Source organism: Oncorhynchus masou, chromosome 21 (assembly GCF_036934945.1).
Source record: "Oncorhynchus masou masou isolate Uvic2021 chromosome 21, UVic_Omas_1.1, whole genome shotgun sequence".
Taxonomy (NCBI): Eukaryota; Metazoa; Chordata; class Actinopteri; order Salmoniformes; family Salmonidae; genus Oncorhynchus; species Oncorhynchus masou.
In genome coordinates this window covers 30,579,350-30,651,438 of record NC_088232.1, presented here as the reverse complement: position 1 = coordinate 30,651,438, position 72,089 = coordinate 30,579,350, and the positions used below count along the sequence as shown (strand labels likewise).

Here is a 72,089-nt window from a genome sequence, read left to right as displayed (position 1 = left end):
AACAGTTACGTTACTGATTATAATTTTGGACAGGACAGGATTTTAAAGGGTCGTGGGACTTGTGCAAGACAATTTTAATAAAATAAACATTATTTTGAAAGGTAACAGCCGCACCGATACTTTTATTTTGAAAGGATATCTGCTGCACCGATTATTGTTGTTGATTTTACACGTGCAGTGCGTCCGCAGTTGTGAAATGTCAAGCTAAATTCGGACTCCGAGGGTTTTGGCGCTGCACAATAACGTTCTCGCCACCCACACACACACACACTGATCCAATGAAATTACAGATTTCTCGACACACACACAAACAGATCCAATAAACATTTCATTATGCAACATTGTTTGCTGGATGTCAGAAGGTGAATTCACCAATTTGTAAGTCGCTCTGGATAAGAGCGTCTGCTAAATGACTTAAATGTAAATGTTGTTTAGTTTTAAATGTGACACGTTCAATCAGATAATACAGATCTTCTTCTGACAGCTAGCTTGATTGACAGCTAACTATGCAGATTCGTTCTGCAGTTATTGCACATGTGGATAGTTAGCTGTCATTTAACTCATGTAGGCTAGCTGCCAGAGTAAAATCATGGACACGTTTTTAAAACGTGCAGCTCCCTCATCTACTGCTGCTCAACAACAAGGCAGACAACCCGGTCCCTGTCAAGAAGAGAAAATACGAGCCCGACTTTATCAAATGTGGTTTTAGGTAGGGTGCATTCGTAAATTCGCTCTGGCTATCTGCTCAGATTTCAGAGCACTCTCGTCTGAATGTGCAAGAGAGCATTAGTGCAAATGCAGCAGATGTGGCAAACCATGCCATTCTAATGGTCTATGTCAGACACCAACTCTGCAGAGCCTGTCTTTACTTGGGCTCCGTGGGACTGGCCTGGGATGGGTGCGTCGACTGGCAGCTGCCATTAAGGGCTCGTACCAGGCACCCTCTGCACACAACAGTCACCCACGAAGCATAGTTACCCATCGCGCAACAAAAGCTGCGGCCTTTGCAAGGGGAGCAGACCGAGTGACGTCACTCATCCCGAGTGACGTCACCGGTTGAAACGCTATTAGCGCGCAACACCGCTAACTAGCTAGCCATTTCACATCGATTACAGTATTAAAGCGGATCCTGGACAGACCACCATTGGCAGCGAAGGACATGGTGACTGAGCTCCACGCCACGCTCCAGGATGTAATCAAGTGCGTCAACTATATAAAAAATAGTTGTTTCCAGGCCTTATGGGGAGCGTGCACAAGCATGTGCTTTATCGTGCAGAGGTCCGCTGCCCGAAAATTTCGATTGTGAGGAATGGTTCACGCAAATTGCCTACCTGGCGGATGTTTTTGATCATCTGAATTCTCTCAATGTGTCAATGCAAGGGATGTGGCACAATCGATTTGAACAGAGGAACAATGTGGATGCCTTCGAGATGAAGCTTACCGTTTTGACAAATCATGTTTCTAACGGGAGGATTGACATGTTTCCTAATGCTGATTTCAAGATTGAGAACCTGATCTACAAAGCGCACAGCGACACACTGAAAAGAAAACGTTAAATAGCATCTTGTCAAGCTGCAGGGAAAGTTTTGCGACTACTTCCCGGAGCAAAACAGGAGGCAAGACGACTGGAAACGCAACCCCTTTCTAGTGGAGATGGGAGCGTCACATTGCCAAGCAACGAAGAGACTCTGATGTTGGAGCTATCGTTAGATCGTGGACTGAGCATGCGCTTCCCGGAAATGATATTGTTAAAGTTCTGAAGCAGCGTAATGTGAGTATCCTACTCTCTATTATGAACACTACAAACAAGAGTACATAAACCTAACAGTATTACATATCGAGATACATTTTCAATTTGTCAAAAAGTTTTATGGTGCTTATTGCATTTTTGTTTTTACATTTACTGATCATTTCAAAATAATATTTAAATGATATCTTAAATAATACGAAGAGGGGTTTGTTCTCTGCCCACTTCATTTTATGGATAAAGAATCTTCCATGAAAAATAAACAAATTAACAAAATAAACAAATTAAATCAGGGTACATATCATTTGGATCAAAATAAAACATAATATCAGAGTCTCTCAGATTAACATTAATAGTAATTTATTTTAAAATAAAATCTTCAAGTCACTCCAAAATCTTCTGACATAAGAACAGTCGAGTATCCTGCTCTCGTCTGTCATGCAATCAAAATCATGCTACCGTTCAGAACTACATATCTGTGTGAAAGTGAAAGTGTCTCCTCTGCTATAGCCGTGCTATAAAACTAAAAGCAGAAACAAACTGGGCAGCCAGCATGACCTTCGAGTTGCCCTGTCAACCAAACTTCAATAAACTTATCAAACTCAAGAAACACCCCCAGCTTTCCCACTGATATGCCACACACACACACACACACACACACACACACACACACACACACACACACACACACACACACACACACACACACACACACACACACACACACACACACACACACACTAAATAAATAAATAAACAGGTTAATGAGCTATTGGTCCCTATGTTAATTATTATTGTTCACTCATTCTGACATTCATATGACATTTTATTGAATGGGTTAAAATCGTACACCTTTAAAGACACTTTTCAAGGTTGTGAAACTATTGACATGATAATTGATGATTAAGAATTCCTAATGATATGTTGTTTTTTCCATTTTAAACAGGTATGTGTTACTGTTCATTAACATTATTGGACTTGTATGTGATACTGTTCATTAACATATTGAACTGTTTATGATGTCATGTTCTGAGTCTGATAATTTATTACACTCCTGAACTGGTCATCTAATTAAATGGCTTATTCTCTTGAATTATTAATAAATATTTTCAGTTAATATGGCTGTGTAATGACTTTCTTTAATACCCTAATTGAGACAGAGTCTACTTTGCAAGGGAACATAAAATGTCATCATTAACAGTCCATAATATTGGGTCGCGACTCAACTGTCATTGTCAAATTTGGGTCCCCAGGCAAAACCAGTTGAGAACCACTGTTATAGGTGATTCTGAGCTTCCAACTTTATGACAACAGTTTCCTATTTCAGCATGACATTGCCATATTGCCATGGCCAACTCCATATTAATTCCCATGATTTTGGAATGATGTTCGACAAGCAGGTGTCCACATACTTTTGGTCATGTAGTGTAGGTAGACAAGCTTGCTACTCTAACTTGATTGATAGCCGGAAATGGCTTCTTGGTAGCTATTTGTGCGGTTGGGAGTTGGGAACCTATCTGGGCTAGCTAAAGCCAACTAGTGGCTAGCAGTATTACAGAGAAGAAGAAAAATATGAGGGCGCACATGCCCCTGTGCCCTCTATGGGTATGGGGTATGAAGCCTCTGGGGGACATTATCCAATATCCTTATTGTGATGCACAGTAATGTGCTTTTTTCCACATACATACATTGCATATGTGTTCAATTAGATTAAGCCTCACAAATGCATCTGAATTAGATTGTAATAATTTGTGAGCTGCAAGATGATACTACGTTAGCTTTTGGCACAGGATCAAGCAACAACTCCAAACCAGAATCAATGCTAGTTCAAGAGAAACAAGAAAATGTTCTTCCCCCATCCTGTGCTCATCCAAAATATTCAGGCTATACCTCTTCTTTATGGATCTCATCCTTCTGAAAAGCACAGGAAGGAAAACATAAACTCATCTTGATCTAACAATAATTTATAATATCATAACACATTTAATGTAAACCCAGTATAAATTCCATAAAGCCATTGTCACTATGTAGTATGTGGAGAAAAAAATACTGTGTGCAGCTATGCAAAGTGTATGTGTCTTTAGCTCCATAGAGCAGCATATGATGTTACCCAGATCAGTTCTAGAAAACCTGTAAAAAGGTTGAAGTGTGTGGGATCTTGTGAGAAGATGCTCATGGCTCAGAGAAAGGTCACACAGGAGGGTGAGGGGTTATAGTTAGGCACACAGTAAACAAACCTGAGGTTCCCAGACATACTGGCATCACATTACATTTGTAGCCTACAAAACACTGAAAACACCACTCATGTACACAGATCGATACTGTACCTATACACTTGTACAAACAATTTCCATCCATGACTACCTCATTGGAATCTGGGCATCATGAGATCCTAAATCATGCATATTCTGCTTTTTCCACCGGTATCATAGAGGACACCCTTTTGTCTGCTATTTAAGTATAAAAGCAATGCTATTCATCCCTTTCTGCATCTCTAGTCTCAACCTAACACACTGAAGAATCAGAAAGTCCTTCATGGACCATCATAACAATAATGCCCTCGGTGCACATAATACCCACATGAAAAAACACTACAGTTTACTATAGAATAATACAATGTTTACTATAGAATTCTTCAGTAAGCTGTTGTATACTGTAATAAATACTATAATACAGTAACGAGTGTGCTGAGAGTCGGGAGGCAAGTTCAGGGAGTGAGTGTTTTAATAAAATAAATGAAACATAACACAAGACAAGAAACACTAACTGCACACAAACATGGAACAGACACAATAAAGCCCGGGGAAGGAACGAACAACTATTAAAACATTCCCAAACCAGAAACCATGGATCAATGGCAGCATTCACGTGAAACTGAAAGCACAAACCACTGCTTTTAACCAGGGCAAGGTGACCGGAAACATGACCGAATACAAACAGTGTAGCTATTCCCTCCACAAGGCAATCAAACAAGCTAAGCGTCAGTGTAGAGACAAAGTGGAGTCGCAATTCAACGGTTCAGACACAAGAGGTATGTGGCAGGGTCTACAGTCAATCATGGATTACAAAAAGAAAACCAGCCCCATCGCGGATCAGGATGTCTTGCTCCCAGACAGACTAAACAACTTCTTTGCTCACTTTGAGGACAATACAGTGCCACTGACACTGCCCGCTACCAAAACATGCGGACTCTCCTTCACTGCAGCCGACTTGAGTAAAACATTTAAACGTGTTAACCCTCGTGTTAACCCTCGCAAGGCTGCAGGCCAAGACGGAATCCCCAGCCGTGTCCTCAAAGCATGCGCAGACCAGCTGGCTGGTGTGTTTATGGACATATTCAATCAAACCTTATCCCAGTCTGCTGTTCCCACATGCTTCAAGAGGGCCACCATTGTTCCTGTTCCCAAGAAAGCTAAGGTAACTGAGCTAAACGATTACCGCCCCTGAGCTAAACAACTACCAAACTTGCACAATTGGTGGCTGACTAAATACTTTTTTGCCCCACTGTACTTTATCCCTTTACACTAGTGTGTATAAGGTAGTTGTTGTGGAATTGTTAGGTTAGATTACTCGTTGGTTATTACTGCATTATCGGAACTAGAAGCACAAGCATTTCGCTACACTCACATTAACATCTGCTAACCATATGTATGTGACAAATAAAATAAATTTTGATTTGATTTGAAATGGAGTGACATATATAGGGAAGGTAATCAGGGAGTTGATGGAGTCCAGGTGAGTCTGAAGACATGCAGGTGCACTTAACGATGGTGACAGGTGTGTGCCATATCGAGCAGCCTGGTAACCTGAGGCCGAAGAGGGAGCACTCGTGACAGTACCCCATCCCCGACGCACGGCTCCAGCAGCAGAACGCCAACCAAAATGACAATCCTGTGGACCAGGAGCGGACCAGTCACCTCTACTGAGGCGCGGGAAACCTGTCAATCCGGCTGAGATGTGCGAGCATGGCGACCTAGAGCGCCGGAGGAGAGAGCATACATGACAAATACTATAGTACACACTGAGGTATCCCTTGTGTCGTACTTACTGTAGAATGTTGTAGTACACTGTAGAATACTGTAAATACTACAGTGTTATCCGCAAAAAAACACTGTAGTAAATACCGCAGTAAATACTATAGTAATGCCCGCAAAAACACTACAGTTGGCAAAAACACTACAGTAAATACTATATTATATACTACATTTTTTTTATTACAGATTTTAAACTACAGTAGACTATAAATAATACAATTTACTACAGTCGTGTCAGCAAAAACCCTGAATGTACAGTAAAGTTCGCAAAAACACTACTGTGAGTATTGGTTTTTCATGTGGGAAGACAGAGCTGCACAAAACGGTTTTACTCTAGGAAATTAACTTTAATGGAACACCAGAAATACTGCATGCAATCCACATTGGAATCCTTGTCAATATAGAAAATCAATGACGTGGTTCTGTTTACTTTACTCAGGGTACATATGGTATAACTGTCCATGTCCTCGTCCTCACGGGAAATTATATATATCTGATGGTGCAGTAGTTGGACATTGTACATATGAGAAAGCTGAGGCAGAGAAAGGTCAAATGAATTCTATCTCTCATTCCTCCATTTCCATGCTTTGTCTCCACATCAAACTGATACAAATCTGAGATTTGCTCCCTCACTGACACAATGTAACCCCTGTCCTGTGATATACAACAGAATTGCAAAAGGGATAAAGTGAAAACATGAATAAATCCACCATAGTATTTTTTTCTCTGCATTGAACTTTGGAAGGGCAAGGTTCCATTACATGGCCATGCCAAGTATAGTGCCTTGCGAAAGTATTCGGCCCTCTTGAACTTTGCAACCTTTTGCCACATTTCAGGTTTCAAACATAAAGATATAAAACTGTATTTTTTTGTGAATAATCAACAACAAGTGGGACACAATCATGAAGTGGAACGACATTTATTGGATATTTCAAACTTTTTTAACAAATCAAAAACTGAAAAATTGGGCGTGCAAAATTATTCAGCCCCTTTACTTTCAGTGCAGCAAACTCTCTCCAGAAGTTCAGTGAGGATATCTGAATGATCCAATGTTGACCTAAATGACTAATGATGATAAATACAATCCACCTGTGTGTAATCAAGTCTCCGAAAAAATGCACCTGCACTGTGATAGTCTCAGAGGTCCGTTAAAAGCGCAGAGAGCATCATAAAGAACAAGGAACACACCAGGCAGATCCGAGATACTGTTGTGAAGAAGTTTAAAGCCGGATTTGGATACACAAAGATTTCCCAAGCTTTAAACATCCCAAGGAGCCTTTAAACATCCCAAGGAGCACTGTGCAAGCGATAATATTGAAATGGAAGGAGTATCAGACCACTGCAAATCTACCAAGACCTGGCCGTCCCTCTAAACTTTCAGCTCATACAAGGAGAAGACTGATCAGAGATGCAGCCAAGAGGCCCATGATCACTCTGGATGAACTGCAGAGATCTACAGCTGAGGTGGGAGACTCTGTCCATAGGACAACAATCAGTCGTATATTGCACAAATCTGGCCTTTATGGAAGAGTGGCAAGAAGAAAGCCATTTCTTAAAGATATCCATAAAAAGTGTTGTTTAAAGTTTGCCACAAGCCACCTGGGAGACACACCAAACATGTGGAAGAAGGTGCTCTGGTCAGATGAAACCAAAATTGAACTTTTTGGCAACAATGCAAAACGTTATGTTTGGCGTAAAAGCAACACAGCCCATCAACCTGAAAACACCATCTCCACTGTCAAACATGGTGGTGGCAGCATCATGGTTTGGGCCTGCTTTTCTTCAGCAGGGACAGGGAAGATGGTTAAAATTGATGGGAAGATGGATGGAGCCAAATACAGGACCATTCTGGAAGAAAACCTGATGGAGTCTGCAAAAGACCTGAGACTGGGACGGAGATTTGTCTTCCAACAAGACAATGATCCAAAACATAAAGCAAAATCTACAATGGAATGGTTCAAAAATCAACATATCCAGGTGTTAGAATGGCCAAGTCAAAGTCCAGACCTGAATCCAATCGAGAATCTGTGGAAAGAACTGAAAACTGCTGTTCACAAATGCTCTCCAAAATTTCAGTCTCTCGATGTGCAAAACTGATAGAGACATACCCCAAGCAACTTACAGCTGTAATCGCAGCAAAAGGTGGCGCTACAAAGTATTAACTTAAGGGGGCTGAATAATTTTGCACGCCCAATTTTTCAGTTTTTGATTTGTTAAAAAAGTTTGAAATATCCAATAAATGTCGTTCCACTTCATGATTGTGTCCCACTTGTTGATTCTTCACAAAAAAATACAGTTTTATATCTTTATGTTTGAAGCCTGAAATGTGGCAAAAGGTCGCAAAGTTCAAGGGGGCCGAATACTTTCGCAAGGCCCTGTACTTTAAATTAAAGAGCGATAAAGCATTGTTTATGTTGGTTTAGTGTAATGAAAAATGTAATATTTGTGTTGTGGAGAAATGACCAGGCGGGAGACGGGAGTACAGTTAGTTTTCGTTTAGTCAAAACCCCTCGTGCTCTACAGTTCCCGGCACCCCAGTGCGCATGTGCATTTCCTATTAGGTGTAGTAACGTAACACTGCCGTAATGCATTACTGCTTAGTAACAGCATAGTAACTAATATAAACAGATGTAGATCCCAGATACTACACTCCTCCCCCATAGTGTTTAACTCCCAGAGAACAAGGTAAATATGTTAGGTAACTACTAATGCAATATCTGAACAATGCATTCTTAAACATTTTTCAACTACTGGGTTGAAGCATACTTTTCAGAGCCCAGCACAAATCCAGGGGATTATTCTGCCCTGAAGATGGAGTTTGTGTCCTAATAACCAACCCAGGTAATGTCCTTTTTCTTTCCTTTTATCTAGGTAATATTAAAGTGTTTGTTTTACTGTCTGTTACCTCCTTAACCAGCTCAACTCACAGGTCAAGCTTTTGAGGTGCCCTTCCCTGTCTAATAGGATATCTCCGCTCCTCCTGGGCTTCCTGTGGTGGGCCAGGTTCGGGTGGAAGGTCAGGCTCTGTCTCTCCCGTACGTCCACAGTCAGGAGAATAGTCCTGGGGGTTGATATTGTTCTTGTTCTCTCGGCATGTCTCTGCTGGGGCGTTGGACCATAGCAGATGATCTACATGAACGTTGACCTGGCGATGACCAATTTGGACTTGGTAAGTTAAAGGTCCTCTGCGTTGCAAGATCACACCTGAGTTCCACAGGCGCTTAAGGTGTCTGAAATCACGTACCATCACCCTCTCTTCCTCTTTGAATTTGTGAGGTACCACCACCCTTGATCCCCACAGAACACACCCTTGATCAGTGGACAACTGGTCTTTCTTGTCGATGAATGGATCATCATTTACGAAAGTTGGCCAACCGCCTAATGTTAAGTCCAACACTTTGGAAAGCACTGGGTCTTTCCTTGTTTCCTCTGCTATGTCAGAAGCAGAAATGAACAGTTCTTCAATGAGAGAGATCTGGAAGACGGCTCTATCATCTTCATTGTCGGAGTCACTATTGCATGGTAGTCTTGATAGTGCATCGGCATTTGCGTGATCACTGGATCGTCTGTACTCAATCTCGTAGTCGTAGGCTAACAATATCAGAGCCCAACGTTGCATTCGAAGTGCAGCAAGGGTTGGTATAGCCGATTTTGGTCCAAGGATGGCCAATAGAGGCTTGTGATCTGTCAGCAGTTGGAACTTCCTTCCGTAGAGGTATTTGTGAAACTTCTTCACTCCGAATATTATGCTCAGGGCTTCCTTCTCAATTTGGGCATAATTTTTCTCACTTGGTGCAAATGCAATAGGGTGTTCTTCACCTGACGGTAGAACATGCGAGATGACGGCTCCTACTCCGTATGGAGATGCATCACACGCGAGTCTCAGCTTCATCTCTGTGTTATAGTGGGCAAGCCACTTGCTCTTTAGCAGACGCTGTTTGCAAGTCTTGAATGCTTCTTCGCACTGTGGGGACCAATTCCACTTTGTATCGGCCTGCAGCAGTTCGTGAAGCGGATGCAACAATGTGGACAAGTTTGCCACAAACTTTCCGTAATTGTCATGTCTTGTTATGTCTGTTCCTGTCCTTTCTCTTCACTCTGTCTCTCTCTGCTGGTCTTTTTAGGTTACCTTCTCTGTCTCTCATTCTTCAGCTGTTCTACATCTCCTCTAACTAGCTCATTCACTCTTTCACACCTGTTCTCTCTTCCCCCTCTGATTAGGTCTCTATTTCTCTCTCTGTTCCTGCTACTTTCAGTGTCTGATTCTTGTTTGTGTTTTTTGATGCCAGAAGCAAGCTGTCGTCGCGTTTGCTTCCACCTTGTCCTATCCTGTCGGAGTCTGCCTGGCAGGTGCATCCTGCATTATACCAACGTTCTTTTGTTCCATTGACTACGTTGGAAGAGGATTTATGCCATTCCTGTTTTTTCATTAAAGAACTCTGTTTTCTGTTAAAACCGCTTTTGGGTCTTCACTCAAGTACATAACAGAAGAATCAGAACAAGAATGGACCCAGCGGCTCCGGACCCTTTTCACTCCGCCGTCGAGATCCAGGGAGCGATGCTAGGCAGACACGAGGAGGAATTGTCTGCTGCTCGACATGCCGTTGAGACCCTGGCCGTCCAAGTCTCCGACCTCACAAGACAGGTCCACCGACTCCACCTCGATCCACCGCCCACTTCCAGGGTTTCCGAGTCTCCGGAGCCCAGGATCAACAACCCGCCGTGTTACTCTGGGGAGCCCACTGAGTGCCGCTCATTCCTCACTCAGTGTGATGTGGTGTTCTCTCTCCAGCCCAACACTTACTCCAGGAGCGCAGCCCGCATCGCCTACGTCATTTCTCTCCTTACCGGACGGGCGCGTGAGTGGGGCACGGCAGTCTGGGAGGCGAGGGCTGAGTGTATTAACCAGTATCAAGACTTTAAGGAGGAGATGATACGGGTTTTTGACCGTTCTGTTTTTGGGGAGGAGGCTTCCAGGGCCCTGTCTTCCCTATGTCAGGGGAATCGATCCATAACGGATTATTCTATTGAGTTTCGCACTCTCGCTGCCTCAAGTGACTGGAACGAGCCGGCTTTGCTCGCTCGTTTTCTGGAGGGTCTCCTCGTCGAGGTTAAGGACGAGATCCTCTCCCGGGAGGTTCCTTCCAGTCTGGACTCCTTAATAGCTCTCGCTATTCGCATAGAGCGACGGTTTGATCTTCGTTGCCGAGCTCGTGGAAAGGAGCTCGCGTTCTCCGCTGCTCCCCTCTCCACATCACTGCCACCTGCCGCATCACTGCCACCCTCCTCCGCCGGCTCGGATGCTGAGCCTATGCAGCTGGGGGGTATCCGCATCTCGGCCAAGGAGAAGGAACGGAGAATCACCAATCGCCTCTGTCTCTACTGCGGCTCCGCTGGTCATTTTGTCACCTCATGTCCAGTAAAAGCCAGAGCTCATCAGTAAGAGGAGGGCTACTGGTGAGCGCAACTACTCAGGCCTCTCCTTCTGGATCACGCACTACTTTTCCGGTCCATCTCCGCTGGCCCGGTTCATCTGCTTCCTGCAGTGCCTTGATAGACTCTGGGGCGGAGGGCTGTTTTATGGACGAGACCTGGGCTCGGGAACATGACATTCCTCTCAGACAGTTAGGGGAGCCCACGGCCTTGTTCGCTTTAGATGGTAGTTCTCTCCCCAAGATTCAGCGTGAGACGCTGCCTTTAACCCTCACTGTCTCTGGTAATCATAGCGAAACCATTTCTTTTTTAATTTTTCGTTCACCTTTTACACCTGTTGTTTTGGGTCATCCCTGGCTAGTGCGCCATAACCCTTCTATTAATTGGTCTAGTAATACTATCCTATCCTGGAATGTTTCTTGTCATGTGACCTGTTTAATGTCTGCTATCCCTCCTGTTTCCTCTGTCTCTTCTTCACAGGAGGAGCCTGGCGATTTGACAGGGGTGCCGGAGGAGTATCACGATCTGCGCACGGTGTTCAGTCGTTCCAAGGCCACTTCTCTCCCTCCACACCGGTCGTATGACTGTAGTATTGATCTCCTTCCGGGAACTACTCCCCCCGGGGTAGATTATACTCTCTGTCGGCTCCCGAACGTAAGGCTCTCGAGGATTATTTGTCGGTTTCGCTCGACGCCGGTACCATAGTCTCCTCCTCCTCTCCCGCCGGAGCGGGGTTTTTTTTTGTTCAGAAGAAGGACGGGTCCCTGCGCCCATGCGTGGATTATCGAGGGCTGAATGACATAACAGTTAAGAATCGTTATCCGCTTCCTCTTATGTCTTCAGCCTTCGAGATCCTGCAGGGAGCCAGGTTTTTCACCAAATTGGACCTTCGTAACGCCTACCATCTCGTGCGCATCAGGGAGGGGGACGAGTGGAAGACGGCGTTTAACACTCCGTTAGGGCACTTTGAATACCGGGTTCTTCCTTTCGGCCTCGTTAACGCTCCAGCTGTCTTTCAGGCACTAGTTAACGACGTCCTGAGAGACATGCTGAACATTTTTGTTTTCGTTTACATGGACGATATCCTGATTTTTTCACCGTCTCTCTCGATTCATGTTCAGCACGTGCGACGCGTCCTCCAGCGCCTTTTGGAGAACTGTCTTTATGTGAAGGCTGAGAAGTGCATTTTTCATGCCGCCTCTGTCCCTTTTCTCGGTTCCGTTATTTCCGCTGAGGGCATTAAGATGGATCCCGCTAAGGTCCAGGCTGTCATTGATTGGCCCGTTCCTAAGTCACGCGTCGAGCTCCAGCGCTTTCTGGGCTTCGCTAATTTCTATCGTCGTTTCATCCGTAATTTCGGTCAGGTGGCAGCTCCCCTCACAGCCCTTACTTCTGTTAAGACGTGCTTTAAGTGGTCCGTTTCCGCCCAGGGAGCTTTTGATCTTCTTAAGAATCGTTTTACATCCGCTCCTATTCTTGTTACACCTGACATCTCTAGACAGTTTGTTGTTGAGGTTGACGCGTCAGAGGTGGGCGTGGGAGCCATTCTTTCTCAGCGCTCTCTCTCTGACGGCAAGGTCCATCCTTGCGCGTTTTTCTCTCATCGCTTATCGCCGTCAGAACGTAACTATGATGTTGGTAATCGCGAACTGCTCGCCATCCGCTTAGCCCTAGGCGAATGGCGACAGTGGTTGGAGGGGGCGACCGTTCCTTTTGTCGTTTGGACTGACCATAGGAACCTTGAGTACATCCGTTCAGCCAAACGACTTAATGCGCGTCAGGCTCGTTGGGCTCTGTTTTTCGCTCGTTTCGAGTTTGTTATTTCTTATCGTCCGGGCTCAAAAAACACCAAGCCTGATGCTTTATCTCGTCTCTTCAGTTCTTCTGAGGTCTCCACCGACCCCGAGGGGATTCTCCCTGACGGGCGTGTTGTCGGGTTGACTGTCTGGGGAATTGAGAGGCAGGTAAAGCAGGCACTCGCTCACACTCCGTCGCCGCGAGCTTGTCCTAGGAACCTTCTGTTCGTTCCCGTTCCTACTCGTCCGGCCGTTCTTCAGTGGGCCCACTCTGCCAAGTTAGCCGGCCACCCCGGCGTTCGGGGTACGCTCGCTTCCATTCGCCAGCGTTTCTGGTGGCCCACTCGGGAACGTGACGCGCGTCAATTTGTCGCCGCTTGTTCGGTCTGCGCGCAGACTAAATCTGGGAACTCTCCTCCTGCCGGCCGTCTCAGACCGCTTCCCATTCCCTCTCGACCGTGGTCTCACATCGCTTTAGATTTTATCACCGGACTGCCTTCATCAGCGGGGAAGACAGTTATTCTTACGGTTGTCGATAGATTCTCTAAGGCGGCTCATTTCATTCCTCTCGATAAGCTCCCTTCTGCTAAGGAGACGGCTCAGATCATTATCGAGAATGTTTTCCGAATTCATGGCCTTCCGTCTGACGTCGTTTCCGACAGAGGCCCGCAGTTCACGTCTCAATTTTGGAGGAGTTTTGCCGTTTGATTGGGGCTTCCGTCAGTCTCTCGTCCGGCTTTCATCCCCAGTCTAACGGTCAAGCCGAACGGGCCAATCAGACTGTTGGTCGCATTTTACGCAGCCTTTCTTTTCGTAACCCTGCGTCTTGGTCAGAACAGCTCCCCTGGGCAGAGTACGCCCACAACTCGCTTCCCTCGTCTGCTACCGGTCTATCCCCTTTTCAGTGTAGCCTCGGGTACCAGCCTCCGCTGTTCTCATCTCAGCTCGCCGAGTCCTGCGTCCCCTCCGCTCAGGCTTTTGTCCAGCGTTGCGAGCGCACCTGGAAGGGGGTCAGGTCGGCACTTTGCCGTAATAGGGCGCAGACTGTGAGGGCCGCTAATAAGCGTAGGACCAAGAGTCCTAGATATTGTTGCGGTCAGAGAGTATGGCTCTCCACTCAGAACCTTCCCCTTAAGACAGCTTCTCGCAAGTTGGCCCCGCGGTTCATTGGTCCGTTCCGTATTTCTCAGGTCATTAATCCTGTCGCAGTGCGACTTCTTCTCCGCGCTATCTTCGTCGCGTTCACCCGGTCTTCCATGTCTCCTGTGTTAAGCCCGTTCTTCGCGCCCCCGCTCGTCCCTCCCCCCATCCTTGTCGAGGGCGCACCCATCTACAGGGTTCGTAAGATTTTGGACATGCGCCCTCGGGGCCGTGGTCAGCAGTACCTAGTGGATTGGGAGGGTACGGTCCTGAGGAGAGGAGTTGGGTTCCCTCTCGGGACGTGCTGGACCGTTCGCTGATCGATGATTTCCTCCGTTGCCGCCAGGTTTCCTCCTCGAGTGCGCCAGGAGGCGCTCGGTGAGTGGGGGGTACTGTCATGTCTTGTTATGTCTGTTCCTGTCCTTTCTCTTCACTCTGTCTCTCTCTGCTGGTCTTTTTAGGTTACCTTCTCTGTCTCTCATTCTTCAGCTGTTCTACATCTCCTCTAACTAGCTCATTCACTCTTTCACACCTGTTCTCTCTTCCCCCTCTGATTAGGTCTCTATTTCTCTCTCTGTTCCTGCTACTTTCAGTGTCTGATTCTTGTTTGTGTTTTTTGATGCCAGAAGCAAGCTGTCGTCGCGTTTGCTTCCACCTTGTCCTATCCTGTCGGAGTCTGCCTGGCAGGTGCATCCTGCATTATACCAACGTTCTTTTGTTCCATTGACTACGTTGGAAGAGGATTTATGCCATTCCTGTTTTTTCATTAAAGAACTCTGTTTTCTGTTAAAACCGCTTTTGGGTCTTCACTCAAGTACATAACAGTAATAGTTCAGGAGCCCCAAAAAGGACCTCAGCTCTGAGATATTTGTGGGTGCTGGTGCGTTTACGACTGCTTCCACCTTGCTGTTGGTTGGGTGCAGGCCTTGTGCATCAATCCTGTATCCGAGATACTCCACTGAGTCCTGGAGGAACTCACACTTGCTGCGTTTCATTCTCACTCCGTATTTCTCCATTCTTGACATCACTTTGTCCAGCACTACAAGGTGCTCTCCAATGGTTGGTGCTGACACAAGGATGTCGTCCATGAAGCACACAACATGGTCTATACCGTCCAAGATCTGATCCATTGTTTGTTGGAATATCGCTGGAGCTGTCGAGATTCCATAGGCCAAGCGATTGAATCTGAATAGCCCCTTGTGTGTATTGATGGTCAGATACTGTTCTGACTCCGGATCCAGCTTCAGTTGATAATAAGCGAATGCCAGGTCCAGCTTACTGAAAACCTTCCCACCAGCTAGAGTGGCAAACAGATCTTCAGCATTTGGTAGTGGATATTCCTCTGGTAGTATGCAGCGATTTACTGTGACCTTGTAGTCACCGCACATTCTGACGGTCTTGTCTTTCTTTGGGACTACAACAATCGGAGCTGCCCAGTCGCTCCTCGCTACTTTCGTGATTATGTTATTCTTCTGTAGGAGGTCCAGTTCCTTCTCTACTGCTTCCTTAAGAGCATAGGGAACCGGACGTGGTTTGTGAAAGCTTGGTTCCTTCTTGCACTCTTTTGCTGTGAAGTCTTGTATTTCACCGTAGCCAACTTTGAAAAGTTCTTTGTGCGTCTCCAGCATGTTAGTGAGTGTAGCCTGACTCACTGGTTTGTCTTAATCTTGTAATGCATCCAACTTTATATCTGTCAGGATTTGGCCAGGGTTGTTCCGGGTTTTGGTCACTAGATGCCCCCATTGTGCTTTTTGACCTCATGTTTTTTCCCTTGTTCCCCATTATTATTTGCACCTGTGCCTCGTTTACCCTGATTGTATTTAAACCCTTAGTTTCCCTCAGTTCTGTGCTCTGTGTTTGTATGTTAGCACCCAGCCCTAGTGTTCTGTGTATTCTTGTCGATTCCGGTGGATGCTCTTGTGGAATTCTGTTTTTATTTTTGAGTATCTCTTGAGGCTTTTTGTGCTATTCCTACCACCTTTTGGATTTGCCATTTTTTGTATTGAAGGACTTCTCCTTTTTACTTTATTAAATACACCGTCTTAAGTACTGCTGTGTCTGCCTCATCTTCTGGGTTCTGCTGACTATTCGTGGCTCAGTTGGTTAAGTGACTGTTTCTCACTCCGGAGACCCAGGTTCGTAACCGGGTCCTGACAATATCAGTGAGTGAAGACCTATAATGGTAGAGGTTGAAACAACATTGTTTCACCTTAATTTGTCAATGTGGAATCTACGTGGAAAATGCATAGGATTTGAAAAAAGTAAACAGTTGTTTTGAGTGTGACATTTCAACCACAGGATTATGTCATCATGGTAACCACATTTCAACATAGACCAACCTTGTATAAAAACAACATCAGATCTTCAACGTTACATCCACTATCAGAAAATAAACTATAGACTGGGCAATTGATCTATCTACAGCTACCCTTCGGTCTCTCATCCAGAGTTTCAACAAGCCCAGCCCTGCTTAGCTTTATTTACTATTCCAATTACTGCTCTGAGTTCGCATGGCATGCCTTACATAAGCTGGAGTCGAGGAATGCAAAAATATTGTTCTTCATACTGTCTATCAACAAAACCTGAAAAAAAGCCTAATCATATCAGTCTTGTCAGCCTGTCTGTGAGCAACTGTGTGTACTGTTACTACTAATTGACCGTAGGGTTTTGATTTTAACCATGTGGATGGATATACATATTTCCTCGAAAGTAATTGTTCTCATTATCTCAAACCATAAGAGTAGAGTCAGGCTGTGTATTTCTTTCCCAATGTCTCAGGGCAAACGGAATTAAATGAAATAAAATATGTTTACTCACAGTAAATGTCCTTGATTGCTTTACCAACTTGAGGCCAACACATTAATCATCACCATTCATTTGAAATAATATACAGTATCTCCATATGGAGGGTCAAATGTTAATGTTGTGCCTGTCTAGTCATGTCTTGACAATCAATTCTTACTTTGTCAAGTCGGCCAAAGTTACACAACTGTGGCTAAAACACACATCTGAGAATTTAGGGCGCCCTCTGTCGGTTTCAGTTGCGTCTAGATTTTCGCTATCAATGCACCTGCGTCAGGTAAGGTTAGCTCTGGGCTCTTACGCAATCTCTACGTCATCGGGGCGGATCCAAAACAATGGGAAGTTGTGCCGCGTTCAAAAGAACTGGGAACTCGGGAAAAAATATGATGTTAAATCATGGCGTTATTGATCTTCAGGTCGGAAAAGTTGGAGTTGTATAGGCCCGAGTTCCATAGTTGGAATTTGGTTTGATGACCGTTCAAATCGTTTTTTTTTCCAGTGGAGCTCGTTTTTTTTCAGAGTTCCCAGTTGTTTGAAACCCACTGAAGTCGGAAGTCGAAGATTTCCGAGTTCCGAGCTCACAGTTCTTTTGAACGCGGCATAGACTATTGTTTATTATCACCTTCCGGATTCTTAGAAACTTCCCCTGTTACAGACGCGCCATCGGTAAGGAATATTTACCCTCTTTAGAGGTCTCTCAGCTAAAGACTTCGTAGTATCTAACGGTGTAGACCTCTCCGATACACTGTATCATGAGTGTAATGTAATCATAATGTACGTAATATGGTTATTTCAAATTAGTTCAGTCTAACAACGGGTTAGCATTATGTGTAGGTTGTGTTTCTTGTTTTATTAATTATGCTTGTATAGTTCTCGTTTTAATTTGTACACATGTATGTTTTTGTGGCTATCATTACACTAATTCACTTCATGTCGTGGTTCTATCCTCATTACATGTTGACCGTATTATTTAAGTGTATGGGCTGCACAGGAAATCATAACAATCGAGAGAGGGAAGTCACTGATGGCCTACTTATCATCACAGCATTGCATGATCAGACCAGAAGTTGGGGGCGTCTGTGGATGTGGATGGACAGATAAATTGTAATTTCTTCCATTATCTGATCCTTGTCCTAAAACAGACTTATCCGTTCAATGGAGGAACCATTATGTTCTGCTTACGGGGATTTCGTTGACTGGTCTGTCCAAACTGCTTGGGAACAGAATGACGCCGAGGTGGACAGTGCGTTTGGAGACTGGAGTTCTACCTGTAATGGCAACAAGTCGGATGCAGTTGGAAGATCTTCATCTCTGTCTTCACCCATGGACATGGACATCTCTAAACTATCAACAAAGGTGAGAGTGCACCAATCTTTTTGATCATTCCAAGTTTACTTTACTTAAAAGGAAATGATTACCTGTGAATTGTGATCTATATAGGAGCTGTCTTAATTTCCATTTTCCAAATGTAGGCTAATAAATAAACAATGTACAAATATGATATGTGATTTTTCTATACAGCTGGAGAATGGCAATGTGAAGAAATCATGTGTAGTTTTCCAGGAGTGCTTCCAGGTCTTGGGTGAATCTAAAGAGACCAACTGTACTGTACGATCTCTGTCCCAGCTGCTAGAAAACACACAGCCTTTTCAACCAACAGCTACAATATGGTGTCTAATTTATCCTTCTTTTTTTTTTTACTGTAACTAAAAACATGCCTTTGTATATGTATGAAGCTTCACTTTTGTGTTCCATGAGGTTGTATCTGACTCCTCTTCTCTCTTGCTTAGTGACTGTGGCAGCTTGTGGAGCCATCTGGTGGCTGAGCCCAGCAGGCTGAGGCTGTCAGAGCCAAAGCCCAGCTTACACTGCCACAGCCACAGCAGAATGGTTTCTGCCCTCAGAATCACACCCTCAAATTGCATCTCTGACCAGGTGAGATGGGTAGGTGGGGAATGAGAAGAATGGGGTCCTTTTAAAATGAATACACCCAGCCTTTTTGGATGAATGTCTTTACTTTTTGTGAAACATTTTGGGTTATTAATTGGAAATACAATAGTCAGATCCAAAATAATTGGCACTGTTGATAAAAAAGTAGCAAACAAATCTGAGCTATATTGTATCCGGCCCAAAAATAGACAATTATAGTATTTTATACTAATACAAATGCTGGGAGGAAGAGATTTTCTTTCCTCTTAAGGATCGGCCCCTTTTTTTCAATTTTTGCCTAAAATTACATACCCAAATCTAACTGCCTGTAGCTCCGGCCCTGAAGCAAGGATATGCATATTCTTGGTACCATTTCAAAGGAAACGCTGAGGTTTGTGGAAAAGTGGAAGGTATGTAGAATAATATAACACATTAGATCTGGTAAAAGATAATACAATCTTTGAAATGCAAGAGAAGGGCCATAATGTATTATTCCAGCCCAGGTGCGATTTAGATTTTGGCCACTAGATGGCAGCAGTGTATGTGCAAAGTTTCAGACTGATCCAATGAACATTTTCATTTCTGTTAAAAATGATGTATCAACTGTGCCTAATTTGTTTATTAATAACTTTTCATGTTCAAAACTTTGCACTCTCCTCAAACAATAGCATGGTATTATTTCACTGTAATAGCTACTGTGAATTGGACAGTGCAGTGAGATTAACAAGAATTTTAGCTTTCTGCCAATATCAGATATGTCTATGTCCTGGGAAATGTTCTTGTTACTTACAACCTCATGCTAATCGCATTAGTTTAGATCAACCGTCCCGCAGGGGACCCACTAATCCTGAAGTTTTAACAAGTAATAAAAAGAAAAACTCTCAAAAAGATAGGGGTAAATATTATTGGCATCAATGTGTTCAATACTCCAGGACCCTCCCCTTGTAAACTTAAATGGTAATCTCTTCTATTATCTATATTTATATGATTTAAATTGGTTTCCTATGGAGGATTGACTGAAAACAACAGATATTCCCATTCAAGTCAACATTATCTGATGTGTGGGCCTCCAACCATCTTTGTGGTACCATTTGAAAGTTGAAATTTCGATTTCATTCCCATTTTATCAGCCAAACATGACACTCACCCTGTATTCAAGAGCATGTTGTGTTTCAACTGATGGTGGTATGTTCCCCAATGCTGGAAGGGGGGGGACTGAGTAACAAAGTTTGGGAACCCCTGCGCTAGATGATGCTCCAAGATTCCACCCTGAAGGAAATATATTTGCCAAGTCGTCTGCCTTGTGTTCTGCATAGACCTTCAGAAAGTAGTTCTACCCCTTGAATTAGTCCACATTTTGTTGTATTACTGCCTGAATTCAAAATGTATTCAATGTATTTTTTTCTCTCACCCATCTACACACAATAACCCATAATGACAAAGTGAAAATGAAATACAGAAACATGTCATTTACATAACTAATCACACCCCTGAGTCAATACATGTTAGAATCACATTTGGCAGCAATTACAGCTTTGAGTCTTTCTGGGTAAGTCTCTTGGAGCTTTGCACACCCGTATTGCACAATATTTGCAAAATATATATATTTTTTAATTCTTCAAGCTCTTTCAAGTTGGGTGTTGAACATGGCTAGACAATGGATTTTCAAGTTGATTTGAAGTCACAACTGGAACTAGGCCACTCAGGAACATTCGATGTCATCTTGGTAAGCAACTCCAGTGTATATTTGACCTTCTGTTTTAGGTTATTGTCCTGCTGAAAGGTGAATTTGTCTCCCAGTGTCTGTTGGAAAGCAGAGTGAACCAGGTTTTCCTCTATGGTTTTGACTGTGCTTAGCTCTATTCCATATATTTTTATCCTAAAAACATCTTCTTAGTTCTTGCCAATAACAAGCATACCCATAACATGATGCAGCCACCACCATGCTTGAAAATATTAACGATGGTACTCAGTGATATGTGTTGTTGGATTTAGCCCAAACATAATGCTTTGTATTTAGGACCTAAAGTTCATTTCTTTGCCACATTTTTTTGCAGTATTACTTTAGTGCCTTATTGCAGGATGCATGTTTTTGAATATTTGTATTCTTTACAGGCTTTCTTCTTTTCACTGTCATTTAGGTTAGTATTGTGGAGTAACTGCAATGTTGTTGATCCATCCTAAGTTTTCTCCTAACAACCATTAAACTGTAACAGTTTTAAAGTCACCATTGGCCTCATGGTGAAATTCCTGTGCTGTTTCCTTCCCTTGTAGTGACTGATTGTATTGATACACCATCCAAAGTGTAATTAATAACTTCACCATGCTCAAAGGGATACCCCCCCCCCCCAATCTACCGATGGGTACCCTTCTTTGTGAGGCATTGGAAAACCTCCCTGGTCTTTGTGGTTGAATCTGTGTTTGAAATTCACTGCTTGATTGAGGGGCCTTACAATTATATGTATGTATGTGTGTAGTACAGAAGTGACGTAGTCATTAAAAAAATCATGTTAAACACTATTGCACCCAGAGTGAGCCCATGCAACTTATTATGTGACTTGTTAAGCAAATCGTTACTCCTAAACTATTTTAAGCTTGTAATAGCAAAGGGGTTGAATAATTATTGACTCAAGACATTTCAGCTTTTATTTTGTAATTAATTTGTAAACATTTCTAAAAACATAATTCCACTTTTACATTATGGGATATTGTTTGTACTACAGTGACAATCTACATTTAATCCATTTTAAATTCAGGCTGTAACACAAGAAAAATTGGAAAAAGTGAAGGAGTGTTAATACTTTTTGAAGACACTGGGTTCTAAATCTGTGGTCTTTCCCTTCCGTAGTGTGAGTCTGTCTTTTTGGAAGATCATGAAGAAACTACAGAGACCTCTTGCCACCCTGCTGCTGCTCTCATCAAAACCAAGGTGTGTGCATCCATGTGTGTGTGTTGGGCTTCTCCTTTTTAGGAAGTGGGCATCACTGGGCGTCTTTCTGCTCTTATTGGCAGGGAGCACACCTGTAACCTTTGGCCTTACTCTCATCTCCACTCAGCTGCTGGCCCCCTCCTCCTGCCATGGTGACACCCCAGCTTTCCTCTACCAAATTTCCCAGCAGTGGCTGACTCAATGCAGCATCCAGCTGCAGCCTCAGCACCACAAGAAGCCTCCTGCACTGAACTATGGAGAAGGATAAGATGAAGATGCTGCTTAGCCTTACTGTACTGTTGTAGATGGGTGAAACGGGTTAGGTTGTTACCCGGGTGAGAACAAAGTATACACTTTTCGCAACATTTTATTTATACAGATTGTAAAGAAAGTACATTCTATGATATTGTGTATTTAGTTTGCAGGCGTGTTCCTGGTTTTATATCTAATATTTTGATACGGAGTGCAGTTACAGTGATACTATAAAATGTTTAAGGAATGTATTGAGTTATTTATTCAGTGTTACACCTGTTTTATACCACTATTGTCAGGAGCAGAGGGAACAATGCAATTCTTTGGAAGTCACAGCACTCCACTAGAGGGCATACTGGCTTCCTCATAAGTCCCAACCCCCATTTTGCAAACATACAGAGTATTCAGACCCCTTGACTTTTTCCACATCTTGTTACGTTACAGCCTTTATTCTAGAATTGATTACACGTTTTGTTCTCATCAATCTACAAACACTACCCCATAATGACAAAGCGAAAACAGGTTTTTAGAATTGTTGGCAATGGTATTAAAAACAGAAATACCTTATTTAAGTATTCAAATCAAACTTTATTTGTCACATGTGCCGAATACAACGTGTAGACCTTCAGACCATGCACCTCAAAACAATCAACACCTCAAGAAACAAGCTTTGTCCATATATGTTTTGTAGAATACCCATATCCAAGTCTCACTGTAGAAACCTGGCTTGCGATCTAGGGCAGTGCATGGTCCCCAAAAAAAAGTAATTGGGTGTGTCTTCCCACTGTGGATACATTTTTATGGAAATGTGGATTGTTTGTTTGTGCTTTATCTATTTATGGCATCACATTATTGGTGTCCTCCACTTCTTAATATTTCCTTAGTTTGGTCCTCTGTTTTTCTTAACCTGCCTTAATACTCAAAACCATAGACATGTTTCATGACATTGGCCATTTTGTAAGTAAGACTGCAGGGAATCATGGAGCTAATCAGCACAAACCAGTATAACAGAGAGGTTATTACATGTGTATAACAGAGAGGTTATTACATGTGTACAACTGCATCTCAGACAGTTCTCTTACATTTCAACCACCAGGATTTGCCTTTCCAGACAGAGAAAACAAGAGGTGAGTGGAGGTGCACACTCCTCCCACATGCCACTTGTTTGGCTGGCGGGTTGAGTCTGTGAATATAATTGAAATACTGAGAGAAAAACCATCACCTTTTTACAAGTAGGCCCCTCCTACATGACAAGTGATGTAGGCCCTACACTTCCCTCCCCCCTCTCTCTCTCTACTATCTCCTCTCAGCTAGTGCACTAGCGGAATGTCAGAGTGAATTTAGATTACATTTCGTTGCAGTGCAGTTGCGGAAAAAAGGGAAGGAAGGATGGAGGAAGGAAGGATGACCTTGGGTTGTATTGTGCCTTATATGTCACACACACAGAGGAAGGCATTGGTGCATTGGACCATCTTTTTTTGGGGGTGGGATGGTCAAAATAAATTAATAATAATACAAATAATTGACTTTTTTAAGGGAGACGGCAGATGGCCCTTGGGCCTGTTAAGATGATGATTTTTGTGCAATTTCTCTATTGTCATATTAATATATTTGAGCATTTGCCTGATCAGTAGACAACGTCCAGTCCCCCCTACCAAGATAGGCCTGCCCGGTTTTCTGATTGGCTGATTTGGCGCAAAATTCACGTTCAAAGTCAAACGCACATCAGCAAAGAGACCTTGCTCTGACTCTTGTCATTAGTCAGCCCAGATCACGGCTCGTAAAAAAACAATGGTAGTACCGAAAAAAGTTAAGAGACCAAAGTAAGGCTTGAGGCTACAGCTGCTTAATGTATGAAATTAACAAACTCGTTTTCTAAAAGATCTGGTTCGGCTGGTCCCAGTGTTGTGACAGATGCTGCTACAGAAGACAGTGCAGTCGAGGTATGGAGAAAACCTATCTACTGTGTTACTCTTTCTCAGTTTTCACCCAAATGCCGACAGATTTTAATGCGAATATTCAAAAATCAACATAAAAAACTCCAAGGGGTTTCCATCAAATTGACTTGTTGCGGATAAAAGGCTGTGCGTGATGATGTAGTGCACAAAAATATACCTTTTCCATTTCATTTTCAATTTAACTGATGATTTTCTCACAAAAATTAAATTATACAGCGAGTGTGCCCACTGGTATTGGCACGTGCGCACTAACTAACAGTTTGCAGACACTGTGAAAGTAGGCCAATAGCCTATGGATGAGATTATTATGGACAAGATTATTTCTATTTGTCAAATGGCAGTCTCAAATGCCAGGGCCTAATTTTTGTCCCAGTCCGCCACTGGAGGAAGCCTCTCACTGCTCAGCTGGATGGATATATTTGCTAACTTTCCTTATTGTAACTCAAATACTACATTTCTACAGAACTATTTTAAGTCTTTAAGGCATTATTCTTTAAAGGGAAAAGTGGTTGATATGAGAACAAGGAACTACCTTTGATTATACAGAATAACTCAATATTATCACGTCTCAGGATAAGACCCAGATGCAGACAGTTCAAATAAGATATTTATTATAAAACGGGGCAGGCAAACAACAGGTCTTGGGCAGGCAGAGGTCGGTAGTCCAAGGCAGAGTCCGTAAAATACAGAGTTGCAGACAGGGTCAGGGCAGGCAGAGGTCAGTAATCCAGGGCAAGCAGAGGTCAGTAATCCAGGGCAGGCGGAGGACAGTCAGAATGATCAAAACCAGCATAACTAGAAAACGGGCTCAAGAAAACAGGAGTACGAAATACACACTGGTAGGCTTGACAAGACAAGACGAACTGGCAACAGGGAAACAGAGAAAACAGGTATAAATGCACAGGGGATAATGGGGAATATGGGCGACACCTGGAGGAGGGTGGAGACAATCACAAGGACAGGTGAAATAGATCAGAGTATGACAGGTTGTAACAACCATTCAAACACGGTTACAGATGCACGGTTACAGTACCTTCTCTGTCACTGAAACAATTCACACCCTGAAATTGACTTTTTCCACATTTTGTTGTGTTACAACCTGAATTAAAAATGTATTACAATTAGATTTTGTGTCACTGGCCTAAACAGAATACTCCATAATGTCAAAGTTAAATTTTAGTTTTTAGTATTCAACACCTTTGTTATGGCGATCCTAAATAATTACAGGAGTAGAAATTTGCTTAACAAGTCACATAAATTGCATGCACTCACTATTGTGTGCAATAATAGTGGTGAACATGATTTTTGAATGACTACCGCGTCACTGTCCCACACACATTCTGTAAGGTCCCTCAGTCGAAAAGTGAAATTCAAGCACAGATTCAACCACAAAGACCAGGGACATTTTACAATGACTCGCAAAGAAGCGCACCTATTGGTGGATAAGTGTTTAAAAATGACACTGAATATCCCTTTGAGCATGGTGAAGTTATCAATTAGATTTTGGATGGTGTATCAATACACCCAGTCACACCACAGAAACAGACATCCTTCCTAACTCAATTGCTGGAGAGGAAGGAAATCGCTCAGGGATTTCACTATGAGACCAATGGTAATTTTAAAATAGTTACCTGGCTGTGATAGGAGAAAACTGGATCAACATTGTAGTTCCTCCGCAATACTAACCTAAATGACAGAATGAAAAGATGCTTGTACAGAATAAAAAATATTCAAAAACATGCATCCTGTTTGCAATAAGGCACTATACTAATACTACAAAAAAGGTGGCAAAGAAATTAACATTTTGTCCTGAATACAAAGCGTTACGTTTGGGGAAAATCCAACATAACAAATCACTGAGTAGTACCACTTCATATTTTCACGCCTGATGTTGGCTGCATCATGTTATGGGTATGCTTATCATCAGCAAGGACTAGGGAGTTATTAAAGTTGTTTTTTTAAACATAATAGAGCTAAGCACAGACAAAATCCAAGAGGAAAAACTGGTTCAGTCTGCTTTCCAACAGACGCAGGTGGACAAATTCACCTTTCAACAGGACAACAAGGTAAAACACAAGGCCAAATATACACTGGAGTTGCTTACCAAGATGACATTGAATGTTCCTGAGTGGTCTGGTTACAGTTGTGACTTAAATCGGCTTGAATATCTATGGCAAAACTTGAAAATGTCTGTCTAGCAATTATCATCAACCAACTTGACAGAGCTTGAAGAATAATGGGCAAATATTGTATAATCCAGGTATGCAAAGCTCTTAAGAGACTTATCCAAAAACACTCACAGCTGCCAAAGTTAATTCTAACATGTATTGACTCGGGGATTGAATACTTAACGAATCAAGATATATTAGTGTTCTATTTTTCATAAACATTTTAAATAAATCATCAATTTTCTTACACTTTGACATTTGAAAAAAACTTTATTTAACTAGGCATGTTAGTTAAGAACAAATTCTTATTTTCAATGATGGCCTAGGAACAGTGGGTTAACTGCCTTGTTCAGGGGCAGAATGAGAGATTTTTACCTTGTCAGCTTGGGGATTCGATCTTGCAAACTTTCGGTTACTTGTCCAACACATTAACCAGTAGGCTACCTGCCACCCCAATTACAGAGTATTGTGTGTGGATCGTTGACAAATAAAAAGGACAATTAAATACATTTTTCTCCCACTTGAACATAACAAAATGTGTAAAAGTCAAGGGGTGGAAATACTTTCTGAAGGCACTCATACAATGTAACATAAATGTTCCTTATGAGCATATAACTATTGTGGTCGAAGGGACCATGAACAGCCATGTAAGGACAAAGGCCTATTGTAATTGTGAAGGTGAAATGTACATGATAACCTCGAAGGAGAGGAATTAATAGGAACATACTTTGAGATCAATGTGTTTTTGTATATTTCAATATGATTTAGTCATTTCAATGACTATTTGTAAGATTATGCCATCAATAACTAAAATCTAAGGAGGACCCAGTGTTGATATTTTTGTCGTCAATAATTTACTGTACAAATTATGTAGTTTCACATAATTTGTAAAGAAGTGTAATGTTGTTCTCATGGAAAATAATTTATTGAGCACTACAGATACGGTGCATTCAAAGTATTCAGACCCCTTCCCTTTTTCCACAATTTATTATGTTACAGCCGTATTCTAAAATTGATTGAATAAAATAAAAACACCATGACACAGCAAAAACAGATTTAGACGTTTCAAAAAACAGAAATACCACATTTACATAAGTATTCAGAACCTTTGCTATGAGACTCAAAATTGAGCTCAGGTGCATCTGTTTCCATTGATCATCCTTGAGATGTTTCTACAGCTTGATTAAAGTCCACCTGTGGTAAATTCAATTCATTGGACATGATTGGAAAGGCACACACCTGTCTATATAAGGTCCCACAGTTGACAGTGCATGTCAGAGCAAAAACAAAGCCAGGTCGAAGGAATTGTCTGTAGAGCTCCGAGACAGGATAGTGTCGAGGCACAAATCTGGGGAAGGGTACCAAATAATGTCTGCAGCAATGAAGGTCCCCAAGAATACAGTGGCCTCCATCATTCTTAAATGGAAGTTTGGAACTACCAAGACACTTCCTAGAGCTGGCCACCTGGCCAGACTGAGCAATCGGGGGAGAAAGGCCTTGGTCAGGGAGGGCAACAAGACCCCGATGGTCACTGACAGGGCTCCAGAGTTCCTCTGTGGAGATGGGAGATCCTTCCAGAAGGACAACCATCTCCGCTGCACTCCACCAATCAGGCCTTTATGGTAGTGACCAGACGAAAGCCACTCTTCAGTAAAAGGCACGACAGCGCGCTTGGAGTTTGTTAATAGGCAACTAAAGGACTCAGACCATGAGAAACAAGATTCTCTGGTCTGATGAAACCAATTTAGAACTCTTTGGCCTGAAGGCCAAGTGTCATGTCTGGAGGAAACCTGGCACCATCCCTAAGGTGAAGCATGGTGGTGGCATCATCATGCTGTGGGGATGTTTTTAAGCAGCAGGGACTGGGATTTAGGGTAGATGAATAGAGGGAAAGATGAACGGAGCAGAGTAAAGAGAGATCCTTGATGAAGATCTGCTCCAGAGCACTCTGGACCTGACTGGGGCGAAGGTTCCCCTTCCAACAGTGCAACAACCATAAGCACAGAAACAAGACAACGCAGGAGTGGCTTCGGGACAAGTCTCTGAATGTCCTCAAGTGGCCCCAACCAGAGCCCAGACTTGAACATAGCTGTACAGCAACACTCCCCATCCAACCTGACAGCGCTTTAGAGGGTCTGCACAGAAGAATGGGAGAAGCTCCCCAAATACAGGTGTGCCAAGCTTGTAGCGTCATACCCAATAAGACTCCAGGCTGTAATGTGCTTTAATAAAGTACCGAGTAAAGGTTCTGAATATTTATGTCAATGTGATATTTCCGCAGTTTTTACAAACATTTCTAAAAACCTGTTTTTGCTTTGTCATTATGGGGTATTGTGTGTAGATTTAATCCATTTTAGAATAAGGCTGTAAGGTAACAAAATGTAGAAAAAGTCAAGGTGTCTGAATACTTTCCGAAAGCACTGTATTCCATAGAAATCAAGTGGTATTTGCATGTGAAAATATTATGGTGTGCATTTTCTCTATTGTTTACATTTTGTTGTTTGTCCACTGATTGGTATACACATTGTACATCTTAGTGTCTTTCACCAACTTCACATCAAACACAATACCTTGAACTTAGTTTACCTTTAATAACCTCTATGGGATTGGTGTCCCCCCACGGGACGGTTGAGCTAACATAGGCTAATTTGATTAGCCTGAGTTTGTAAGTAACAAACGAAAAAATCCCAGGACATAGCTTTCTGCCCATATCAGATAGATTAACAAGAATTTTAGACAACTACACTGTCCAATTTACAATAGCTATTTCAGTGAAAGAATACCATGCTATTGTTTGAGAGCGCACAATTATGAACTTGAAAATGTATCAATAAACCAATTAGGCACATTTGGGCTGTCTTGATACAACATTTTGAACATGTTCATTGGATCAGTCTAAAAATTTGCTCATACACTACTGCCTTCTAGTGGCCAAATTCTATATTGCGCATGTTCTGCAATAATATATTATGGCCTTTCTCTTCCATTTCAAAGATGGTACAAAAAAATAAAAACGCATGTTTTTTCTTTGCGTTATATTCTCCTACATTCATTTCATATTTCCACAAATTTCAAAGTGTTTCCTTTGAAATGTTATCAAGAAAATGCATATCCTTGCTTCAGGTCCTGAGCTACAGGCAGTTAGATATGGGTATGTCATTAATTGAACAAAAAAAAAGGGTTGATCCTTAAACTAACAGATACATTTTATCTAGTTAAAAAATAAAATAAGTGACAATTAACTTTGCACCTTTTATTATAAAAAATATTTACAAAGATGCTACATTTTTTATTAATATAAAAATGCATATACTTTACAATTGTTGAAATTCTAGCTCCTGTTTGAAGCAGAGTGACATCATTCAGAGGAGTGTTGTGGTAGTAATGACCGGAGTAATACTGTCGGATTTAACTGATACGGTTTGCCTGAGTAATCTCTTAATCATGATAAGACATTTTGAAAAATCTTTAGAATGGCAGTTGCTTGTACATCCCAAAAAAATGGAAAAAGAAAAAAAACATTGACATTTCTATGGATGAATTCTGTACAAAATATCATTTCACAAATGAACTGCATAGTGAATAGTAAACCCAGGCCCATAGTTATTTTTGAAGAAAAAAAAAAAGGAGGGGGGGGTAGACCCTGGTGATATATAAAATATATCACATGGGTCTACACAATTCAGTTAAAAGCAACTTGGCATGTTTGTGTCTATTTAATAAATTAAATAAATTAAAAAATAATAACTTAATGGGTCAACCCATTATTCTCAATTTGTAATAACACAAATATCAGAAAATATGGCTTCTTAATGCTGATATCAAGCAAGAGTTTCTGTTAATACTTGAACAAATCTAGTCTAGGTCGTAAGAGATGGATTCAAATCAAGCGGGGGGGGGGGACAATGTGCCTGAAAAAGCAGGACGGTCCCTGTCTTGAGACTTGATTCCAAACCATAGGAAGACTGGTCGAATCGGGCTACATTAACATTTCAAAATCTCTGTCAGATTAAAAATAGGAGGGGGGATTAGATGTAGTCATACTGGTACATTTCCCAAACTGTATGTTGCAAAAAATATATTTCAATATACATCTATACGTACAATATACATCTATTTCACTAATATTTGTTTTAGTCTTTAGGAAAATATACATTGCTTCAAAGGTTTGGATGTTCCGGTCTCTATTCTTGTGTAGTGTAATGACATTGTTCTTCAATCCATACATAACAATAAATTAAAACAAAACTGGAAAAATAGATTGTATGATAAAAGGAAACATAGAAAAGTATGTAAATAAGAAAAATCATAATGGTATATGCTGTAATCTCTGCCCACTAACAGATGCACACCTGCATGTGGTAACACTGAATAAGTTATTAATTTCATAAACCCTCAACGTCTGAATGTATAATAATAACACGATATCCATGTACGCACCATGTGCATTGTCTGTAAAGAGTCTACCAAGTCTGTATGAATGGGAATGTGTTGTTTCTCAAGAGCCCACTATGATCTCCATGATGTGGTCCAGTTCATTGAGGTCTGATCGGCAGCTGGTGCTAGAGCTGAGGGGTGAGGGCCCATGGGAGGACAGGCTCTCCAGGAGGTCGTAGGGCCCCATCTTAGGCGCACTCTGCATGCCTGTCAGCACCGTGTCAAGGTCGTAGTAGGACGCATCCACATCTGAAAACAGTTCCTCCAGGGCAGGGTCGGGGCTGGGCGCAGGGTTTTTGATCTCAAACGTGCCAAAGACCTGCTCTGCTGTCCTGGAGTCCTCCACAAGCCTGTCACTGTCTCCCTCCTCCGAACCAGACCCACACTCCTCACTGTCCTCATCTTCCTCCTCATCTTCACCATTTTCCTCTTCCCAGCAGGGGTCCATGCCAAAGGTGCCTGGCAGGTAGGAGGTTGGGGCTTGGGGGGAAACCGTGGACATGGCCACCCCCCCCTCGCCCTCCTCCTCCACTACCACCTCCTCCTCCTCTGCAGGGCAACCCTCTGACCCCACCGCTGGGAAGGGCTTGAGTACCTGCTCCCCCTGGGTTGCCTCGGTCTGCCGACACAGCACCTCGGTGGCCACCAGGCGGTCTGCAGAGCACTGGGCAGCAGCGTTGGCAGCACTCAGGGCCTGGGTCATGATCTGCCAGGTGCCGTCCTGGGTCATCTCCTCCTGGATCTGCCTCACTGTGTTGGCAATCAGCACTGAACGGCACAGGTTGGGCTCCACCAGCATGTGGCACAGCTGCAGCTTGATTAGGGACATGTCCAGCAGGGACTGCCGCTGCAGGCTGTAGGATGACAGCATCCTTACGGCCACCGAACTCGGCTGGTTTACATCCTCACCTCCTGCCGCAGGTTCATCCCCGGAGTCAGAAAACTTGCGCTTCGTGCCCTTCGGGAACATTTTGGCTCTCTGGGGTGAGGGGAGACGGAGAGTGTTATTGATGAAAAATCTGTCACAAAAACGTTACCATTCTGACACAAACACACATGGTATCATGAAAGACTGTTGTTTTGCAGAATTTTACTTATCAAAAGTACATTCTAAAAATGAATGAACTTATGTGTGGTGTTAAGTTTGAAGTGTGTGGCATAAGGACAAACTATTAAGGTGATAAGCTAAATTTCAATTGGTAAGAGAATTCTGTGATGAAGAATCTCTAGGTTAGCTAAATATTCATGTAGTGGCCTACAGTATAAATGGCTTGTTGTTTTTCTGAAAGTTTGCTATACCTTTCCTGTTGAGAGGCACAGGCATTAGCATAGCAGCTTGGTCCCGGCTGCAGCGCTTCAGTACTTTTGTACAAGCAACAAGCAGCTTTTGTTCTGCACCCTTTCTGCCCATTTTAGGCCAGTCTGAAGCAAGGCTCCTGCTGGGCGGAACAACCACACTTTTAACAGACCCACTGAACCACCGAAAATACAGCATGTTACCAACCACCTTCCATCACTGCGGTCAAAGTCAGGACAGGTCAGATTTTTCTCAAAAAAAACACAATCAGCTCATGTACACACACCATCCCACCCCACTGCCACCTGTCGTCAGACATCTCCTAAGTATGGGCAAAAGTGAGTTAACAACTTCACTCCGGTAGTACAAAAGAGAACAGGACACATACTGGGTAAGAAAAGTCAAATGAAACCACACAGGTTTAATGTGATATTGTGTTTGAGATATGCACACACCATGCTCCGAAAACTAGAACTGCTAGAATGTCATTACAGGGAAAGGAGGAAAAGTTAACATTAACCTTCCCGATGCTGTATCTCTGCCTGAATGAGAAGATATCAGAAGACTTGCCTCAAAACAACAGGGTCGGCTGCTGGCTCCAAGGGACAAACAAGCCGGGGAGAGCAGAGTAGGGAGAGAACACAGGACATGAGCCTGGTGTGACTACATTTCCCATAAGACTAAAACAAAGGAACTTCTGTAAGGGTATTCGTCCCCTCAGAGAGAGCTCTGGGTAGGGCATTGATTGGCGTTACTACTCTGCTACATGGATCAACCATCCACGAAGCAACAAAGGATATAAAAACAGGAGGTAAGTATGCAATAAAGAAAACTAAAACTAAAACAGACAAGAGACAGTTTCAAAACAACAAACATTTGTAGTCAATATACTGATCAAAAAATATAAACGCAACATGCAAAAAAATTCTGAGTTACAGTTCATATAATGAAATCAGTCAATAGAAAAAATGAATTTGTCCCTAATCAATGGATTTCACATGACTGGACAGGGGTGCAGCCTGGCAGCCAATCAGAATGAGTTTTTCCCCAAAAAAGGGCTTTATTACAGACAGAAACTATCCTGTTTTATCAGCTGTCCGGGTGGCTGGTCTCAGACGATCCCGCAGCCGGATGTGGAGGTCCTGGGCTGGCGTGGTTACACGTGGTCTGCGGTTGGGCATACTGCCAAATTCTCTACAACAACGTTGAGGCGGCTTATGGTAGAGATATTAACATTACATTCTCTGGCAACAGCTCTGGTGGACATGACTGTATTCAGAATGCCAATTGCACGCTCCCTCAAAAATCTGAGACATCAGTGGCATTGTGTTGTGTGACACAACTGCACATTTTAGAGTGGCCTTTTATTGTCCCCAGCACAAGGTGCACTTGTGTAATGACCATGCTGTTTAATCAGCTTATTGATATGCCACACCTGTCGGGAGAAATGCTCACTAACAGGGATGTAAAGAAATGTGTGCACAAAATTGGAGATAAATAAGCTTTTTGTGCATATGGAACATTTCTGGGATTTTTTATTACAGCTCATGAAAACTGGGACAAACACTTTACATGTTGCGTTTATATTTTTGTTCAGTATAGATTATTTTAACAATATACTTGCTGATAGCAAAAAAGCACAGTTGATAATAGCAACTTATGCAGCGTTCCTAATTAGCAATGTATTGTATCTATTCTAGAGCTATAGGGGTACACCGTGGACATCACAGGGGCACAATCAATCAGTCTGGCCAGGGGAGAACATTCAGCTTCGGTCCCACCCTAGTGGACATCTTACCACTGGAGCAACAAATGCTATCACAAGGTGACACTTGCATTTACTGTATATTTTTACCATTGGAAGTAACCAGGAGAGTGTGTTAATGAACCTACTTGAATGCAGACTTTATCCATAAATAAACTATGATGAAATACTCTGTCACACAATTGGACTGGTGCCCTTACTGAAAAGTAAGATTATTTTAACTGCAACAACTGAACACTGCAAAGGGACCTGCATCAGACCACAGATAAAATGTATGAACAGTAGGTTTTTGACACAAACCTCTGAAGTACAAGAAAACATGCAAACTTCAGCAAACGTTTGTGTGTTCCAAGTTGCTAGAACCCAAATGGTATTTACATAGCTGCAAATGTTCTAGTCCAATTCATGAGGGGCGTTGCCAGGTACCCTATTAAAAATAAAAATAAATGTGAGGCAGACATATAAATGTACTCTCTCTGTTTTTTGTTGTTGTTTTTTTTACCTTAGTGAAGCCTGTCAAAAACAAAGGATGAATTCTAACTAAGAAGCAAAATACTACACAAGTAACAACAACACTGTGTTCATGTTAATTCACCAATCCCCACAAACAACGGGTTTCTACTAAGGAAGTCTAGCTGATTGGATATCTGAAAACAAGGAAAAAGAGGTGCAATCATTATGATGTGACAAGAATGAGTTACTGGTGCAAGGATGGGGCCTTATTGCTCCTTATAAAACACTGCAAACCTAAAAAAGGACTGTTCAATACAAATCTGTTAGGCCGATATCCATGGAAAAAAGGATCAAATAGGTTAAATGTGGCTATAAAAAAAAAACATAGGTCAAGACAACATACAACACTTCAAGGTTGTCTTTTGCTGATTACTCCAATCAATTAGTCTGCCATTGCCACATGTAAGGAGGGAACCTCAATCCTGTGCTTGTTGCAAGTACCCTGTGTTATGTCTCAGTTTACACCACTAAACTTCAAAGAGCAAACAGCTCCACCAGAGATCCTCCTCCTCCTCGTCTATGGCTCCACCTAGGAATTGGCTCCCCTCCCCCACAGTACTGACGTCGATATTTCCACGGCCGCTTATGGTTATTTGAATGGAGAAATTATCTGACTACCCAACAGTGCGAGGGTGCATCCTGCAATTCATAATAGGTTAATAAAAAATAAATTTACAAAATTAAATCAGTTATTTACATTGCACCCATTGCAATCGCTAGTGGCCTTCTCTGGTAGCTGCACCGCATGCTTTGTCTAGTTCGAGCAAAAGGGAAGCTGGGGCGACAATGGAGATGAGGCCATTTTGAAATAACTAGCTAGCTAGCCAATTCCTACTCATCGAGATAAAATGGGGATACATTATGACACCGTTTTCAAATTACAAAACTTCATTTTTTCCAACTACATAATTTCTTACCCTTCTCAAACTGGAGTGTATACTTCTGCTTTACAAAATGGTTTAACTACCTAGCTAAATGTGTAGCTAACATAGCTAGCCCCCCCGCCTCACCAGACTAACATTTGATAAGAGTTTCAGGAATAAATATTTCGTATCAATCCTGACAAATAAATACATTCCACGTACCGTCGTTTATTTTACTTTATCCCTGTGTTGGTCATAAGATCCTCTGTAGGATGCGGAGATCAGGCTGAGATGAGATCATTAATGCCACGGCTTCAAAACTACCTCGTCTTCACTGCTGCTTGCTACGGCCAGGGAGCAGGGAGGGTGGCGGAATTGGGGGAAGGATGAAGGGGGCGGCTCCATGCATCTTGATCGACATGCTGTCACTTGAATTAGAGCACCAGAACAAAAGGTATACTCTCAAAAGGCACAAAAACAACAACTACGCAACATGTAAATCAAAGCTCACGTGCGTTTCTTAAAAACTGCACAGACTGTAATCACTGCGGACCTCAGTACATATGGGAGGAAATTGTAAATTCACAGAAGAAAAAAATCCCACTGTGAAAAATGGTCAACATTAAATGCAATACAACTATGACGAGTTATACAGAATGTAATGACATTTAGCATTTTATTTTAATGTATTTTATTGTTCAAAATGTCCAAGGCTGTGGTTTACCAAGGAATCATAAAAATTTATTTATTTTTTTCAAATTACTCTAAGTTTGCAGTTAGTGGATGTGCCTGTCCAAAAACTCAGTGGTGGCACCATACGGTGGCACAACACTGTTATTGTCAATATTGACTGATTTGTCAAGCGTCTATCCAGCCGGGAGAGCTGTCGATTTTATATGGCTTTGTATGGCTGTTAAAATAAACGTATGTCAGTGTTTTCAATATAACATTTTTGCATTTGTGGGTACAAGTTAGATTGTGTGAATGTATGCTTTTAACAAAAGAAAATACACACATCTCATTTCAGAATAAATATTTTAGTCATAAATGTGGTTCAAGTATAATCACAAAAACAAGGGGCAAATCATTACTGAGAGCTAAGGCTCTATACAAGTGAGAACTTTTAAAGTTAAACATATCAACAAATAATTCTTACTAGTAACATACTTACTAGTAACACCCAACATATTTTACTTATCTTATCATTATTGAATATAGTACCACAATCAAACAAATGCAACTATATACAAATACACCCAATACAATTATATACATCAGAAATATTAATATAATTACCCGAAACATGTATTCAAAAAGAGACTTAAACCCCGTTTGTAATTCCATAACATGTTGAGAAATGTAGGTTTTCATAGGGATTCATGTAATTTTATTGATCCAAACTTAATAAAACTTCATTTTTTGTAATTACTATGGTATACTTGGCCTATAGTTGTTTTATCAAAACATACATCCAACCCCAGAAAAATAGTCAAACATATTTTATGATGCTTAAAGTGCAATATTTAAAATAAGGGGTTTCACAAATTCTGGGCAAAGCACATACACAGGACAAATGCCCTCACCTTAACCCAGGCACACACTCCCCAAACATTAACAGTATTCAAGATAATGTCATAAAAGTAAAACAAATACAAATAAATAACCAAACAAAAATGTACTTAGTCTGTTGCAACACATTGTTGGTCCCCTGTGAAACCGCTTCTTCAATATTTGTTGGATCTGACATTTTATTTGGTTATTTTACACTACATCAGGAGTAAGACATGAGTTAGGGGTGGAAATGGTTTGGGATATAATTGTATTAAATATAATTTAACATAAACTAAAATTAAACTAAGTCATTAATTATGATTGAACCAGTACATCCTTGTTAATAACCATATAATAGTACATTTGAAACATTCAATAAAAATACTGCATAAAGTCATGCATCCCTGAAACTGTAAGGAACCACAACAATCAACAGCTCATTATTTTTAATGTCATTAGCAAAATTTCTGTATATAAAACTCTCTAAAAGCATTAATATCAAGTAGAAAACAATTAAACAAACCTTTTCAGCAGCAACGTCTTTCAAGAGAAAAGCACAGACAGCCAGGAGTTTTGCAAAGAGAAGCAAATGGTCTACATTTCAGTGCAAATAGAAATTCAGCAAAAAGCCTCTCCCTTGTCCACTGACTACCACAACCCCATGACCAGATAAGAATCACATGCGGTCAGAACAACAGGACCGTGTCTGAGGTCAAGATGTGGTCAGTAGAATAATAACGTGCTTTGCTTGGCCTCATGCAACACACTCTGCTCGGCCACTAGGCCTACTTATGAGTCCTCTATGGCAGGAGAGCACAATGTAGCAGTGTTAGTATATTGTATATCAAATCTCAACTATCAAAAAGTTATGGTTAATATGCCGCAGATAACATGACAATACACATTGTCCCGGACTACCTGTAGAGTGCATCACTAAACCAGCATTCATTAAGAAGAAAAGCTCTCTCTCTCTCTGGCAGAACCTCAATTGGTTTTGCTCGACTCCTCATGTCCTCTCCTCCATCCACTGCTTGCCTGCTTTTGAAAAAGATCAAAGGTAATCGAGGAGCAGAGGCGAGGAGAGGAAATGTGGAAACAAATCCACTTGTATGAAATGAGACTCTCCTTCCCCACTTTAGCATTATCAGGCAAATTATATTTACAGGGGTGGAATCCCAAAATAAATGTGATAAAAACAAATGTAGCTTGTTGTGCAACACATTTTATAGATAAAATATGTTCATGCTTTTCTCCTTTGACAAAACAACAGCTGATTCAAAGGGGGTGTGGCACATTTTTAAACACTTCTGCGCTAGCCGTCAGGAGGATACTCTTGTGCATCCTCTGCCAAAGTAGGTAATTGAGGAGGTGAGCATACTTCTCCATTCGCCTACTAACGAATTGACACTCTCCTCGACCATGCAACCACTCATTGTTTTCCTGGTTACAGAGTAGGAGTATGAAAAGGATGGACTTTTTCCCATTCTCCCTCACTCCCTTCGGTCCTCATCTAGTTCCTCCTCAGAGAGCGTGTCATGAGGGGTGGAGGGGCGGGAAACGACATGACCTTTTACCCCTCCTTTTCTGTTCTGCAAGAAGTCCTGGATCTCCCCCGGCAACAGGCGGAACTTCTCCTGGTACTCCGCCTCCACCGCACCCTGCAGCTGGGGTCAGAAGTCAGGGGTTAGAGTTAGGTTTATGTTTGAGGTTTATGGTAATCCAAGGTGGCGCAGCAGTAAGACGTGTTTATTTTCGTCCCATGTAAATATTGTCTTTGCGGGGGTTTTTGTATACATTTCAATCTCTTTTTTCAATTTTTGAAATAAATATACATTCCTGCAACCCGCCTCACCCAATGTGGTACGGTTCAGCTATTTTTTTTATAGACGTTAATAACTGGAACCTCCATCATTAGTTAGTCAGCTAATTACTAGCTATTTAGTCATTGTTAGCCTCTGCTAGCGGTCTTTACCTTTGGCTCGGACTCCTGCAGCTTTAGTCTGGATAGCCCGGATAGTACCTGCCAGTCTGCACAGCACGAAACCAGCCCTGAGCATATCGTTACTGTTTTTTTTCCACTACATCACCGGATTCCTGCCGCAAGCTCTGGACCATTACAATGGATCTTCGCAGCTAGCTAGTGGCTACCGAGGAGCTATTGTGGCTAACGCCCTTGTCCAGAAGCATGCACCATTTAGCCCTGAGCTAAGCCCATCACCCGGCTAGTAAACAAAGTACACCAACTACAGCACTTCCCTTGCCAATTGGTCTGGACTCTTTGTCGACACGGAGCCCCGCCGAACCATCACTACTGGTCTGCTGATGTAACTTGGCCGATGTGCTCTCAACCGGCCTCTGCGTTGTGGATGTTTGGTGATGATCCATCTGCTAGCCCCGGCCTGCTAGCTCCCTGAACACTTTGTCTCCCACTCGCTCAACGTGGTAATCAACTACCGAACGGTTCCCTGTTTCATCTCGTGCTGCTCATTGGACCCTATGATCACTCGGCTACACAACCAATGCCTGCTGGACTGTCCATTAACACGGTACTTCATTTTGTTTATCTGTCTGCCCCAGCCTCAAACTCAGGCCCTGTGTGTAGCTAACTGACCCTCTCTGCCCATTCATCGCTATAAACCCATCGTTGTTGTCCTAGCTTTTGTACCTGTTGTTGTCTCACCCGATGTTGTCTTAGCTCTCCCAATCAACACCTGTGATTGCTTATGCCTTTCTCTAATGTCAATATGCCTGTTGTTTAGGGCAGCTCTCATTGTTTTGTGCCCTGGACACCATATGTGAATTGATTGCCCCCCATCTATCGTCAGAGTTCGTCCTGCTAGGTGACCTAAATTGGGATATACTTAGCACCCCGGCCGTCCTACAATCTAAGCTAGATGCCCTCAATCTCACACAAATTATCAAGAAACCTACAAGGTACAACCCCAAATCCGTAAACATGGGCACCCTCATAGATATCATCCTGACCAACTTTCCCTCTAAATACACCTCTGCTGTTTTCAACCAGGATCTCAGTGATCACAGCCTCATTACCTGCATCCGTTATCGGTCCGCGGTCAAACGACCACCCCTCATCACTGTCAAACACTCCTTAAAACACTTCAATGAGCAGGCCTTTCTAATCAACCTGGCCCGGGTATCCTGGAAGGATATTGACCTCATCCCGTCAGTAGAGGATGCCTGGTTGTTCTTTAAAAGTGCTTTCCTCACCATCTTAAATAAGCATGCCCCTTTCAAAAAATGTAGAACTAAGTACAGATACAGCCCTTGGTTCACGCCAGACTTGACTGCCCTTGACCAGCACAAAAACACCCTGTGGCGGACTGCACTAGCTTTGAATAGTCCCTGCAATATGCAACTGTTCAGGGAAGTCAGGAACCAATACACACAGTCAGTTAGGAAAGCAAAGGCTAGCTTTTTCAAACAGAAATTTGCATCCTGCAGCATTAATTCCAAAAAGTTTTGGGACGCAGTAAAGTCCATGGAGAATAAGAGCATCTCCTACCCAGCTGCCCACTGCACTGAGACTAGAAAATGTTGTCACCACTGATAAATCCACAATAATTGAGAATTTCAATAAGCATTTCTCTACGGCTGGCCACGCTTTCCATCTGGCTACCCCAACCCCGGCCAACAGCTCTGCACCCCCCGCAGCAACTGGCCCAAGCCCCCCCCGCTTCTCCTTCACCCAAATCCAGACAGCTGATGTTCTGAAAGAACTGCAAAATCTGGATCCCTACAAATCAGCAGGGCTAGACAATCTGGACCCTCTCTTCCTAAAATTATCTGCCGCAATTGTTGCAACCCCTATTACTCATATCATCTGAGATTCCTAAAGTTTGGAAAGCGGCCGTGGTCATCCCCTTCTTCAAAGGGGGAGACACTCTAGACCCAAACTGTTACAGACCTATATCCATCCTGCCCTGCCTTTTTAAAGTCTTCGAAAGCCAAGTGAACAAACAGATCACCGACCAATTAGAATCACACCGTAACTTCTCCGCTATGCAATCTGGTTTCTGAGCTGGTCACGGGTACACCTCATCCATGCTCAAGTTCCTAAACGATATCATAACCACCATCGATAAAAGACAGTACTGTGCAGCCGTCTTCATTGACCTGGCCAAGGCTTTCGACTCTGTCAATCACCGCATTCTTATCGGCAGACGCAACAGCCTTGGTTTCTCTAATGACTTCCTCGCCTGGTTCACTAACTACTTCTCAGATAGAGTTCAGTGTGTCAAATCGGAGGGCCTGTTGTCCGGACCTCTGGCAGTCCCTATGGGGGTGCCATAGGGTTCAATTCTTGGGCCGACTCTTTTCTCTGTATATATCAATGATGTCGCTATTGCTGCGGGTGATTCTTTGATCCACCTCTATGCAGACGACATCATTCTGTATACATCTGGCCCTTGTTTGGACACGAGCTTCAACGCCATACAACACTCCTTCCGTGGCCTCCAACTGCTCTTAAATGCTAGTAAAATGAAATGCATGCTCTTCAACCAATCGCTGCCCGCACCTGCCCACCCGACTAGCATCACTACTCTGGACGGTTCCAACTTAGAATATGTGGACAACTATAAATACCTAGGTATCTGGCTAGACTGTAAACTCTCCTTCCAGACTCACATTAAGCATCTCCAATCCAAAGTTAAATCTAGACTCAGCTTCCTATTTCACAACAAAGCCTCCTTCACTCATGCTGCCGAACATACCCTTGTAAAACTGACCATCCTACCGATCCTTGACTTTGGTGATGTCATTTGCAAAATAGCCTCCAACACTCTACTCAGCAAATTGGATGCAGTCTATCACAGTGTCATCCGTTTTGTCACCAAAGCCCCATATACTACCAACCACTGTGACCTGTATGCTCTCGTTGGCTGGTCCTCGCTACATATTCGTCGCCAAACTCACTGGCTCCAGGTCATCTATAAATCTTTGCTAGGTAAAGCTCCGCCTTATCTAAGCTCACTGGTCACCATAGCAACACCCACCCGTAGCACACGTTCCAGCAGGTATATCTCACTGGTCACCCCCAAAGCCAACACCTCTTTTGGCCGCCTTTCCTTTCAGTTCTCTGCTGCCAATGACTGGAACAAATTGCAAAAATCACTGAAGTTGGAGACTTCTATCTCCCTCACTAACTCTAAGCATCAGCTGTCAAAGCAAATCAAATCAAATCAAATTTTATTTGACACATACACATAGTTAGCAGATGTTAATGCGAGTGTAGCGAAATGCTTGTGCTTCTAGTTCTGACAATGCAGTAATAACCAACAAGTAATCTAACTAACAATTCCAAAACTACTGTCTTATACACAGTGTAAGGGGATAAAGAATATGTACATAAAGATATATGAATGAGTGATGGTACAGAGCAGCATAGGCAAGATACAGTAGATGGTATCGAGTACAGTATATACATATGAGATGAGTATGTAAACAAAGTGGCATAGTTAAAGTGGCTAGTGATACATGTATTACATAAGGATGCAGTAGATGATATAGAGTACAGTATATACGTATACATATGAGATGAATAATGTAGGGTATGTAAACATTATATTAGGTAGCATTGTTTAAAGTGGCTAGTGATATATTTTACATCATTTCCCATCAATTCCCATTATTAAAGTGGCTGGAGTTGAGTCAGTGTGCTGGCAACAGCCACTCAATGTTAGTGGTTGCTGTTTAACAGTCTGATGGCCTTGAGATAGAAGCTGTTTTTCAGTCTCTCGGTCCCAGCTTTGATGCACCTGTACTGACCTCGCCTTCTGGATGATAGCGGGGTGAACAGGTAGTGGCTCGGGTGGTTGTTGTCCTTGATGATCTTTATGGCCTTCCTGTAACATCGGGTGGTGTAGGTGTCCTGGAGGGCAGGTAGTTTGCCCCCGGTGATGCATTGTGCAGACCTCACTACCCTCTGGAGAGCCTTACGGTTGTGGGCTGAGCAGTTGCCGTACCAGGCGGTGATACAGCCCGCCAGGATGCTCTCGATTGTGCATCTGTAGAAGTTTGTGAGTGCTTTTGGTGACAAGCCGAATTTCTTCAGCCTCCTGAGGTTGAAGAGGCACTGCTGCGACTTCTTCACGATGCTGTCTATGTGAGTGGACCAATTCAGTTTGTCTGTGATGTGTATGCCGAGGAACTTAAAACTGACTACCCTCTCCACTACTGTTCCATCGATGTGGATAGGGGGGTGTTCCCTCTGCTGTTTCCTGAAGTCCACAATCATCTCCTTAGTTTTGTTGACGTTGAGTGTGAGGTTATTTTCCTGACACCACACTCCGAGGGCCCTCACCTCCTCCCTGTAGGCCGTCTCGTCGTTGTTGGTAATCAAGCCTACCACTTTTGTGTCGTCCGCAAACTTGATGATTGAGTTGGAGGCGTGCGTGGCCACGCAGTCGTGGGTGAACAGGGAGTACAGGAGAGGGCTCAGAACGCACCCTTGTGGGGCCCCAGTGTTGAGGATCAGCGGGGTGGAGATGTTGTTGCCTACCCTCACCACCTGGGGGCGGCCCGTCAGGAAGTACAGTACCCAGTTGCACAGGGCGGGGTCGAGACCCAGGGTCTCAAGCTTGATGACGAGCTTGGAGGGTACTATGGTGTTAAATGCTGAGTTGTAGTCGAGGAACAGCATTCTTACATAGGTATTCCTCTTGTCCAGATGGGTTAGGGCAGTGTGCAGACCCTGCCACATACCTCTTGTGTCTGAGCCGTTGAATTGAGATTCTACTTTGTCTCTATACTGACGCTTAGCTTGTTTGATAGCCTTGCGGAGGGAATAGCTGCACTGTTTGTATTCGGTCATGTTACCAGTCACCTTGCCCTGATTAAAAGCAGTGGTTCGCGCTTTCAGTTTCACGAGAATGCTGCCATCAATTCCCGGTTTCTGGTTAGGGAATGTTTTAATCATTGCTATGGGAACGACATCTTCAACGCACGTTCGAACACCGAATCAGCGTATTCGTCAATGTTGTTGTCTGACGCAATACGAAACATATCCCAGTCCACGTGACGGAAGCAGTCTTGGAGTGTGGAATCAGCTTGGTCGGACCAGCGTTGGACAGACCTCAGCGTGGGAGCTTCTTGTTTTAGTTTCTGTCTGTAGGCAGGGATCAGCAAAATGGAGTCGTGGTCAGCTTTTCCGAAAGGAGGGCGGGGCAGGGCCTTATATGCGTCGCGGAAGTTAGAATAACAATGATCCAAGGTTTTGCCAGCCCTGGTTGCGCAATCGATATGCTGATACAATTTAGGGAGTCTTGTTTTCAGATTAGCCTTGTTAAGATTCCCAGCTACAATGAATGCAGCCTCAGGATGTATGGATTCCAGTTTGCAAAGAGTCAAATAAAGTTCGTTCAGAGCCATCGATGTGTCTGCTTGGGGGGGAATATATACGGCTGTGACTATAATCGAAGAGAATTCTCTTGGTAGATAATGCAGTCGACATTTGATTGTGAGGAATTCTAAATCAGGATTTGAGTTCCTGTATGTTTCTGTGATCACACCACGCCTCGTTAGCCATAAGGCATACGCCCCCACCCCTCTTCTTACCAGAAAGATGTTTGTTTCTGTCTGCGCGATGCGTGGAGAAACGCGCTGACTGCACCGCCTCCGATAGCGTCTCTCCAGTGAGCCATGTTTCCGTGAAGCAAAGAACGTTACAGTCTCTGATGTCCCTCTGGAATGCTACCCTTGCTCGGATTTCATCAACCTTGTTGTTAAGAGACTGGACATTGGCGAGAAGAATGCTAGGGAGTGGTGCACGATGTGCCCGTCTCCGGAGTCTGACCAGAAGACCGCCTCGTTTCCCTCTTTTACGGAGTCGTTTTTTTAGGTCGCCGGCTGGGATCCATTCCGTTGTCCTGGTTGAAAGGCAGAACACAGGATCCGCTTCGCGAAAGTCATATTCTTGGTCGTACTGATGGTGAGTTGACGCTGATCTTATATTCAGTAGTTCTTCTCGACTGTATGTAATGAAACCTAAGATGACCTGGGGTACTAATGTAAGAAATAACACGTACAAAAACAAAAACCTGCATAGTTTCCTAGGAACGCGAAGCGAGGCGGCCATTTCTGTCGGCGCCGGAAGTAGTTTACCAATCACTGCAGCTGTACACAGCCCATCTGTAAATAGCCCATCCAACCAGCCAACTACCTACCTCATCACCATATTTGTTTTTGTTTTTCTGCTTTTTTGCACACCAGTATTTTTACTTGCATATCCTCATCTGCACATCTATCACTCCAGTGTAAATTGCTAAATTGTAATTACTTCGCCACTATTGGCCTATTTATTGCCTTACCTCCTTACTTAATTTGCACACACTGCATACAGATTTTTCCATTGTGTTATTGACTGTCTGATTGTTTATCCCATGTGTAACTCTGTGTTGTTTTTGTCACACTGCTTTGCTTTATCTTGGCCAGGTCGCAGTTATAAATGAGAACTTGTTCTCAACTGGCCTACCTGGTTAAATAAAGGTTAAATAAATACATAAATAAATAAGGGCTACGGGGTTAAAGGTTAGAGGTCATGGGTTAGTTGGGCTGTCACCTTTGGTTTTTCATCCAGAATCTGCTGCTGGATGCCTTTGTGCTGCTCCACCAGTCTCTCTTGACGTTTTGACTGGGCGTCCTCCAGCTAGAGCAGAGAATAGAGAGGTTACCTTCAGTGAATAGACCACTCGATCGTGGACTTCTCAGGAAAATAACAGTACTTGACGTCACGCAGATGATTCACCAACAAGAGTTTTGAGTGATGTCTGTCCCCAAACCCTTTCATCCTCACCCTCTTGATGTTCTGTACCACTTCATTCACATATGATTTGTTGATCTCCAACTTCTCCCTGACAACAGAAGAAGAAATACAATCATACACATAGGCTGTATTTCTATCTCTCTGTCTCTCTCACACACAACACAGACAGACAGACAGACAGACAGACAGACAGACAGACAGACAGACAGACAGACAGACAGACAGACAGAGTTCCCTCTTACTCTTCAGCCAAGTGCTTCTCTTTCGTCATTGCTTCTTTGATTTTCTCTGTTCTCCTCTTTTCCATTTTCTTTTTCAGGTCTTTCTTTTCTCTACAACGGTGGAGCATAACAAATGAGATATTTTATAGAATTGTTTACAATTATGTCTTTATAATACACTCACTTTACATCTCTGTTAAACTGACGTCTCACAGTCATGTCAAACTCACTTGTCACAGATGTCTTTTAATTTCTTCATCTGGTTGTTCTGGCTTTCCTCAGTCACCGTAGTCAGTTTCTCCATCAGCTGCAATAGTGGTGAGTATTAGAATGTACAGTTATATAATGTATTAATGTGTGTGTGTGTGTGTTACCTGTTTGATATGTTCTCTTTTGAGGTATTTCTCGCTGTAGTATTGTTCCTGCCTCAGCTCCAGTAGCTGTTGCTGTTGTTGTTCTCTCAGCTCCCCCAGTTGGTCCTCTCCCTCCTCATCAAACTGCTTCAGTTCAGCCTCCCCTCCAGGCGTCAAACTTCTACAACACACACATGCGCGCGCACACACACACACACACACACACACACACACACACACACACACACACACACACACACACACACACACACACACACACACACACACACACACACACACACACACACACACACAAAAGGGACATGAGTCAGGGTTAGGGACAACGCACACATTCACACACAATGCAACACTCTACCTTACTCCACCCCCCCCCCCCCTCCACCCTACCTACCTTGTCTTACCCTGTTGCTTAGTCTTCAGTAGAGCGTTGTGTCTGCGTGTGTGTTGGTTCTTAGCCTGGTTGTATTTGGTGGTATGTTCCTTCACCATCTCCAAAGTCTTCTTCTGGTGTCTCTTCACCACATCCTTCATCTCCCTGTAGTGTCTTTTCTGCTCCCGCATGATCAGCTTCTGTTGCCTGAGCTCCTCTAGTGTGGCCGCCTCCATATCTGAACCGGCAGAGACCACACAGTCGAGCACATAGACTACACACCACAGCCACACTGTCTTATACTGACCACACACAATCCCGCCCCCTGATCCCTCTGACCTATCAGAACGCTCTGCACCATGTCTTCAGTCTTCAACGCTGGTTTGGCTGGTTCTGACAAGACAACAAAAACACTATTATTGATTGGCGGCACACCATTTAAATGGGAAAATTAATTAATGTCAATACATCTGCGGTGACATTGTAGCAGTCTTGGGTGTGACTTTGGCAGATAGAAGTTGGTTGGTCAGGAGTCAGAAGTCCAGGGTTACCTGTGGCTGCAGGCTGAGGTGTGTTAGTAGGAGTTCTGGGTGTGACGGTAGGGCTGGGGCTGAGACCGTTCTCCAGAGGAGCAGTACGTAGGTTTGCTTTTGGCTCAGCGGGCCCTGGCTGATCAGCATTAGCCTCAACCTTTATAACACAAAAGCATCAACAACATTTAACATTACAATCAACACCAGCAACAACAGCAATGTAACAGTATTTCTAAATGCATGTGTATCAAGGAGAGCCCGTTTTTACTGTCGATAACCCTCTTTTGACCACAAAACCCTAGTTTGACCACAAACCTCTTTGCTGGTCTCCTCCTCCCCTTCCTCTAGGGTGAGAGCAGCCAGCTGCTGGGACCGCTGCTCCAGGAGATTCACATACCGGATGGGGTTAGACAGCGCCTCGATCACATCTACACACACAAACACACACATACACACACACACACATTAGGGATTAGCCTTGATGCAATGTGGGCAAGCTGAAGAAAAAGACTACTTCTCTGAGGCCAGATATTCCTGCCACACATGCACGTGTTCCTTACCACTGATGACTAAGCTGGTACTCAGTTTATACAGAGACCTCCAGGTCTAATAGACATTGTTGTACACCAAACCTACCTGCAAAGGTGTCTGGGACATAATCCTTCACTTCAATGTAGACAAACACAGCAGGCAGAATCAGAGACTGGTTCTTCTCATTCCTCAAGCCAATGTAGCGATAACCTGAGACAGACAGAACATAGTTAATAACCTGAGGACAGGAGAGGAAAACAGAGGACAATAAGGACTACAGAGAGAAAGAAACACAAAACTGTGTTTACTGTTTACAGGTAAATATAATGTTGTTCCTGTTCCCAAGAAAGCTAAGGTAACTGAGCTAAACGACTACCGCCCCCGTAGCACTCACTTCCGTCATCATGAAGTGCTTTGAGAGACTAGTCAAGGACTATATCACCTCCACCCTACCTGACACCCTAGACACACTTTGCTTACCGCCCCAATAGGTCCACAGACGATGCAATCGCAATCACACTGCACACTGCCCTAACCCATCTGGACAAGAGGAATACCTATGTAAGAATGCTGTTCATCGACTACAACTCAGCATTTAACATCATAGTACCCTCCAAACTCATCATTAAGCACAAGACCCTGGGTCTCGACCCCGCCCTGTGCAACTGGGTCCTGGACTTCCTGATGGGCCGCCCCCAGGTGGTGAGGGTAGGAAACAACATTTCCACCCCGCTGATCCTCAACACTGGGGCCCCACAGGGGTGCGTTCTCGGCCCTCTCCTGTACCCCTTGTTCACCCATGACTGCGTGGCCATGCACGCCTCCAACTCAATCATCAAGTTTGCAGACGACACTGCAGTGGTAGGCTTGATTACCAATGTTGGGTTCTTATTTTTCAGAGTAAAGCTGTAACCAAGTTGAATCATTCCCAAAGGTTCTGTACAGCTGTAATCAGACAGCAAACATTTCAGACATCACAGTTATATACATCCTACTTAAGACACTCCCTCTCTCCATCCATAGTTTATGCCCAAGAGAAAGAAGGTAACCAGATACTAACCCTGATTACTCCCTTAAGGGGAACTGACCTCACGCCTCACCTTCCTGATCTCAACCCCTCCTTCACCTAATCCACAGATATCTGTCTTCCCTATATCAACACATTGCTCTTCTCTCCTCCATCAAACACATTCCAAAGCCTTCTGGGTCGCTACAGATTATTTCTATTCAAGACTTCGTCTCTATCATTTATTTAATATCTCAATGTTCAAAGTTTAGCAGACTCCAACACCAAAACCGACGAGACGGCCCACAGGGAGGAGGTGAGGGCCCTCGGAGTGTGGTGTCAGGAAAATAACCTCACACTCAATATCAACAAAACAAAGGATATGATCGTGGACTTCAGGACACAGCAGAGGGAGCACCCCACTATCCACATTGACGGGACAGTAGTAGAGAAGTTGGAAAGTTTTAATTAAGTTCCTCGGCGTACACATCATGAACAAACTGAAATAGTCCACCCACACAGACAGTGTGGTGAAGAAGGTGCAGCAGCGCCTCTTCAACCTCAGGAGGCTGAAGAAATTTGGCTTGTCACCAAAAACACTCACAAACTTCTACAGATGCACAATCGAGAGCATCCTGTCGTGCTGTATCACCGCCTGGTACGGCAACTGCTCCGCCCACAACCATAAGGCTCTCCAGAGGGTAGTGAGGTCTGCACAACGCATCACCGGGGGCAAACTACCTGCCCTCCAGGACACCTACACCACCCAATGTCACAGGAAGGCCAAAAAGATCATCAAGGACAACAACCACCCGAGCCACTGCCTGTTCACCCCGCTATCATCCAGAAGGCGAGGTCAGTACAGGTGCATCAAAGCGGGGACTGAGAGACTAAAAAACAGCTTCTATCTCAAGGCCATCAGACAGCCATCACTAACATTGGATGGCTGCTACTAACACACTGACTCATCTCTAGCCACTTTAATAATGGAAAATTGGATGTAATAAATGTGTCACGAGCCACTTTAAACAATGCCACTTTATATAATGTTTACATACCCTAAATTACTCATCTCATATGTATATAGTGTACTCTATACCATCTACTGCATCTTGCCTATGCTGTTCGGCCATCGCTCATCCATATATTTTTATGTACATATTCTTATGCATTCCTTTACACTTGTGTGTATAAGGTAGTTCCTTTATATCCTTCCTGTTTGGCCCTGTCCGGGGTTGTCATCGGATGGAGCCACAGTGTCTCCTGACCCCTCCTGTCTCAGCCTCCAGTATTTATGCTGCAGTAGTTTATGTGTCGGGGGGCTAGGGTCAGTTTGTTATATCTGGAGTACTTCTCCTGTCCTATCCGGTGTCCTGTGTGAATTTAAGTATGCTCTCTCTAATTCTCTCTTTCTCTCTTTCTTTCTCTCTCTCGGAGGACCTGATCCCTAGGACCATGCCTCAGGACTACCTGACACGATGACTCCTTGCTGTCCCCAGTCCACCTGGCCGTGCTGCTGCTCCAGTTTTAACTGTTCTGCCTGTGATTAATATTATTTGACCATGCTGGTCATTTATGAACATTTGAACATCTTGGCCATGTTCTGTTATAATCTCCACCCGGCACAGCCAGAAGAGGACTGGCCACCCCACATTACCTGGTTCCTCTCTAGCTTTCTTCCTAGGTTTTGGCCTTTCTAGGGAGTTTTTCCTTGCCACCGTGCTTCTACACCTGCATTGCTTGCTGTTTGGTATTTTTAGGCTGGGTTTCTGTACAGCACTTTAAGATATCAGCTGATGTATGAAGGGCTATATAAATAAATTTGATTTGATTTGATTTAGTTGTTGTGAAATTGTTAGATTACTTGTTCGATATTACTGCATGGTCGGAACTAGAAGCACAAGCATTTCGCTACACTCGCATTACCATCTGCTAACCATGTGTATGTGACAAATACAATTTGATTTGATTTGATTTGATTTACCGGGCCGTATGGCTGGCACAGGGATAATACGGTGACCTATGAACTTTCCTCCTTCCTCAAATGCAGCAATCCTCAGAGAGGCCAATGTCGGGAGAACTACCTACAAAAACACAATTAGACACAGTCATACATTGATATACTTTAATATTATACACATTTATACAGTTAAAATAATACAGTTTTACACAGTTAAACTGTTACACTTCAATATTATATGCTACCTATGATTATACAGTTTGCCTGAATCCTGAAGATTTGAGTTAGCTCTCTGAGCTAATGCCTAGGCTTTAGCTCAGAGGGCTAACACAGTCCGGTCTTATGGCATTTAGGGCACCTGGGTTCAAACCCAGTTGGTCATACTGTTGTCTCACCTTCTTGAAGATGATTGGGTCCTCGTCCCAGACAGGGTTGATAGCGTTGCTTTGGGATGTCTTGGTCTTCAGGGCTTTTCTCCTGGTGTCCACAGGAAGACCAAACATGTCGAGCTCTACATACACACCTACCTTCTTGTCGCTCAGAAACTGGCCTGATATTATCTGTAGGAGAGAGACGCTCAGATTAAATGGGCTAATCTTATATCCACACTTTAGTCTAAACTACAGTAACTGGTTAACCTTGACAGACATTGTGTTGGTTGGGTTATGGTTATGGTTAGAGTATTCTGTAACTTCTACCTTGACCTTGACTGTGTTAGCCACAATGCCGTCCACAGTGCTCTCAGCGAACGGGTCAAAGTGTTTGTCTGGTCGTCTCATGAACTCTGGTTTCAGTCTGTAGCCACTCTTCCCATTGTACTCATACATGCCCAGGTTCAACTGCATAGACAGATCTGAGAGAGAGAGGGATAAAGAAAGAGAGAGAGACAGAGGTCATGGGGAGGTCAGAGGTTAAGAGAGGTCAGGGGTCACAGGTCAAGTAGGCAGGCCTCACCTATAGTTTGGAAGTTGAGCGCCACCAGCTGGCAGCCAGCGTTCCAGAAGAGTTGTGGCATGTAGTTGGAAGAGTCCACCCTAGTGCCTTTAGGGTAGATACGACTCAACTGCTGCTTGTTATATCTGAGAGGACATGTTAAAGACATGACATTACATTATAGTAAGAACACTCCACCCGGCACAGCCAGAAGAGGACTGGCCACCCCTGGTTCCTCTCTAGGTTTCTTCCTAGATTGCTGCCTTTCTAGGGAGTTTTTCCTAGCCACTGTGCTTCTACGTCTGAATTGTTTGCTGTTTGGGGTTTTAGGGCGGGGTTCTGTATAGCACTTTGTGACATCGGCAGATGTAAAAAGGGCTTTATAAATACATTTGATTGATTGATTGATCTTAGAACCAACAAGGGTTATTTGACTGTCCCCTAGAAGAACCCTTTGAAGAACCCATTTTGGTTCCAGATAGGACCTGTTTGGTTCCCATGTAGAAGCCTTTCCACATAGGGGTTCTACATGGAACCCAAAAGGGGTCCTCCTATGGGAACAGCCACAGAACCCTTTTGGAACCCTTTTTCTAAGAGTGTAGAGTAGGGCCTGTATATTAGTCAACTGCATTGATGAGACTTAACTGCTGCTAATCTTCAATGGAATTAGCTACAATAGAGAGCAAAGCAAACCCTTAGGAGGGAAGTAATCAACCACACTATAAACTAATACTGAAGAAGAGTTAGGGTTCTGGGTTATTGTTGGGGTTATTTAGAGGGTAGCTGAATCTTAAGGATACTCCACAAACTCCACGGGCGACTTGGTGAGGTGCTCCAGAGCTTTAGTCTCCACAAATGATGACATTTGATAGCTACGATTAACCTCTGGGGAAAGAACATAATGGTTTATTATGCATTTGTGTGTTTATGCGCTCATATGTGTGTTTACACTGAGTATACAAAACATTAAGAACACCTGCTCTTTCCATGACATAGACTGACCAATTGAATCCAGGTGAAAGCTATGATCCCTTACTGATGTCACTTGTTAAATCCACTTCAAATCAGTGTAGATGGAGTGGAGGAGACAGGTTAAAGAAGGATTTTTAAGCCTTTTGACAATTGAAGGTGAGTGGGCAAGACAACACATTTAAGTGCATTTGAATAGGGTATGATAGTAGATGCCAGGCGCACTGGTTTGTGTCAAGAACTGCAACGGTGCTGTTTTTTTTACACTCAACAGTTTCCCGTGTGTATCAAGAATGGTCCACCACCCGAAGGACAACCAGCCAACTTGACACAACATTGGGAAGCATTGGAATCAACATGGGCCAACATGTGTTCCATGTGAATGTGTTCCTAATGTTTGGTATACTCCGTGTATATGCAGTGAGCCAGCATACTTTTGGACGCCTCGAAGGAGTTAAACTTGGTGGGCTGGACGTAGTTGACCAGAGTGGACATCTCCTCTGTGGCTACAGCCTCCCGCTCCTCTGCTGTCCCCTGGAGACAAAGTCATCACATAACAGGCAGCCATGTTACCCTAACCCTGACACTCCCCTCTAATATACATCAGCAGTGTTAAAGGGTAACCAAGTAACCATGGTAGGAGAGTACAAGCTACTGAACTCACCTCATCTGATGTCTTCTTACAGTCATCGTCATCATCATCATCGTCATCGTCATCGTCTTCAGCCTCTATTTCTCCTGAAAGAATGTTTACATTTTCATATACTCTAAAAGTGTTTTTGTTGTTGTTGTCATCTCTCATAAAAAGCTTCTAGAGAGCCTCACCAGCTGTGATAGTGATGAAGACGATGAACATGATTATTATTATTATCATAATGTTTATGCATTAGAGCACACTTGCAGACAGCCTCACCTTCTGTAATGTTGCTAGGAGACGAGGGTTCATCTGTTGCCTGTTCTGCTGCTACGCTCTGGTTGGTTGGGTGCTCTGCCATTCTCTTGTTGCCATGGGCAGCCGAGGGCTTGTGGGATTTCTTGTTCTTAATGAGGATCTTACCTATCAGCTCCTGAGGACTTGGCAGGGGTACCCCAGACTCCAGCTAACACATACACAAACAAACAGACACACACGCACAGGCAACGCACACACATATCAGTTTACATGCAAGCAAGAGTGTGTGTGTGGTGGGGGGGGGGTGTGTCCTAGAAACTTACAGGATATTTCTCCAGTGGGTCAATCAGTAGTGCATCTCCAAAAATCGACCTACAATATTCTGCCATCTTGGCTTGTTGCTTTGGGCTGTTAGGATTAGAGGTCAGGGGTCAGGATTAAAGAGCAGTTCACCAAATATTTTCTAATATATTCGCCTATTAATATATATATATATATATGTGTTCACTCACGAGTCCACATGGTTTTCGAAGGACAGGATGACAGGAAAAGGAGAGGTTTTGAAAGCACACTCAGCGATGGCCTCAATCACCTCCTGTAGAGTAAAAGGAGAAGTTATAATAGTTGGTTATTTTATTACACATATATACACTGAGTGTACAAAACATTAGGTGTGTCAAGAACTGCAACGCTCGAGTGTGTCAAGAACTGCAACGCAGCTGGGTTTTTCACGCTCAACAGTTTCCTGTGTTTCAAGAATAGTCCACCATCCAATGGACATCCAGCCAATGGCAGGCCAGTGGTCAAAAAAGGGGTAATTGATGACAGAAGAAAAAGGAGGCTGACATGAATTGTGCAGAGTAACAGATGGGCAACAGTTGGTCAACTGACAGTACAACATTCGTGCCCAAAGACCCAGAAAAGAATGCACAACTCATCGTACATTGACACACATGGGGGTATGGCAGCCAACGACCTTATAGAGATCCACTTCTTTTAGCAAAAAAACAAGAAACTGCTATTGCAGTGGGCTAAGGAACGAAAACACTTGGCACTGGAGAATTTGAAAAACATTGCCTGGTCTGGTGAATCCTGGTTCCTGCTGTTTCACGCTGATGGGAGGACGAGGGTATGAAGAAAACCACATGAGTACATGCATCTATCCAGTGGTGGAAAAAGTACCCACTTATCACACTTGAGTAAAAGTAAAGATACCTTAATATAAAATGACTCAAGTAAAAGTCAAAGTCACTCAGTAAAATACTACTTGAGTAAAAGTCTAAAAGTATTTGGTTTCAAATATACTTAAGTATCAAAAGTAAATGTAATTGCTACAATATACCTAAGTATGAAAAGTAAAAGTAAAAATATAAATAATTTCATATTCCTTATATTAAGCAAACCATACAGCATAATTTTCTTGTTTATTTTACTTTACAAATAGCCAGGGCATTCTCCAACACTAACACATCATTTACAAATGAAGCATATGTTTAGTGAGTCCGTCAGATCAGAGGAGGTAGGGATGACATGGGATGTTCTCTTGATAAGTATGTGAATTTGACAATTTTCCTGTCCTGCTGTCACGACTTCCGCCGAAGTCGGCTCCTTGTTCAGGCAGCGTTCGGCGGTCGACGTCACCGGCTTTCTAGCCATCGCCGCTCCATTTTTCATGTATCCATTTGTTTTGTCTTGTTCCCTGCATACCTATTTTTCATTCCCCAATCAATTCATATGTATTTATTCCTCTGTTCCCCATCATGTCTTTGTGTAGGATTGTTTGTGTTACGTGTATTTTGATATTGTGAATATTGTTACGCACATTACTTTTTGTCTATGTTCCGTGTTTTGAGCACATTTGATGTATTTTGTGCTGTCATTTTTGACCGGAATAAAAAGTGTGCCTGTTCACTACACTCTGCTCTCCTGCACCTGACTTCGCCTCCAATACACACTCCCAACACCTGCTAAGCATTCAAAATGTAACGAGTACTTTTGGGTGTCAGGGAAAATGTATGGAGTAAAAAGTACATTATTTTCTTTAGGAATGTAGTAAAAGTAAAAGTTGTCAAAAATAGAAATAGTAAAGTACAGATACCCCAAAAAAACTACTTAAGTAGTACTTTAAAATATTTTTACACTACTGCATCTATCACGCACCGTGTCAACATTGAAGGCAGGTTGTGGTGGTGTTTTCAAGGCACAAAGTGGAGCAATGTTTGAATGCCCCAGGATATCATTGCCATTTTTACATCATTTAGCAGACGCTTTTCTCCAGAGCAACTTACAGTAGTGAGTACATACATTTTAATTATTTTTCACACTGGTCTCCCGTGGGTATCACACCCACAACCCTGGTGTTGCAAGCACCATGCCCAACGAACTGAGCCACACATTGCCAATCAGGTGCATCCCTTCATGGCAGCACTGTATCCATCTATGAAAATATTTTTCCAGCAGGATAATGCCCAATGACACAAAGCTAGGATTGTCCAGGAATGGTTCCACAAACATGATAGTATTCAAGTTACTGCAGTGGCCTGCCACTGTCCGATATAGACTATACCGTTTTAGAAGCAGAGACAAGGCGGAGACTAATGTAGCCTTGACACAGACGAATGGAGTTAGCCTTGATGCAGGAGATTTCAGAGCATGTGTGTTTGTGTGTGTGCGTGCGTGCGTGCGAGCGAGTGGCGTGCGACATGCGTGTACCTTAAAGCAGATCTCCGAGGTCATGGTGAAGCCGTGTGTGATGACTGGTTCCTCCTCTGTGGTCCGTCCTTTCCAACAGTCTAACTCCACACACCGACAGCCTGCCAACATCACTTGACGGTACATCTCCACTGACGAACTACCTGCCAGCTGCCCCGCTACACACACACACACATACACACACATATTTATCAATATATATAGGCCTACACAGATTAGATTTGTGCGAGTCAACAAATAATAGGTGTGTGTGTGTGTGTGTGTGTGTGTGTGTGTGTGTGTGTGTGTGTGTGTGTGTGTGTGTGTGTGTGTGTGTGTGTGCGTGTGTGTGTGTGTGTGTGTGTGTGATGCAAGGTTCAGCTGTTTGTTCTCAAGATGGGAGAACCTTCCAGAAGGACAACAATTTCTGCAGCACTCCACTAATCAGGACTTTAAGGTAGAGTGGCCAGACGGAAGCCACTTCTCAGTAAAAGCACATGACAGCCCACTTGGAGTTTGCCAAAAGGCACCTAAAGGACTCGTAGACAAGATTCTCTGGTCCGATGAAACCAACATTGAACTTCTTTGGCCTGAATGCCAACGTCACATCTGGAGGAAACCAGGTACCGCTCATCACCTGGCCAATACCATCCCTACAGTGAAGTGGTGGTGGCAGCATCATGCTGTGTAGATGTTGTTCAGCAGCAGGGACTGGGAGACTAGTCAGGATTGAATGAAAGATGAACGGAGGAAAGTACAGAGAGATCCTTGATGAAAACCTGCTCCAGAGAACTCAGACTGAGGCGAAGGTTCACCTTCTAACAGGACAACGACCCTAAACACACAGCCAAGACAACGCAGGAGTGGCTTCTGAATGTCATTGAGTGGCCCTGCCAGAGCCCGGACTTGAATCTGATCAAACATCTCTGGAGAGACCTGAAAAATATGTGCAGCGATGGTCCCCTTCCAACCTGACAAAGCTAGAAAGGATCTGCAGAGAAGAATAGGAGAAACTCCCCAGATGTGCCATGCATAGAGTCATACCCAAGAAGACATGAGGCTATGATCACTGCCAAAGGTGCTTCAACAAAGTACTGAGTAAAGGGTCTGAATACCTTTGTAAATCTGATATTTCAATTATGTATTTTTTTAAATTTGCAAAAACATCTAAAAATGTGTTTTTGCTTTGTCATTATGGGGTATTGTGTGTACTGTAGATTGATGATTTTAAAAAACGTCAATTTAATCCATTTTAGAATAAGGCTGTCAGATAACAAACTACTTTCTGAATGCACTGAAGATATGTTTCCAGTTATAATTTATATTTGTTCATCAACTTATCTATGATTACATACATGCACCTTCTCCTCTGTCATTATGTTTCCCTAGAAGACTAAAGAAACCCTTGCTCACCAGAATAATGTCTTAAATCAATAGAATTAATGCTTCATTCTAGTTGACATCGGTAAAGTTTTCTCTGTCATCTCTGCTTCTTTGCAGAGCAAAGACATTTGGGGACCTGGGAGAAAATTCAATAACTCAACAACAAAAACCAGGAAAGATTTTCTATGCAAAATGTCCTAATGACATCAGTTTGACCGGTTTTAAGGAAATAGAAAGCTATGAAACGACCCAAGATGTTTCTGATAAGATTTCAGTTTGGCTTGGATGTGTCACATATACTCCCTCTTTGGCTCTAGGTCACCAGACTGCTGATTATTACGCACATCTGTCACTATCGTCACGCGCACCAGCCCTTATTGACACCCACCTGGATTCCATTACCTCCTTGATTACCTGCCCTATTTATGTCACTCCCTTTGGTTCCTTCCCCAGGCGTTATTGTTTCTGTTTCATGTCTGTGTGCTGTTTGTGTTTCTTGTTTTGTATTATATTGTGTTCCGTTTAGCCTGAAGCATAGGCTCCTGCGCTTCAGGCTGCTAGTCAAGTTCCTGTGCCCCTATGGAGGCGACAGATCCGCTCCTGATCCCCGGAACGTCCCTCAGGTCGGCATCCTGCGGCTGGAGCCACGCGTCGGAGAGGGGGTGCTGTATCGTCTGCGCCTTCTTTTGCACTCTAGGTCGCCGGGCTCCTGCGCCCCAGCCGCCTCAACAGGTTCCCACGCTTCGGGAACCTTCCCTCTCTGGCCTCTAGGTCACCAGAATGCTGATTATGCACACCTGTCACCATCGTCACGCCCACCAGCACTTATTGACACCCACCTGGACTCCATTACCTCCTTGATTACCTGCCCTATTTATGTCACTCCCTTTGGTTCCTTCCCCAGGCGTTATTGTTTTTGTTTCATGTCTATGTGCTGTTCTTGTTGTGTATTATGTACCGTTTATATATTAAATATTCACTCCCTGTACTTGCTTCCTGACTCTCAGCATACATCGTTACAGGATGCATATCAGCTTTTAAGATGCTGATTAAAAATAGCTATACAGACAGTATCTAACTTCGCATTCTCTCAGGATGCAGAAATAAATCATCCAGGTCACCTGTGATACAAGTCAGTATTTATATTTGACATGCATCCATGTCTGAGGAAGTCGGGAGAAGACTTGGAAACCAGCCACTAGGGGCAACAGTAAGCACTGTTACGTTCAAGTAGATTCTGGTTTTGCTAGGGCGATGTGGACGGGAATGGCGGATGGGCGTAAGCATCTGTCTCTGATTCCAAAGGCTGCAAGTTGGAATCCAGCAATAAAAAGTTGTTTTGGACATTTTTGTTCCAAGCCTATCCCATACCTGAACTCTTACCTTAAACATTCTGAGTTAATGCCTAAACTTAACCTTAAACACTTGATGTTTGGAAGAACTTCAACATTTGACATTTGAGAAACATGGGTGAATATCTAATTCTGACTGTGAGAGCTGGTAGCAGCCAGCAAATAACATTTCTCCACTTCTGTTCCTGTCTTGTTACTCTCTATTTGTATAGCACCTCACAATCATAACACATAACAGAGCCTGGCACTGCTTTCATCCTCTTACCACTTCAAATCTTTCCCAAACATTAATTTTCTTGCCCTCTCTTCTCTTTATTTTTAACTCCATTTCACAGCTTTTCTTTTATTGAATTACACTCGAGACTGTCATTTTGTCCTCTGTGGATCTACATGAACTTGTTCTGCCCGTTCCCAAAAGCATTTTGTGATTGGTATAAAGGCTATTTGGTGTGCATAGGCTACAGTTAGGCCCTAAAGCGTAGGCTTACGCACGAATGCCAGATAACCTAAAATAATGAGAGAAAAACCTCAAAGTAGCCTATAAATATAAATTGCACAAGAATTATAAATGTATGATACAGTACATTATGGATTGAAGGTATTGTGTTCTCTTTATTCAACCCACCCACCCCTCAACCACACAATATTTCATGACCCTAAATCACTAATGTGTGTGTACCTGTGAGGTAGGTGTTATGTGAGGAGTTGATGAAGTAGTGAGACAGAGGGAAGGTCATGTCTTCGGACTGGTCCAGCTTCTCAGGTGGAATCACTCCGTTCTCATCAGACACTAGGTACTTGCTGAGCCCCTCCAACGTGATCAGGCCTACAGAACATACAGGCACAAAGTAGAAACTTTTAGAAACTTGCTAATTTATTACGGAAGCCACTCCTCAGTAAAAAACACATGACAGCCTGCTTGGTGTTTGCCAAAAGGCACCTAAAGGACTCTCAGACCATGAGAAACAAGATTCTCTTGTCTGATGAAACTAAGATTCAACTCATTTGCCTGAATGCCAAGTGTCACGTCTGGAGGAAACCTGGCACCATCCCAACGGTGAAGCATGATGGTGGCAGCATCATGCTGTGGGGATGTTTTTCAGCGGCAGGGACTGGAAGACTTGTCAGGATCGAGGGACAGGGAGATTCTAGATGAAAACCTGCTCTAGAGCGCTCAAGACCTCAGACTGGGGTGAAGGTTCACCTTCCCACAGGACAATGACCCTAAGCACATAGCCAAGACAACGCGGAAGTAGATTCAGGACAAGTCTCTGAATGTCCTTGAGTGGCCCAACCAGAGCCTGGACATGAACCTGATCGAACATCTCTGAAAAGACCTGAAAATAGCTGAGCAGCGGTGCTCCCCATCCAACCTGACTGAGTTTGAGGTGATCTGCAGAGAAGAATGGGCGAAACTCCCCAAATGCAGGTGTGCCAAACTTGTAGCGTCATACCCAAGACTCAAGGTTGTAATCGCTGCCAAAGGTGCTTCATAGTACTGTAAATGGTCTGAATACTTATGTACATGTGATATTTCCGTTATTTGTTTTTTTTTACAGTCCTATTTTTGCTTTGTCATTATGGGGTATTGTGTTGAGATTGATGAGGGCAAAAAACTGTAATGGTAAGACTGTAACGTAACAAATGTTGAAAAAGTAAAGGGGTCTGAATAATTTCCGAATGCACTGTATATACACAAAGACACTCATATCTCACACACACAAGTATGCATACATGCATGCACGCAAGCTTACACGTAGGCACAAACGCATGCACACAAAACACACACTCACACACACCTTGTTTGAGCAGGCTGTGGTTGAGTTCATATTTCTCCATCAGGGTCTGTGTCTGAGAGGGTCTGAGAGGAGGATACAGAATCTCATTCAGACGAGGATCTCTCTGCCTCTCATTAATGAACTCTGTCATCTGATCCACCGACAGGTAAGCACCCTTAGCACCTCTACAGAAAGAGAGAGAGAAATAGTCAGGAATTAGTGACTGTACATAGTGCTGAGAGAAGACTGAGCTGAGTTCTGGCTGAACAGCAGAGGATCGGAGAGGAAGGATCAGAAAGGGTCAGGGTTTAGAGCTGGGTACCAGGAGGTAGTATCAGTACTTACTGCTGAGAGAAAACTGAGCTGAGTTCTGGCCGAGGACAGAGGTGGGAGAGGAAAGATCTGTAAAGGTCAGGGGTGAAGTCCTCAAGGGGAATAGAGTCACTCTGCAGAGGAGCACAAATACCACTGAGATGATTCAGGTTTCAAGAAGTGGTCATTTAAATAGTTGGCTTGTGTGTGAGAGGAAATAACTACCAGTTAAAATACCACCACTACCAGCTTTTATGTTGTATAGTTTGTTATATTATATAGTATTCCATAGTTATAATCTATACCCGTCCAAATGGTAGGTTGCAGTGTTCCAAAGCCGTCTCCACCCTCTTTTTGTCCGCTGAGAACATGCGGACGATGCTGGATAAAAGGGGCAGGACATGCACAATATAAACCAATCACAGGATTCACAGGGAGTTAATCAGCAGACACGGGAGTGACAATTTGTGTTCGAAGGGATGGGCCCTGAGAAAAGCGCTGCACAGATTCACTAATCTTGACCCCATAATGAGTAGTTATTTGGGATACCAGGTAATTTATATAGATCAGTGATTCTGCACAACACCTTGCTCAGGACGAACCCCTAAAATGATTGTTGAACCAATGGGATTCACTCACTTCTTCACTGGGATCCGCCCCTCTGAGTTTGGCTGCAGGGTCAGTCTGACATACCTGTTAGAGAAAGATTAGGAAAAAGGGAGACAGGAATAAACACACCTCTGTCACACCAACATTCCCAGTGATCTCCATTGCTATCACAGATCTGTCTGGCACCCGCCTTTCCTTTTTAAATGCCGTAAAGATTTAATCAATTTTCCTGATAGACTCACGCTTTCTCCAGACTTGTTTCTCTGTTCATGTTGTGACTCAACAGGTTGGAGGCCAGAGAGAACAGCTCCTCAGCCCACTCCTATTCAACACAGAGACAAAGAGAGGAACAGTGTGTGTGTGTGTGTGTGTGTGTGTGTGTGTGTGTGTGTGTGTGTGTGTGTGTGTGTGTGTGTGTGTGTGTGTGTGTGTGTGTGTGTGCATACTGTGGCCTCCTCCTCTTGCAGGGCCATGAAGTTGAGGTATGTGATGTTGACCATGTCCGGTCCTGTGACTATGGTCAACAAACGATTCTCTATACGGCCAACTAGGTTCCCCACATCAAGCAGCTCACGCAGCTTCGCCTCCTAGAGAGGACAAAGGGTCAGAGTTTAGAGGTTAGAGGTCAAGGTCACAGGTTAGACCAGGGGTGTCAGCTCCAATCCTCAAAATGTATTTTCATTTCAACATGGTACATCATTGATCAGTGTTACTGATTAGTATTGCTGATTGGCTAGGGAATCAGACTATGAATCAAAGGCAGTGATGAAAACCAACAGGAGCCTGGTTTGACATGCTTGGGTCAAGATTCAGAGGTCCTGGGGATCAAGTACCTTTGGTGTTTTGGTGCTCTTCCCTGTTCTGGCATCCTTTATATGGGTGATGTCTAACAACTCTGTCTCCTGTAGGAGAGATAGAAGGGAGAAAGACAGAGAGAAAAAAGGATAGAGAGATAATGAGGGAGGGAGTAAAGACATGAGAGAAGGAGTGTTAAAATATTCATCACTTACTCACTCACTCACTCAAAAACATACACACACACACACACACACACACACACACACACACACACACACACACACACACACACACACACACACACACACACACACACACACACACACACACACACACACACACACACACACACACACACACACACACACACAGGGGGACTAAGCCCCAGCAGGAAGCAGAATACACAGTGGGAGTCCCAAAGTGAGAGACAGCATGGCGTCTCCCCCACTTAGCTCCTGTGTGTGTGTGTGTGTGTGTGTGTGTGTGTGTGTGTGTGTGTGTGTGTGTGTGTGTGTGTGTGTGTGTGTGTGTGTGTGTGTGTGTATGTGTGTGTGTGTGTGTGTGTGTACCTTGTTCTGGTCAGTCCAGTGAAGGAAGTATCCATGTGGATCCACAGTCAGGGTGATGGGAGTCACTGTTGAGAGATCCTGACCACATGGAGACAGAGATTAGCACACACACACACACACACACTTGACATTGTTTGTTGTGATTATGCATGTAATGTGGTTGTGAATATGTTGTATCGTGTGTGTGTGTGTGTGTGTGTGTGTGTGTGTGTGTGCGTGCATGCGTGCGTGCGTATGTTAGAAGCTGAGTCGGGTTTGACTAAGGCGTTGCATAAGCATGAATCACTTCGGTCCCAAATTACCTCTTTACTTAGAAATATATACTGACACACACACGTACGCACCAATGCACACACACACTCTCTCTCCCTCTATCTATCTCTCTCTTTTATGTGGTGGAACATTTCGGCTAACCGAGGAGGGATTTTAACCATGGCAGTTACCATAGCAACATGCCAGCACATTTCTCTGTATCCTTGCTCTGTGCTTAAAATCTTCAACATACCAACACACATTCTTGCAAACACGTGCACGTACACACACGTACACACACACGTACATGTACACACACACACGCACACGCACACACACACACACACACACACACATTACAACATATTTGCAACCACATTACATGTGTAATCACAACCACAAACATCAAGTGTGTGCACATTTTCATCTTAAATGTCTAGCACTTATCATTCCTAAAAGGAGTGTTAACAACACACTCACTCACTGATACTCACATCGTCCCATTTCATGAAGCGGCTGCCATTCTGCAGAGTATCGGGGACGGTCGGGGGTTTAAGCTTCAGAGCATGTGTCCCTGGCTGAGCCCCTGCCATGGTACACACACACCTTCAACCAGGAGCGCGGGAAGTCCTCTTTCCCTTTCCGTTTATACTCTTTCTCCTCTCCTGTCTTGCTCTCCTCTTCTCTCCTCTTTAGTCAGTAGACTGAGAGGGTTGGATGATAATGATCTGGTATTTACATCACTGAAACAAGCTGCATATCCATCTACAATCAACGGTGTCTTTTGCCCTGTCTAGTCAGTTCTGTAGAATCAACAGTATACTCCTCTTTAGTATAATGCGTCCTACTGTACTAGCTGACTGTCTTAGGGTTACTCTTCTAGTATCAGTGTCCTCTTGTATACCTAGTGTAAAACAGGATAATATAGTACTAGCTGTCCTGTTCTATCTGTCAGCTCGCTCTGTGAGACATAACTGCTACTGCCTCCACACACTGACTCACTCTGACATGCGTATGGAGCCTGCACGCCCACACTCACACAGACACACACACACAGACACACACATACAGACACATACACAGACAGACAAAGAGAGAGAGATAATATGAAACCAATGTAGCTTATTGGATCCATAATAAATTGTATCTATTTTTTAAATCAAATATTCATCAAAGACAATACAGAGGGTATGGGCTCCCACGTGCAGCACCATACCATAGGACCATACATACCTGTACAGGTTTTCCATCATGGTTGGTTGCAAGGGTTTGAATCCTAAAAAGCTTGACCTGTGGTTGGTGCACGTGCGCGTGTGTACAGGACTACTGCAGGAGCTATTTCAGCCCCTACTCTCCCACTCCATCCTCAAGTGGTGAAGAGTCCTGAGTGTGTGGGCGAGCTACAGAATTTATGTAGTCGCTATGGTGTGTGTGTGTGTGTGGTTAATATAGTGTGTGTGTGTGTGTGTGTGTGTGTGTGTGTGTGTGTGTGTGTGTGTGTGTGTGTGTGTGTGTGTGTGTGTGTGTGTGTGTGTGTGTGTGTGTGTGTGTGTGTGTGTGTGTGTGTGTGTGTGTGTGTGTGTGTGTGTGTGTGTGTGTGTGTGTGTGCATACAGAAACCAAAGGCTTATGTGTACCCTCTACACTCATCCAGTACTAAATAAAGAATAGTGTTGTTACAATGTGATTGCGATGATGACTGGAGAAGAAAGGAGAGGACATACAAACAGGCAGACAATGTACCCTTTCCTTTTCTGCAGTACAATATACACACAATCAGTGTTTTGTTTCTCTGTGCCATGATTCTGGCATTGGACAAATCATCATAATGTATTATCTATTTATTTATTTAACCTATCGTTAACTAGTTAAGTCAGTTAAGAACAAGTTCAGAGCCAGTTTCAGTGGTGCAGTACACAAAAAAACATAATATTAAAAGATAGGAAACATGTGATGGGCCATAGAATCCATGGATTCTATTTCTATGTGATGGGCCCTGTTAAGTAACATGTGACACATTGAGTGACCAAATGATAATTGTGATGTTTCATGTAACCATTCATTTATCAGTGGTTAACCACACCAAGGGCATCCCTCAGAGCCAAACTGGCAGCCAGCCAGTGGCTGAGCCTAAGACCCCTGCTGTCCAAAAAGTGGTGGCTGGCTCAGACTAAGAGTGAGGTATTCACTTTAATTAATGTCAATTTAAAGTAGTGGACAGTTGTATTTTAACTGTGAGAATGTTACTAATATTTTTGGAAATGTGTTTACAGAAGAATCATGTACCACCTCCTCCCTGTTGGGGATGTACCCTGGGTATGTGGGGAATAGTCTCGTACCATCACCTCCCCCCATGCTTTAGAATACTGCCCACCAATCATCCTGCTAAAATTATTCCAACTAACAGCAGGTATATGGGGCGGAAACTCTACAATGCAACTGATGCGACCACCACAAATGCTCCAAGCCAGATGCTGAGGCCACTCCCTTGCCAGCTCCCTCCCGCACACCTCCGAACCCCGTGGCGCTAATGTCTATGCTATTTGATTGTGTTGGCACTCTACCCTGCTGTATGATTCTGTACAATCCTTCCAAAATATATTAACTTCGGTAACACTTTACTTGACACCCAGTGTCATAACACATTATGACACGGTCATAACCATGTCATAATATGTCAGAAAAGCTGACGTAACTTGTCATAACCTGTCATAATATGGTTATAACACTGTCATGACCCATATATTTACACCTGTTGTGACATGTATTTCCTTATTTTATGGCTGGTTATGACACCTGCATAAGAGTGTCAAAAGTGCCCAGATGTATTCAAATTAGTTTTTTCCCTGCCAAGAAGTTTCCTATTGTTGAAAGTTTATTTCTTAAATCCTTAGTTGTTGTTGTAATGAATTCTTTACAGTCATGTTTTGTCATAATATTTTAAATAACATTTTATGACACTGTCATGAAGCGTTATGACCATATTATAACAGGTTATGACAAGTTATATCAGCTGTTATAACATATGTCATGGTTATGACAGTGTCATAACGTGCTATGACGCTGGGTGTCAAGTAAAGTCTTACCTTAATGGTACATTTCATTAGCTGTGTTTTTACTTAATATGACACATGGCTAAAGTAGCAGTGATGTAAACTATGTTTCCTTTTGTGCCACAGGCCATTTGCCCAGAATGGTTTTATATATATATATATATGGAAAGATAATAAATTGGTGATAGCTGAATAAAAGACTCAAGCCTATCCCTCTCTCTATCATGTTCACATTGCCTATATATGTGTTCTATCGTAATTTACAAGCCCATTAATTGTGCTATTTTATTTTTTTATATTAATTTTAAGTCAGTTAAGAACAAATTCTTATTTTCAATGATGGCCTTAGAACAGTGCGTTAACTGCCTTGTTCAGAGGCAGAATGACAGAGTTTTACCTTGTCAGCTCGGGGATTCAATCTTGTAACCTTCTGTTTTCTAGCCCAACGCTCTAACCACTAGTCTACCTGCCGCATGTTAAACAGTTGAGTCAGAAGTTTACAGACACTTAGGTTGGAGTCATTAAAACTCGTTTTTTAACCACTCCACAAATTTCTTGTTAACAAACTATAGTTTTGGCAAGTCGGTCAGGACATCTACTTTGTGCATGACATAAGTAATTTTTCCAACAATTGTTTACAGACAGATTGTTTCACTTGTAATTCACTGTATCACAATTCCAGTGGGTCTGAAGTCTACATACACTATGTTGACAGTGCCTTTAAACAGCTTGGAAAATTCCAGAAAATTACGTAATGGATTTAGACTTCTGGTAGGCTAATTGACATCATTTGAGCCAATTGGAGGTGTACCTGTGGATGTATTTCAAGGCCTACCTTCAAACTCAGTGCCTCTTCGCTTGACATCATGGGAAAATCAAAAGAAATCAGCCAAGACTTAAAAATAATAATATTGTAGATCTCCACAAGTCTGGTTCATCCTTGGGAGCAATTTCCAAACACCTGAAGGTACCACGCTCATCTGTTCAAACAATAGTAAGCAAGTATAAACACCATGGGACCACGCAGCGGTCATACTGCTCAGGAAGGAGACGCATTCTGTCTCCTAGAGATGAACGTACTTTGGTGCGAAACGTGCAAATCAATCCCAGAGCAACACCAAAGGAACTTGTGAAGATGCTGGAGGAAACCGGTACAAAGTATCTATATCCACAGTAAAACGAGTCCTATATCAACATAACTTGAAAGGCCGCTCAGCAAGTAAGAGGCCACTGCTCCAAAACCGCCATAAAAAAGCAGACCATGGTTTGCAACAGCACATGGGGACAAAGATCGTACTTTTTAGAGAAATGTCCTCTGGCCTGATGAAACAAAAATAGAACTGTTGGCCATAATGACCATTGTTTTGTTTGGAGGAAAAAGGGGGAGGCTTGCAAGCCGAAGAACACCATCCCAACTGTGAAGCACGGAGGTGGCAGCATCATGTTGTGGGGGTGCTTTTCTGCAGGAGGGACTGGTGCACTTCACAAAATAGATGGCATCATGAGGTAGGAAAATTGTGTGGATATATTGAAGCAACATCTCAAGACATCAGTCAGGAAGTTAAAGCTTGGTCGCAAATGGGTCATTCAAATGACCCCAAATGACCCCAAGCATACTTCCAAAGTTGTGGCAAAATGGCTTAAGGACAACAAAGTCAATGTATTACAGTGGCCATCACAAAGCCCTGACCTCAATCCTATAGAAAATTTGTGGGCTGAACTGAAAAAGTGTGTGCAAGCAAGGAGGCCTATAAACCTGACTCAGATACACCAGCTATGTCAGGAGGAATGGGCCAAAATTCACCAAACTTATTGTGGGAAGCTTGTGGAAGGCTACCCGAAACATTTGACCCAAGTTAAACAATTTAAAGGCAATGCTACCAAATACTAATTGAGTGTATGTAAACTTCTGACCCATTGGGAATGTGATGAAAGAAATAAAAGCTGAAATAAATAATTCTCTTTAATATTATTCTGACATTTAACATTCTTAAAATAAAGTGATGATCCTAACTGACCTAAAACAGGGAATTTTTACTCAGACTAAATGTCAGGAATTGTGAAAAACGGAGTTTAAATGTATTTGGCTAAGGTGTATGTAAACTTCCGACTTCAACTGTATATTGCACAGATGAGTGTATGTTAAACATATCTTTAAAAAATATATTTTACATGTTAAGATCTGGCTCTGACGTATCGGACTACAAAAACACACACACACACACACACACACACACACACACACACACACACACACACACACAAACAAACAAACACGTGACAAACACTTGGCCGCCAGATGAGCTGGTCCACCTTAAAATAATCACTGTTTGTTACCCCCCGTGTTGAAAAGTTCAGGCAGTTTCGGGAACAGCAACATGGCACAGTTGAAACCAAAATGTTCCTGTAAACTGTCATGTATTATTCATTCACCTTCATGGAAATGATCATGTAGTCAACTTGTCCAACTACTCCTGTCCTTATTAATAATATTACTCAGCTCCATTGTGGATTCTGCTGTGGCAGAAACAGAGACAGGTGTCCTGACAATAACTGACACTAACTGGACGGTCACTATGGATGGAGAGGGCCTTCAGAAAGTATTCATACCCCTTGACTTATTCCACATTTTGTTGAGTTACCGTCTGAATTTAAAATCAATTACATATATGTTTTTTTCTCACGCATCTGCACATAATACCCCATAATGACAAAGTGAAAACATGTTTTTAGAAATGTTTGCAAATTAATTGAAAATGTCTCTCATTTACATAAGTATTCACACCACTAAATCAATACTTTGTAGAAGCACCTTTGGCAGTGATTACAGCTGTGAGTCTTTCTGGGTAAGCTTTCCACACCTGGATTTATATCATTTGTCCATTATAAAAATTCTTCAAGCTCTGTCAAATTGGTTCTTGATCATTGTTAGACAAGAAGTGTCAGACCAATGCGCAGCGTGGTAGGTGTCCATATTGTATTTAATACGAATACTGAACACTTGAACAAAAAACAATAAAACGACAAAAACAAACAGTCCTGAACGGTGCAGCAAAACACAGAACAGAAAATAATTGAGCACAACTCAAGGGTGAAAACAGGCTACCTAAGTATGGTTCTCAATCAGGGACAATGATTGACAGCTGCCTCTGATTGAGAACCATACCAGGCCAAGCACAGAAATCCCAAATCATAGAAAAAGGAACATAGACTGCCCACCCCAACTCACGCCCTGACCATACTAAAACTAAGACAAAACAAAGGAACTAAGGTCAGAACATGACAGGTACTCAGTAATGTGTTGTATTGGATTTGCCCCAAACAAAACGCTTTGTATTCAGGACACGTATTCCTTTAGTGCCTTGTTGCAAACAGGATGCAGGCTTTGGAATATTTGTATTCCGTTTTCAGGCTTTCTTTTTTTCACTCTGTCAATTAGGTTAGTATTGTGGAGTAACTACAATGTCCATCGTTTTCTCCTATCACAGCCATTAAACTCTGTAACTGTTTTAAAGTCACCATTGGCCTCATGTTAAAATCCCTGAGAGGTTTTCTTCCTCTTCGACAACTGAGTTAGGAAGGATGCCTGTATCTTTGTTGTGACTGTGTGTATTGCTACACCTTCCAAAGTGTAATTAATGACTTCACCATGCTCAAAAGTATATTCAATGTCTGCTTTTTTTTACCCATCTACCAATATGTGCCCTTTGCGAGGCAGATAATTATATGTGTTGGGTACAGAGATGAGGTAGTTATTCAAAAATCATATAAAACACTATTATTACACACCGAGTGAGTCCATGCAAATTATTAGGTGACTTGTAATGCATGACTTGTTACTCCTGAACTTATTTAGACTTGCCATAACAAAGGAGTTGAATACTTACTGATCCAAGACATTTCAGCTTTTCATTTTTCATTAATTAGTAAACATAAAAATAAACAAAACATAATTCCACTTTGACATTATGGTGTATTGTCTGTAGGCCAGTGACAAACTTGATCAATTTTCAATTTAGGTTGTAACACAACAAAATGTGGAAAAAGTCAAGGTGGTGTGAATACTTTCTGAAAGCAATGTAAATGTTCCATATAGGGACAGACAGACAGACAGACAGACAGACAGACAGACAGACAGACAGACAGACAGACAGACGGACAGACGGACAGACGGACAGACGGACAGACGGACAGACGGAGAGACGGACAGACGGACAGACGGACAGACGGACGGACGAACGGACAGACGGACAGACAGTGTAACTGTTGCCTCATAGTAATTATAAAATGATGAATTTGAACAATTTATCTGCACTGTATCTTTGTTAGCTAACGAGCCAGACAGTTTTAGAGGAATGATTCCATACATTTTTCAAATGAACTGCCAATATGCCAACATTCGATTCAACCAACGCAGTCAATCCACAACCATTCACTGGCTGAAATCATTTGATAATAGAACTTAGAGAAGTTGTAAAGGCAACAAGTGCTTGATATTGTATCATATAATACAGTGGAGGGAGCTGAGGGGAGAACGGCTCCTCATAATGTCCGGAACGGAGCAAATGGAATGGCATTAAACACCTGGAAACCATGAGTTTGATGTATTTGATACCATTCCACTGATTCTGCCCCAGTCATTACCACGAGCCCGTTCTTCTCAATTAAGGTGCCACCAACCTCCAGTGATACAATAGCACTCACAACATTCCAAGAAAACCAACATTTATGGTATGTTTAAATATATTTTAGATGCTATTTCTTTTTACCGTATAAACTGTATCTATAATTCTCTCTCTCTCTCTCTCTCTCTCTCTCTCTCTCTCTCTCCCCACAGCTAACCATTTTCCAGTTAGTATCTCAGTAAACCTCTAACCTTTCTATGTAAGTGTAAAGTATTTATCTGTGTGTGTGTATATTTTACAGTGTAAAGGAGGGTAGCGTGAGGAGGTACGTGTCTGTCCGTGAGGCGTTGGAGCTCCATGCGTATGTCTCTGACATTAGGTGGGAGGACTGCCTTCGTGAAAGTCTCCTTCTTTCTCCTCTGTAAATATACACACCATATACAGTATATTACACATAAACATGGAAATATTAATTTTCTCTTCTGTAAACACAGGTAACTGCCAAAATAATGGAAACACTTGAGTAAACGAGGGATCCAAAGTATATTGAAAGCAGGTGCTATTATTTTGGCAGTTACCTGGCAGTAACCTAATATCTGACTTTACCATTGACTTTGTGGATCTCCTCCCTCCAGGATGAGCTGCATGGCCGGACTTTTCAGGCTTCCTCTGTGGATCAGGGTGAGACCCAATCTCTCTCTCTCTCTCTCTCTCTCACACTCACACTCACACACACACACACACACACACACACACACACACACACACACACACACACACACACACACACACACACAGAATGATGTAAAGGATCCACACACAGAATCATACGTGTGCGTGTGCAGCCGACTCATGGGTATCCAAGGTGGGATTTGGGCGTGCTGTCGTGGGGCTTCTACCTCTCCTTTGCCATGGCAACACTTGTCACTGGGCTGCTCATGGGACCGGTTATTTACACACTAATAATACTTTCACTATGTTATGGTATTACTACTTTACTATTACTAAACGCCCAACAGCCCAAAACTATTTAATCCATTTTAGAATAAGGCTGTAACGTAACAAAATGTGCTTTTGAAGGGTACTGAACATGTTGACATTGATTCAGAGAAAGATGCCAAATCACCTCTCCCTTACAACCTACTAGAGTATGTAGACACACAAACACACACTTCGATGAGTTTCTCTGCAGTGAAATGTGATCTTATGTAAGAGTGGGAGTAGGAGGATGGCTGCTATTTCGGGACTGGGCAGAGGAGACTGGAGAGGCATCAGGAGGACAGATGTGTGTGTGTGTGTGTGTGTGTGTGTGTGTGTGTGTGTGTGTGTGTGTGTGTGTGTGTGTGTGTGTGTGTGTGTGTGTGTGTGTGTGTGTGTGTGTGTGTGTGTGTGTGTGTGTGTGTGTGTGTGTGTGTGTGTGTGTGTGTGTGTGTGTGTGTGTGTGTGTGTGTGTGTGTGTGTGTGTGGGCTGCAATCAGCTTCT

The 72,089-nt window shown here is 43.0% G+C and overlaps 3 protein-coding genes across 6 annotated transcripts; 1 reads left to right on the top strand and 2 right to left on the bottom strand.

Moving 5' to 3' along the window:
* Window positions 1–17,167: 17,167 nt before the first annotated feature.
* Window positions 17,168–22,309, top strand: si:dkey-229e3.2 (uncharacterized). 3 transcript variants are annotated; one of them, XM_064928063.1, is made up of 6 exons: window positions 17,168–17,229; window positions 18,095–18,308; window positions 18,474–18,622; window positions 18,743–18,887; window positions 21,730–21,810; window positions 21,938–22,309. In XM_064928063.1, the coding sequence occupies exons 2-6, from the start codon at window positions 18,108–18,110 to the stop codon at window positions 22,076–22,078; spliced, it is 717 nt and encodes a 238-aa protein (XP_064784135.1). In that variant the 5' UTR covers window positions 17,168–17,229; window positions 18,095–18,107; the 3' UTR covers window positions 22,079–22,309. The 3 variants fall into 3 exon arrangements, with proteins under 3 accessions (XP_064784135.1, XP_064784133.1, XP_064784134.1); XM_064928061.1 differs by lacking the exon at window positions 17,168–17,229 and adding an exon at window positions 17,267–17,618; XM_064928062.1 differs by lacking the exon at window positions 17,168–17,229 and adding an exon at window positions 17,629–17,726.
* A 6,085-nt stretch (window positions 22,310–28,394) lies between these two features.
* On the bottom strand, window positions 28,395–35,447 carry LOC135508110 (cell division cycle-associated protein 4-like). 2 transcript variants are annotated; one of them, XM_064928060.1, is made up of 3 exons: window positions 35,286–35,447; window positions 31,925–32,061; window positions 28,395–31,604 (listed from the first exon to the last, which is right to left on the bottom strand). In XM_064928060.1, the coding sequence occupies exon 3, from the start codon at window positions 31,593–31,595 to the stop codon at window positions 30,687–30,689; it is 909 nt and encodes a 302-aa protein (XP_064784132.1). In that variant the 5' UTR covers window positions 31,596–31,604; window positions 31,925–32,061; window positions 35,286–35,447; the 3' UTR covers window positions 28,395–30,686. The 2 variants fall into 2 exon arrangements, with proteins under 2 accessions (XP_064784132.1, XP_064784131.1); XM_064928059.1 differs by lacking the exon at window positions 31,925–32,061.
* Window positions 35,448–36,090: 643 nt separating this feature from the next.
* Window positions 36,091–63,794, bottom strand: LOC135508109 (1-phosphatidylinositol 4,5-bisphosphate phosphodiesterase beta-1-like). Its single transcript, XM_064928058.1, has 32 exons — window positions 63,424–63,794; window positions 62,678–62,755; window positions 62,144–62,212; window positions 61,757–61,897; window positions 61,553–61,632; window positions 61,341–61,394; window positions 61,007–61,082; window positions 60,735–60,835; window positions 60,411–60,574; window positions 59,291–59,437; window positions 55,898–56,055; window positions 53,698–53,780; window positions 53,509–53,593; window positions 53,207–53,393; window positions 52,958–53,031; window positions 52,728–52,827; window positions 52,125–52,209; window positions 51,346–51,470; window positions 51,090–51,244; window positions 50,787–50,951; window positions 50,416–50,515; window positions 47,531–47,635; window positions 47,210–47,322; window positions 46,913–47,051; window positions 46,701–46,754; window positions 46,383–46,599; window positions 45,992–46,151; window positions 45,848–45,924; window positions 45,639–45,728; window positions 45,427–45,484; window positions 45,193–45,279; window positions 36,091–38,278 (listed from the first exon to the last, which is right to left on the bottom strand). Exons 1-32 carry the CDS (start codon window positions 63,520–63,522, stop codon window positions 38,105–38,107), a joined length of 3,600 nt encoding a protein of 1,199 aa, XP_064784130.1. The 5' UTR covers window positions 63,523–63,794; the 3' UTR covers window positions 36,091–38,104.
* Window positions 63,795–72,089: the final 8,295 nt, after the last annotated feature.

Bases quoted from the DNA above. Each gene is read 5' to 3' on its own strand.
- LOC135508109 (XM_064928058.1), bottom strand. From the start codon at position 63,522: ATGGCAGGGGCTCAGCCAGGGACACATGCTCTGAAGCTTAAACCCCCG. The intron at 52,828-52,957 runs GTGAGTTCAGTA...CTTTGTCTCCAG, and splicing joins GTAAGAAGACATCAGATGAG to GGGACAGCAGAGGAGCGGGA. The intron at 46,600-46,700 runs GTCAGAGGGATC...CTGCCGGTTCAG, and splicing joins GGTGCAGAGCGTTCTGATAG to ATATGGAGGCGGCCACACTA.
- si:dkey-229e3.2 (XM_064928063.1), top strand. From the start codon at position 18,108: ATGGAGGAACCATTATGTTCTGCTTACGGGGATTTCGTTGACTGGTCT. The intron at 18,888-21,729 runs GTGAGATGGGTA...TCCCTTCCGTAG, and splicing joins CAAATTGCATCTCTGACCAG to TGTGAGTCTGTCTTTTTGGA. The intron at 21,811-21,937 runs GTGTGTGCATCC...ATCTCCACTCAG, and splicing joins CTGCTCTCATCAAAACCAAG to CTGCTGGCCCCCTCCTCCTG.
- LOC135508110 (XM_064928060.1), bottom strand. From the start codon at position 31,595: ATGTTCCCGAAGGGCACGAAGCGCAAGTTTTCTGACTCCGGGGATGAA.